General features: G+C 37.3%; 2 protein-coding genes, 1 non-coding gene and 1 pseudogene across 5 annotated transcripts; 1 reads left to right on the forward strand and 3 right to left on the reverse strand.

The window, feature by feature from the left end:
• The first annotated feature begins 25,774 nt into the window (after positions 1-25,774).
• On the forward strand, positions 25,775-33,179 carry LOC145167807 (phospholipase D gamma 1-like). Of its 2 annotated transcripts, XM_079087054.1 has the most exons (11): positions 25,775-26,126; positions 26,231-27,934; positions 28,360-28,476; positions 29,358-29,552; positions 30,187-30,435; positions 30,529-30,597; positions 30,694-30,841; positions 31,123-31,271; positions 31,353-31,529; positions 32,360-32,557; positions 32,696-33,179. In XM_079087054.1, the coding sequence occupies exons 2-11, from the start codon at positions 26,291-26,293 to the stop codon at positions 32,987-32,989; spliced, it is 3,240 nt and encodes a 1,079-aa protein (XP_078943180.1). In that variant the 5' UTR covers positions 25,775-26,126; positions 26,231-26,290; the 3' UTR covers positions 32,990-33,179. The 2 variants fall into 2 exon arrangements, with proteins under 2 accessions (XP_078943180.1, XP_078943179.1); XM_079087053.1 differs by having other exon boundaries at positions 25,775-27,934.
• A 1,917-nt stretch (positions 33,180-35,096) lies between these two features.
• TRNAL-AAG (transfer RNA leucine (anticodon AAG)) lies at positions 35,097-35,177 on the reverse strand. Its single transcript has one exon. It is a non-coding gene; the product is annotated as a tRNA-Leu (tRNA).
• A 1,021-nt stretch (positions 35,178-36,198) lies between these two features.
• LOC145167808 (P-loop containing nucleoside triphosphate hydrolases superfamily protein) lies at positions 36,199-41,080 on the reverse strand. The gene is made up of 7 exons (XM_079087056.1): positions 40,629-41,080; positions 39,187-39,311; positions 38,245-38,395; positions 37,666-37,776; positions 37,308-37,446; positions 36,941-37,056; positions 36,199-36,655 (listed from the first exon to the last, which is right to left on the reverse strand). The coding sequence occupies exons 1-7, from the start codon at positions 40,887-40,889 to the stop codon at positions 36,473-36,475; spliced, it is 1,086 nt and encodes a 361-aa protein (XP_078943182.1). The 5' UTR covers positions 40,890-41,080; the 3' UTR covers positions 36,199-36,472.
• A 24,322-nt stretch (positions 41,081-65,402) lies between these two features.
• Positions 65,403-68,177, reverse strand: LOC145167809 (UDP-glycosyltransferase 85A8-like; annotated as a pseudogene). The gene is made up of 3 exons (XR_013741449.1): positions 67,583-68,177; positions 65,977-66,554; positions 65,403-65,882 (listed from the first exon to the last, which is right to left on the reverse strand). The product of XR_013741449.1 is annotated as a UDP-glycosyltransferase 85A8-like (transcript).
• Between the last annotated feature and the right edge of the window lie 3,912 nt (positions 68,178-72,089).

The following is a 72,089-nucleotide window of genomic DNA, read 5'->3' on the forward strand; positions in this document are numbered from 1 at the left end:
AAAGGAACCGAAACATAAGTGTTTGATGGTTTCGAATATTCACTGACATTACCCTTCGAATTCTGAGTTTGTGAATGAACATTCTTTGCTTTTATTACTGGTTTCCAAGCTTTGACTGAAATGCGAATCCTTAGAAGATGAACTACCATTTGATGAAGTATTCACATATTTTTCATATGCATCGTGAATTTGCTCCTTTGAATATTTATTTGACTGATACATCTTTCCTTTGCCTTCAAGCCAATGATCAATGTTCTTCCTTGAAGTCATTCCTTTTTCCCGTGAAGTTTTCATTGTTTCTTTCTTCGTATGATTAGGAAAATTTGGCTTTTGAGGAACAAAATCAACTTTTGGTTTTGTTATAAAAGATTGACTATAAGACGTATCAACTGTTGATTTAAAATGTTGACGTTGAAAGAATTTTTGATTTGAATTTGATGTTTTTGAAAAATTTGGTTTAGAAACATTCGAAAATTTTGTTTGATTATTCACTTCAGACCTTGAATGTGTTGTTTGAGAGAAAAGTTGTCTTTTGGTTGAAAAAGAGGGATTTTTTGCTTTGAAAACATTTTTGGGTGATTGTGATTCAGACATCTTTTGAGACTCAACATTCTGCCAAAATATTTTCTTTCTTGCTTGTCTTTTTGAAACGTTGTTTTCCTTCGAAAATTTGTCAATTTGGTCTTTAAATTCCTTAAGAGTTTAGTTTGACAACCTTTTCATTTTCCTTTACAACTTGTTTTGAAAATTCTTTTTCAATTTTTGATTTTTCAACCCATTGTCTTTGTGGCTTTTGACGTTGAAACACATATGAATTCTTTGTTAAGTTGTTTTCAACTGTGCTTTGATTTGCGAAAAAAACCTTCGTCAGTTGTTTTTGAATTATCCTCTTCAACCAACTTCTTTAATTCTGGTTTGATATTTTCAACATTACCAGTAGTTACGAAAACTTGATTTGGAAAAATGACATCATCTGTGCATTTGAAATTTGTATAAACCACTGTATTCGTTTCAGATAATGTTCACCTTTTTCATTCATTACTTTTTCGAACTTTTGTGTATCACCATACACTTGATCAACCACAATTTGAGGAGTTTCTTCTTCTTTTGTAAATTTCTTTTCCTTCGAAATTTTCTCTTCATCTTCATCATCACTATCATCAGTTTGGCTGCCTTTGAGATCCACGAAGTTCATATCACAAACTTTCGAAGTTGAGGGTATATCAGTTTCATTTTCAACCATCAAATCCTTAACTTTTTCTTTTCCTTTAGATGTTGTAGCAACATTAACAACAGACAACTGAGAACAATCAACATCTTCTAGTTCACTAATTTCACTAAGATTGTCAGAATTATCTTCAATATCAGCAAAATTAGATTGAGAATCAGATGTTGAATTCTCAGTCTTTTTTCAAAATTTGAATTTGTTCAGATTTAGTCAAAGTATCATTCACGATGTTAACTAATTCTTTCGTATCAAGACATTCATTAATTTTGACAATTCCATATTTATATCTATCATCAGGAACTTTGTCAAAATCAGCTATTATCTGTTCACAATCATACGAAATATTGTCTACCTTGGCTCTTTCGAATGCTAGAAAAGGTAGTAATTTTCTATGTTGCTCTTTACTTATATCACTCAAATGATGTAAATCAGTTAATTTTCTATAAAGTCTTTTAGCTGAATTACAATAGATGTTTCTTTGTGCCAACAACAGTTTAACATCATTCGATAATGTATCCCTATCACACATTATATTCTTTATTTGTAATTCTAAGCATTCAATTTTGCTTATTTTCATGTCTAATCTCTTTTTGACCTCTAACAACTCCATTGACAACTTGTTGGCCTCATTGCTAGCAGACACAACAATTGAATCAAAATAAGTAACCGTCTCATCAAAAGAAATTAGTTCAGAATCATAAGCATGTGTAGGAATATTAAAGGATTCGAGAATTTTACGTACCTTTGTTGTCATTGGAGATTTGTCAGCTGCTTTGGATACGAAGCATCGTCCCCTCACTTCGAATTCCTCAACATCTGAATCCTCCTCTATTTTCGCATACAACGCCCCATGCGTTGGATTCCTCATTTCCTCATCGTCTGATCCAGATGACCAGATTTGATACGTTCCATCTTCATCCTCATTCTCACCCTTTGCAACCAATGACAAATTCTTTGCTTTAGCACGAACCACCTCAAGCTTCTCTGCATAGTATGCCTCATCTTTGATTTTATTCTCCCTTTCATCCTTCTTTCGAAGCATACAGTCATTTGCAAGATGATTCGCACCATTACAATAATGACAATCTATTCCTGCATCACCTTTCAACTTCTTCTCAACCTTTCCTTCAGCTATCTTCGAATCTTGCTTCTCAACTTTATTTTTCTCCTCAACACTGTTTTTACTCACAGAATTTCCTTTCACCTCAGCAAACTTAGTCTTCGAATTAAACGGTTTTTTGAAAAATTTCTTGACACAATTATTCGAGTAAAATGCTATTGCTTCATCATCCGAATTCAAGATGAATCCTTCTTCTTCCTCAGAATCACCATTCTCATCTTCTTTTTCCGAAATTTTTGACACAAGAGCTAATGGACCTCCCAAATTCAACTTCGATTCCTCAGCAATTTCATTTACTTCAACTTCGTGTGTTTTCAACTGATTATACAAATCATTGAGAGTTGAAGTATCAAAACTTTGTTGATTCTTCACCATCATACTGACACTTCTCCATTCTTTTCGAAGCCCCATTACAAAGATGAGATTGAATTCCATTGAAGTCCTCGTAATTCCATACCGATTGCATCGATAGATTAGCTCATTCAGACGATCATAGTAAACTTCAATTGTTTCTCCTTCTTTTTGTTTGAAGTCTTTCAGCTCAACCAAACACTGTTTAACTGAATTGATTTTTGTCTTCTCACTTCCTTGAAATTTATCTTTCAGACTGTTCCAGATTTCCTTTGCAGTTGTACAACTCCTAATGTAATTGTACACAACTAGAGGTAAAGCACCTCGTAATTCCCTCATACACCTTTTCTCCAATTTCTTCAGACGATCACCTTGATTATCAACACCAGAACTTGTGGATGAAGATCCGATTGGTTGAACATTCACTGGAACATTGATATTTCCAGTAATACATGTCCATAATTCTTCATCAAGACCATTCAGATAATCCTGCATACGATCAGCCCACTGATCATAGTATTCAGGGATTAGCATTGGAATTTTGGTTGATGATCCTAACAGATGAGAAAACGACGTCATTGAATTGAGATTGAAACTCATCATTGTTGTACGGAAGATGATTTCGAGAAGTTTGAAAAGACTTGAGAATTTGAAAACAAACTGGATGAATCAAATCAAATTGATGAGAATAACACTCGATTCAATAATTAAAATGCAGAATCGAATCACAGACTAAGATCTAGACAATTTTTCACTTTCAAAAAGTGCAGAAACTTTTGAATCAAAAAATTGATTCAAAAACCTTTTGAATAACGTGAAAATCAGATCAGAGATATGATTCCTGCTCTGATACCAATTGATGAATCAAAGAATCGAGTAATGAATTAATCAGAGTATGAATTCAAGTATGAATGTGAGATTTGAACACAGAATGTAAATATGATCTGTTATGCTCTATTACGCTTTCGAATTCTTTACAGAGTAAAAGAGACAAGACTGTAAAAGTTCTTATCTACCTCTAGTAAATAACCCTATATATAGGGAACTGAAAGCGTACAAAAAATATACTAAGGCTATGACACTAACGCTTCGAACATAAGCGCCTTAGTAAAATACATTACAAAATATTCGAAGAGTACAAAACATACTTCGACTAATTACAACTATTCGACCCTTACAGGGGAGAAGGTGCTCCTCAACCGAAGGTTAAAACTGAAACTGATTCTGCTCAACCAAAGGTCAAAGTTACAACCGAACTGAAGGGTAATGAAGCTTCAGGTTCTGGTTCACAAGCCAAGCAAAAGGAGATTGATGATGATAGCAATGACGAATCTGGTGAAACTATTGCTGAGGCTCTTAAGCGAAAGAAGAGGGATAAAGAGATGGATGAAACCTTGAAGGTTGCAAGGGAAGCAGAGGAGAGGGAAAGGAGAAACAAGGAAGAAGAAGAAGCCTTGAACTGCAAGAAGGCCTTGTTTCCCCTATGGACAAAAGAGGCACTTATAAATCAAGCTATAGAGTTTCCAAGTGTTTATTGGTTGGAATCTGTTGCTTCGTTTGACTGTGACAATTCTAAGGACTCGCAGTTCGACATGCCGATAACTCGAAGGCATTCACGTTTCACTATTTCGATTCGACTGCGGAGGTTCCTTTTCCTCATCCTAAGGTTGCTCGTGAGCTTATAAACTTTTATTTGAAGTATGGTCAACCGCAGTACTTGACATGGAGCGCACAGAAGATAATCACTGTCAAGGTACTGAAACCTACGTCTGCTGGGAGGTTTATCAATGTTAATTTTAAAATCACACGAGGATCTGCAAACTCGGTGTCGATTATTTACCTGGCAGACCTTCCAAATCTAAATCCTCATGACTGGATTCTTTTGTTTAATATTCTGCTCACAAATCCGAGGGAATATGAGCCGATATTGGAGCACTTGAAGAGGATGTTGGCTTCTTACATCCATGAAGTTGCAGCTATGGATCAAGAGATAGCGAAAGTAATGAATAAGAAACCGATCATCAAGCCAACACCGAAACCAGGAGATGTGAATAAGATGAAGATGGGCCAAATAGATTCAACACATCTTACTGTGATGTTTACAAAAGGCGAAGCACATAGATTTTTATTTGCTCTTGTTGATAAACATTTATTTTCAACCGACTGCTTGGAGCACATCATCAACATTATTCATCGGTGCAAGCAGAACTCAGAAGCAGACAAAAAGAACTTCATGGACATGCTTCGGTGGTACATAACGTTTCGTCATCATCTTTTGGCTATCATTCTGAAGGTGTTCAAAACAATAAAGAAGTCTTCTGCAGCTCAGCCGAAGTGAGCTTTCTGTTCCATTGACGCAAAGGGGGAGATTGTTGGGTCTAATTGTGTTGCGTCATGGGCTTATGTTTTGTATCCGGATTGGGCCTGTCCATCCGTGATTAGCTAGTAGGGTTAGACTATAAATAATGCATGCATGTATGCATTAAAAGGTTAACATTTTTGATTATCGATTATTGTTTTTGTAACCCTAAACACCTCTACAGTCGAAGTTCTTAATCGAGCTCTTATGAGGTGTTAAAGCATTAATCATACGACACATTCAAAGCCATTCTTGTGTTCATATTTACGTTCTTAATTATTTGACTGCATAGAATCTATCGATCCTAATTGAACTTTGCTTCAACAATAACTATTCTAAACCTTCCAACAGTATACAACTATACTGGTTACTTATCTCCTGCAATTTGTTAAACATTGAGAGGGTAAGCGGTGACGCTTGGTGAGTTCAATAATAGATACAATATAACGTTATGCCATATATATATATATATATATATATATATATATATATATATATATATATATATACTTCAATATGGCAGAAGCAAAGAGGAACAATGAACAACAAAGGCATATGTGAATCATGAGACAAACTTTCCATATCAATCGATGATTTGATTCAAAGATATACAATCAACGAGACATAACAATTTCAATACTTAATATACATCAATAACACTTCAGCCCAAATGGCACAGAAAATATACAATTTCTGATTATCATTTTGCTAGAATATACAGGCTTTCAGCCCTACATAGCCCTGTGCCAATACCAGAAGTTATACGAGTCATGCTCTACATGGCCAAAGGCACAAAGCCAATACCAGAAGTGATACGAGACATGCTCTACATGGCCAAAGGCATAAATCCGATACCAGAATAATACGAGACATGCCCTACATGGCCAGAGGCTCAAAGCCAATACCAGAAGTGATACGAGACATGCTCTACATGATCAACAGTATAAAACCAAAATAACTCAGGAAAGCATATAGCACATATAACACATAACATACAATTGTTCCTATATATTGAAACTCACCGTGAAATAACGGGGGGTTAAAATAGTAATTTTGGCAGCACTTCGTTACTATAATTGACTTTCTTCAATGAAAATGGGGAGTTTTCTTGAAAACTGGGCCCTGCGAGGGTTGGGCTTCAAACCGAAAAGATAAATTTCTCGGGATTCTCGGGCACATCGGAACGTATTTTGGGTGTTAAAAATAATATCGGGGCTTCGGGGGAAGTGAAAGTAGTTAAAATATGAGTTTAAGGGTGAAAAAGTGGCAATTTTCTAAATCTAGCTGGGAGGTCTCGCACCCTTTATATAGGTGCGAGCCTCGGATCCGAAGTGAGAGGAAAGGAGGGCAGGTGGCGCGAGGCTCGGACACGCGCCAGCAGGAACGAGGCTCGAATGCGAGAAGGGCACGCGTCGGACCGGAAGCAGCACACGCGTCGGATGGTCTTCAGCTGAGTCATCGACGTCAGACACGGGGCGCCACGCGGCATGCTTTGGTTGGGCCTCCCTTCGGTCGTATCACAATCCGAAACGGGGCACGCATGCGAGAATCCGGGTGACGTGTCCGAAATCTGACCTTATCCATGCGAGATTTCTTGGTTTTTGTGCCAAAAACTTCCGAAATTCATAACTTTCGCATACGAGCCCCGTTTTTTACGTTCTTTATATGCAAGCGTAGGTAAAATTATGATCTACAACTTTCGTTTAGACTTCGTCGGCTAATTTTGATTTATTTTTAATATTATTATTTTTAACAGACCGGGACAGGAAAATCTGTTAAAAATTCATAACTTCTTCATCCGACGTCCGTTTTCGTCAGTCTTTTTACCGTTGTACTACTTTTAACGAGATCTTCGATTCTCGTTTAGGTTGTTTCGGCTAAAAATCACTCGATCTAAAATTCGAGTTTTTAGCTGTCTACTGCTAAGCTGAAACTTTGAAAAATCATAACTTCCTCATACGAAGTCAGATTTGGGCGTTCTTTTTATCAAAATTCTCGGTTTAACAAATACTACGACTTTCGTTTAGATCACTAAAGCTAAAAAGTAGTTTATCGAAAACTCACTTTTTACGTCATACGGCGTCGTGCCGGTTCTGTCGCGAAACTTCAATAAGTCATAACTTCTTCGTTATAACTCGGATTTCGATGAGGTTTTCGCCTAAATGTTTCTAACGAGATTATCTAAAACTTTGAATAATAAAATTTTACTTATTTCAAATTTTATATTTTCGTTAAATTTCGATATTTTAACTTTTAATTGGAATCTCATAAGACTTCCAATATTTTCCGAGTGATTCTAAACATAGTTTTACTTCATTTCTAGTAAAACTATCTGTTAGAACTCAATACTCAATATCACATAATATTTCATAATATTATTTACTTAAAACACGATTTCAAAACGTGTATGTTACAGGGCCCCACCGGAAATCCACCCCCTTCCTCGTCAGACGAGTGAGGGGTACTGTAATCTTGGAGAAATCATGTATGAATCTCTGGTAGTATTCTGCCAATCCCACGAAACTCCTGATATCCGAGGGAGATTTCGGAACCTCCCACTACATAACCGCCTCGATTTTGGCCGGATCGAACAAAATCCCCTCCTGGTTAACGAGATATCCAAGGAACTAGACCTCTCGTAATCAAAACTCGCACTTCAAGAACTTGGCATAAAGCCGTTCTCGCCTCAGAACTCCCAATAACTCTCGTAGATGCTCCTCATGCTACTCTCGGGTCTTGAAGTACACCAAGATATCATCTATGAACACTGTGACCGAGCGATCGAGCATCGATCTGCAGACCCGATTCATCAGGTCCATAAATATTGTTGGCGCATTGGTGAGCCCAAACGGCTTCACCACGAACTTGTAATGACTATAACGAGTTCAGAACGCGGTCTTCTCCATGTCCTCCTCCCTAACCCTGATCTGGTGGTACCCGGACCTCAGATCTATGGAAACTGATCAAAAAGATCATGTATCCTCGGGAGTAGATAACGGTTCTTCACCGTTAACTTGTTTAACTCCCGGTGGTCAATGTACATACGATGTAAACCATCCTTCTTCCTGACGAAGAGAATCGACGCTCCCCACGGAGAACTGCTCGGACGAATGAACTGCTTGCCCAGCATTTCCTGCAGCTGTGATGACAGCTCCTGCATCTCCGGTGGTGCCAACCGGTACGGCGCCTTGGCGATAGGGGCCGCACCTGGCACAAGGTCAATTCTAAACTCGACCTGCCTCTTCGGAGGCACTCCTGGTAACTCCTACGGGAACACGTCCGCAAACTCCCTGACTATTTGAACCTCTGAAACCGAGGTCTGATCCCTGACCCGCGTATCCACCATATACGCTAGATAACCCGCACACCCGTGCTGAATGTACTGCCGAGCCCTCGCAGCCAAGCAAAACCCTGATCCCAATCTGGTGTCCTCGCCGTAAACAATCAGTTCTCCCCCACCTAGGGTTCGAACTACTACCCGCTGACCCTCGTAGTCAATCATGGAACCGAAGCGATTAAGCCAGTCCATACCCACGATCACACATACGTCCCCCATGGGAATCTAAATCATGTCTATCGGGAAAGATACTCTGAAGATCTCCAATACACAACCTCGATAGATCGAAGAAGCGGAAACCCCGTGTTCGTTGGCGATAGAGACTCGCAACAGACACTCTAACTCTCCTATTGGCAAACCGGACTCCCTACTAAATGTCTAAGAGACAAACGACCGACTCGCCCCCGAGTCAAATAATACCAAAGCAGGTAAGGAGTTCACTAAAAACTTACCTAATCACAGGTACAAACATATAAGCATAAAACAAATATCATTAGTAAAATAAGGGATAGAAACATACCAGCAACCACGTCTGGTGCTGCTCTGGCCTCCTCTGCTGTAAGCTGGAAGGCGCGTCCCTTGGCCCTCGGGGGCGCCGCTCTACCCTGACCCCCGTCAGTAATCCTCAGTGTGGTCGGCGCTGCAGCCTGCGCCGGCCTAGCAGCGAGCTGTGGACAGTTGGTCTTCACGTGACCAACCTGATGACAATGATAGCATATCCTCATATCCTGAACTGGGGCTGTCTGGCGACAATCCCGCGCAAAGTTCCCCTCCTTGCCGCATTTACGGCACGCGCTACCTGATCTGCAAACCCCCGAGTGCCCCTTCCCGCACTTGCCATAAGTGCGGCCCTGCTATCCCCCTGACCTGGAATCAGCGGTCATAGACCGCTTTGGCGCCGACTGTGGCTGTGTCGGGGCCTGTCGTTGCTCCCTCAACTGCAGCTCAATCTCCAACTCACGCCGCCTAGCGGCCTCCTGTAAATCCAGAAGCATATCACAACGATGGGTCGCCACAAACTGTCGAATATCAGTCTTGAGCATGCTCAGATAACGTGTCATCTGAGCCTGCTCAGAAGTAAACTCCGGGTAGAACATCGCCATCTCCGTGAACATGCGGGTGATCTCTGTCACCGTCTCACTATCTTGTCTCAAATCCAGAAACTCCTGAGCTAATCATTCCCGCACAACTCGTGGAATGTAGCGAGCGCGGAACATATCCCTAAAGTGCTCCCAAGTAACCGCAGCTCTCTAATCATCAGAATACGATCCAGTCACCAACCTCCACCAGTCCTTTGCCCCAGTCCTCAGCAGGTTCAGGGCACATCTGACCTTCTAGTCAGTAGGACATGAACACGTGAAGAAACACCCCTCCACGTCATATAGCCACCTCATGGCTTTGATGGGGTCCTGAATCCCATCAAAAGTAGGGGGCTTCATGTTGTCGAAGTCTCGATACTGAAAAGCCCGACTGGCTCCTACCCCTGTTGTCGTTGTGGCTGCTACGGCAGCCGCCTCAGTGATGGTTGCATAGCGATCATCGAAATACTCCACCATGGCGGTCTTGATAGACCCAAACATCTCCGGTAATTGAGCCCGAAACATAGCAGCAACCTCATCATGCAGGATCTCCATGATCCTAGCGTCCATCTCGTCTGGCCCCATCTGGCCGATAGTCTCGGGCGCTGTCGGCGCCTCCTGTCCGCCTCCTCCTGATCCTGACTCGGATGTAGTCACAAATCGTCGAGTAACCACCATGCTGAAAATATACCAGAAAGATATCAGATATTCCATATAACAATCCGGGAACCAACTCATATTTGTCTCAAGATTCCACACCTACCCATATTTGTCTAAAGTATCATCACAACGCCCTAAACCTATACGTAAGAAAGGCATGCACTCAGTCCCGACTCCTAGAGGAAGGCTAAATATCTCATAACCAGCGGACTCATCCCAAACAACCCATCAATGAAACTTCCACCAACCCTGCAGCACTCGTGTATGCTAGCCATACATAACGCTGGACCCTATAGACTTTCGAGTACCTGATATACCCTCAGCCCTTCATCAAACAAGAACAGGAAATAAGGCCAAACCAAACATTCTCAGGCTATAAGATTTTAATTATGTACAGCCGTAATGCATACACTAAGCAACTACAGTAATGATGTCAATTTCATATAAGGAAAACCCTAGGATATCAGGCATCATATAATCAAGCAATTCTATCATGCAATTCCTGAAGATCCCTAGCCTAGTACTAGCATGTTGTTCTAACATATCACATAAATCAAATAATCTGTGTTCTAACATATCACATAAATCAAATAATCCGTAAGGTATTTTGGGGTCTATCCGCGAGCTCCGACTGATCGTACACTTGCATCCTCCCTTATTATTTTGAAAACATTTTAAGAAAATCGTTTTTAAAATCTTGTCCTCAGTTTGAGACTGGAGAAACGCGAGCATTTCCTCCAATTCACTCAAACCAAGGCTCTAATACCAACTTGTAACACTCATAAAAATCATGTCAAATTCAAACTTTTTAAAACATTTCAAAACCAATTGATTATTACAAAACTTGTTTTCAAAATAGTTCAGTGTCAGAGTATCCCAGAATCAAATCATAAAACCATAGGAGGTGTACGATCACACCTTCGCCTTCCCGCGATCGTCAGAAGTACCTGAAACCAATTTAACAACTGTAAGCCCAAAGCTTAGTGAGTTCCCCCAAAATACCAACGCCATATAGATATAACCATATCATTTAAACAAACACAGCATGCATAATGAGCCATCAGTCTGACTGGACCGCCTCATAGGCCATCAGTCTATCTGGACCGCTCTCTGAGCCATCGGCACGTCTGGACCGCCTCTCAGGGCCTTCAGCCTATCCGGACCACTCGTCGGGCCTTCGGCCTGACTAGTGTGCCCTAACCGGGTCTGCAGTCTATCCGGTCCGCCCTGGGTATCTTGGCCTACAGCACAAAGCATGACCTGCCTCAACCCACTCCCCAACCCAACAAACATGTGCACATAAATATCATACGCTAGCATGCAAGTACAGATAGTCATACAGATCACTAACATGGCAATCATCCTATAACCAGGATACCGATCTAACCGATCAATAACATAGAAACCATCCTATAACCAGGATACCGATCTAACCGATCTCTAGCATAGCAACCATCCTATAACCAGGATATCAATCTAACAGATTACTAACATAGCAACCATCCTAAAACCAGGATGCAAATCATAAAGGGCCGAACTTGGTGCCGTAGACCCTGTTGATATAGTGAAAAGAACTCACCTCACAAGTAGCTCGAACTGATAAGATCAAACTTCACCAAATGCAGCTCCAAGTCCAACACCTACATCCACCAGTGATCCACTTCTATAAATTCCCAAATTACAAAAATACCCCCATAAGTCAAACTGGTCAACCTTTGGTCAAAATCAAAATCAATGGTCAAAGTTAACAGTCCATGTTGACTCGACTCGTCGAGTGCAGCTAGCAACTCGTCGAGTTCCTTAGCCAAATTCCCTCTAACGGGGGGATGATGTGACAACCCGAACCTTTTTCCGTTACCGTTAGCCAAATTCCATTAATAAAATTTGGATTTTATTGAGTCCTGTCGAATTCCTTTGGTTTGGAAAGTTATTTAGTTATATAATCGAACTTTGTATAGGAGTCGGGACCAAAACCACGCGAAATTCGAGTTTTCCTTCGAACAAGACAACAGTTCACGACCTGACTGGAGTTCACGGCCGTAAACCCATTTACGGCCGTAAACCCGTTTGCGATCAGTGTCAGGTGGCCCCCACCACCGACCATGAAAACCCCCTATAAATACGAGTCCCTACCCCTCATTTACACTTTTTTGGCCGAAAACTCTCTCCTTCTCTCTCTAGACTCTTGACCGTGAACACCAAAAACACCTTCCTTTCTCCCGAAAAATCAGGAATCACTTATGGAGGTTGTTTAGAAGCATCTAAAACACGTTTTCATCGAATCCAGCATCCTTGTTCTTGAGTTTACGGCCGTACACGCTTCAAACCTTCAAAGGCCGTAAACCCTTCAAGAGACTGTTCACGGCCGTAAACCCCTACACGGCCGCAAACCCTCCCTAAGTGGTGAATTAGACTGAAAACCCGTTTTCCTCGACTCAATCAAGTCCCGGTAACATTCCTTAACCGAAAGCAAGTGTTTTCTAACACTTTATCTAACGAAATCGCTAATTTAGATACATATATGTATTTAATTGTTGTTAGGATTCCGTTAAGTGTCACATACAACAACTCGAGGGTCATCATTCCAGTTCGTTGATTCGACGCTTGTACACAACTAACAGTGAGTTCATACCCCTACGCTTTTATGATTTTTAATGTTTTCAGGGGGGGAATACAAGCCAAACACAAATGATTTTTGTGAACCAAAACAAAGGGATTTCAACAAGTTTAAAACTTATGCAATTGATACAGTCAAACTATTTCCATGTTTTATAAAATATTTAGATATTTTATCCCTTTTGTACTATGTTGAGCATAAGGGACACTTTCAACTTGGAAACATAATTGCATAGTTTTCAGATACAATTTACAAACTAAGTACATAACATTTCAAGCAAACTATAATGGGTATAGTTTGGGGAATTCAATATACAGCTTTTTACCGATTCAGACTACATACATGGGTAATCATATAAACTATGACAGATTTAGTTTATGATATACATTACTACAAGAGAACAACATTTAATAATTATTTAAGTATAATTATTACCTTATACAGTATACATATAGATTACAATACAGTAGATCAATACAGAACTACACGCAAACTAGTTAATACAGGATTGTGAGACAACACTTCAATTGTACCTTTCGGGGTACCGGTTAAATCCTATCATAGTATAACCAGAGTCTCCTGGAGGGAGAGCGTGAGATTTGTGAATAGATCTATTCGGGACTGACAATCCCACACCTGAACTGCTAGCTACAGTTAGGCACGCATGCCTGGGGTGACAAATGTCATTTATCTGACACTTGAAGAACGTTGCAAGGGTCACTAGGTCATATCAAGCATGGTTATACGACTCACAATAGTATAAACTAACCTTTGTTTGCGGGATTTCATTCTTCATTAGTTTTATTTTAATTAATAGAACTATTATACATTACACTGGAGGACTCTAGGGATACACTACTCGGTTTTATTTTAAATAATAAAACTACTATACATACTGGTGATAGCCAGGGTTTCAAACAGGACATAATATACATACTGGTGATAGCCAGGGTTTCAAACAGAACATACTATACATGCTGGTGATAGCCAGGGTTTTCCAAACAGAACATACTATACATACTGGTGATAGCCAGGGTTTTCAAACAGAACATACTATACATATTGGTGGTAGCCAGGGTTTTCAAACAGAACATACTATACATATTAGTAGTAACCAAGTATAAAACTAATATGTTTCATATACTGCAACAGGATACAGTAACAAACAATCTTAGTTAATTCTATAATTCCTTAGTTTATGCATCAGGGCTATGTATGAAGAATATTTGATAGACTGTGGAATGTGTGGTTTCCGCTTCATTTCCTGTTCCTTGTTTGGTTGTGGGCTTAGGGCATATCCACATAGTCAACTGCCTGTTCGATATTGGTTTATACGTGGCCAGTGTGAGCTAAGTGGTTATTGAAGGAACTGGTATTATCATGCATTTACTAAAGAAAATATTGGATTTTCTTGGAAACATACGAACATTTTCATAGATTCATCAACATGTTTTCATTAAAAAACATCGCTTATGAACTCACCAGCTTTATGTTGATACTCTTTCAAAACTGCTTGTATTCTCAGGAAATCAGTAGACAGGTACCTCCTGGAGTTTTGAGAAGACGGAGCATATTGAGTCACGTCTTTTTCTTTTGATTCTACTTTTGATGTATAAAGGCAAGAATCAAACAGATGTAAATACCTTTTTATATATTCAATGTAATGGTTGTGTTTACTATTATTACTATGATGCAATTGTTGTGATACTACACATTACGTCATCCACCCCCGAACGTTTCCGCCGTTCTGGTTTGGGGGTGTGACAGATTGGTATCAGAGCTCTTGTTTATAGTGAACTAAGTATACCGAACCTTACACAGTATACAACTATAAACACTAGAGGGGCCGAAGTGCTCTGTAACTAAAAGTATACTTTTAAAATACAAGTATTTTATAAGAAGTATACAAGTATGCATACGTACCAGAAAGTATATCATAAGTAGAACAAAACAAAAGTATTTGGATGTTGGGCACTGCGGTTAAACCTGGATAGTTATGTAATCATGTCTGGGATCAATATAGCCCGATCAATTATATTTATTTGAGACATGACCAACATGTGTCTGGGAGTGATCGTGGTGTTGCAGCAAGCCTAAAACTTACCAAGCTATATACATCAAGATATCGATAGAACAGAGCATACAACTTAAAATACTATAGGAGTTTTTCAGATAGAGCCGAATAAAGTGTAGAGATTCATTCCAAGTGTTGCTACTTATTCCTTCCTAGCGATAGTTTACTTGCCTTGGTAACCTTTCTTTGTTTATCGCTTAGTAGAACACTTTAACTATCAGGCTGAGATATATCTTGTTTCATATCTCTTGATTTAAAGATCTAGGGGACTTATCATCCTCTTATTCCTGGTTATTTTTAGAAAAAGATGCATCCCAGAAAGAGACTCAACAGGAAGAACAACGACCCTCCGCCGCCACCACCTCCTCAGTTCGATCCTGTCGTATTCCAGGCAACAGTTACAGCCGTTGTGGCTGCTGCAATGTCACAAATAAATCTGGGCGGTACTGGTGGATCAGGAGGTGGATCCGATCCCCGTAACCTTGACGGCGGCCAGGGACATCAAAACGAGTGTTCCTACAAAGATTTTATAAATGCAAAGCCTAAATCTTTCAACGGCAATGGAGGAGTCATTGCCCTAACCCGGTGGTTCGAGAAGATCGAATCAATTTTCGAAATTCGTGCTTGTTCTGAGGCAAGCAAGGTGAAGTTTGCTGCCTGCACCTTCACCGACAGAGCACTGACCTAGTGGAATGGTCGAGTCAAATCCCTAATTCTGCCGATAGCAAATGCCATGGGTTGGGAAAGCTTAAAAGAGCTTATGCTTGTTGAGTACTGCCCAAGGGGCGAGATGCAGAAGTTGGAACACGAGCTCTGGAACCTGAAGATGAAGGGTTCCGACATTGCCGCTTACATAGCTAGATTCTGCGATCTGGCTCTTCTATGTCCGGGAATGGTCACCCCGGAAAGCAAAAAGATAGAAAGGTACATTTGGGGATTGACGCCCCCAACTCAAGGAAATGTCTTGGCTGCTAAGCCTTCTACTTTTGATAGCGCCAAGTGCCTGGCACAGGCCTTGATAGATCACGGGGTTGATCTTGATAAACTGGCAGCCGCTCCCGAACCACCAAAGGCGAGTGGTTGGAAGAAGAAGTTCTGGAACAAACGAAAGGGCCAATCTTCGCAGGATCCCTCCAAGAAACAGCAAGTAGTGGCAGTTCATGCTGCTACCACTCCTGTCGCTGTTCCTGCAGCTCAAGCACCTGCCAGTGGATATGCTGGTACTCTTCCAAGGTGCGGCAAGTGCAACTTCCATCATCATGGACAGTGCCGGGAGATGTTGTGTAACAGTTGTGGCAAGAAGGGGCACACAGCTCAATTTTGCAAGATACCAGTCCAACCAACCAATCAGACTCTTGGAACGGGTGTGGGTCAAGCCTGTTATGGCTGTGGGGAGGTTGGGCACTTCAAGAGAAATTGCCCCAAGGCAACAACAGGGGGTAACGCAGGGAGAGTTCTAGCGATGGGCCAGGAGGAGGCAGTTGCTGATCCCACCATTGTTACGGGTACGTTCCTCCTCGACAACTCTTATACATGCATTCTTTTCGATTCTGGTGTAGAGAGAAGTTTTGTTAGTCATGCATCTAAACATCTACTCAAACATAAATCCCAATCTTTAACCGAAACATTCACCGTCGAGATGGCTAACAGAAAGAAAGAGAGCACTAACGACATATTCATAGGCTGTACCCTTACCTTAAACAACCATTCTTTCCCAATCGACCTTATGCCAGTTTCCATAAAAAGCTTCGATATCATCGTCGGCATGGATTGGTTGAGCCCCAATCGTGCTGATATCCTTTGTTATGAAAAAGTCGTTCGTCTCAATCTGCCCTCGGGTGAAGCTCTCATAGTTTACGGTGATAAACTCAGCTCAAACCTTCGTATCATTTCATGCATCAAAGCCCAGAAATACCTGCGAAAGGAGTGTCATGCATTCCTAACCCATGTTGTTAACGAAAAACAGGAAGTTAAAGACCTCGGGAGCATCCCCGAAGTCTGCAACTTTCCTGATGTCTTCCCCGAAGATCTTCCTGGAACCCCTCCCGAACGCCAAGTCGAGTTCCGTATCGACTTAATTCCCGGAGCTACTCCTGTAGCTAAATTTCCATACCGTCTAGCGCCGGTAGAAATGCAAGAGTTATCCAGCCAGCTCAATGAGCTACTCAGCAAGGGATTCATCATACCAAGTTCCTCACCCTGGGGAGCCCCGATCTTGTTTGTGAAGAAGAGAGATGGATCCTTTCGGATTTGCATAGATTATCGCGAACTGAACAAGCTTACCATCAAGAACCGTTATCCCCTACCCAGAATCGACGACCTCTTCGACCAACTTCAAGGAGATGGCTACTTCTTAAAGATAGACCTAAGATCGGGGTACCATCAGTTGCGAGTTCATGAGAGTGACGTTCCCAATAAAGCATTCTGAACTCGCTATGGTCACTATGAGTTTGTAGTAATCCCCTTTGGTCTAACCAACGCACCCGCTGTATTCATGGATCTGATGAATCGGGTGTGCCTTCCTTTCCTAGACAAGTTTGTAATCGTATTCATTGATGATATACTTGTCTACACTCGGAGTGAGGAAGACCATAGACAACACTTGAGGCTAGTGTTAGAAACACTAAGGACGGAGAAACTTTATGCAAAGTTTTCAAAGTGCGAATTCTGGATCAGGAAAGTAACTTTCCTTGGTCACGTGGTTAGCGAGGAAGGCATACACGTGGACCCTTCCAAAATCAAAGCGATTGAGAATTGGTCAGCACCGAAGACGCCTACAGAAATCCGTCAATTCTTGGGTCTCGCTGGCTACTATTACAGATTTATCCAGAATTTCTCCAGGATTGCCAAGCCTTTAACCACCCTGACTCAGAAAGGTGTACCCTTTTGTTGGGGAGAAAAGCAAGACACTGCGTTTCAAACCTTGAAGCAGACCCTATGTAGCGCACCTATCTTTTCTCTGCCCGAAGGGATGGGGGACTTTGTTGTCTACTGCGATGCATCCAATCAGGTCCTAGGCTGTGTGCTCATGCAGCGAGGAAAGGTTATTGCCTATGCCTCGAGACAGCTGAAATCACACGAAGTCAATTCTACAACTCACGACCTAGAATTGGGAGCAGTGGTCTTCGCATTAAAGATATAGAGACATTATCTCTACGGAACCAAGTGTACTATCTTCACTGACCATAAGAGCCTACAACATATCTTCGATCAGAAAGAGTTGAACATGAGACAGCGGCGATGGGTAGAGCTACTCAGTGATTATGAGTGCGAAATATGCTATCATCCCGGCAAGGCCAATGTGGTAGCGGATGCCCTCAGCCGGAAAGAGTATTCGGGTCGTAGAGTGAAGGTGCTGACAATGACCATCCATTCCCGTTTATCCGATCAAATCAGAGAGGCTCAGCTGGAAGCCTTAAAACCAGATAACATGTCGGATGAAGCCCTGAGAGGAATGGAAAAGAATGTAGAGGTCAAGGGAGACGGAGTTTACTATTTCATGAACCAGATCTGGACCCCGAAGTACGGCGGTTACAGGGAGGTTGTCATGAACGAAGCTCACAAAACTAGATACTCCGTTCACCCAGGTTCAGATAAGATGTATCTGGATCTCAAACAACTCTATTGGTGGCCGAACATGAAAACATAGATCGCTACCTTCGTGGGCAAGTGCTTGACTTGCGCCAAGGTGAAGGTGGAATATCAAAAGCCCTCAGATCTACTTCAGCAGCCAGAAATACCTAAGTGGAAGTGGGAAAGGATTACGATGGATTTCATCACTAAGTTGCCCAAGTCTCCGAGTGGCCACGATGCCATCTGGGTAGTTGTCGATCGATTGACTAAATCCGCCAATTTCCTGCCAATCAAAGAAAACTTCAAGATGGAGAGACTGACACGAATCTACATTTGAGATATAGTCCGCCTTCATGGTGTGCCTGTATCCATTATCTCCGATCGGGATAGCAGGTTTACCTCGAGATTTTGGCAGTCACCATAGAAGGCTCTTGGAACTAAGCTGGATATGAGCACAGCTTACCATCCACAGACCGATGGGCAGAGTGAGAGAACCATTCAAACACTGGAAGACATGTTGAGAGCATGCGTCATTGACTTTGGCACGTCGTGGGACACACATTTGCCCTTTGTCGAATTTTCCTACAACAACAGCTACCATACCAGCATCAAGGTTGCGCCGTTCGAAGCCATCTATGGCCGTAAGTACATATCCCCTCTGTGCTGGGCTGAGGTGGGCGACACGCAGCTATTTAAGGGTCAAGTCCCCGATAGCACTCTCACTGGCCCAGAAATCATCCGAGAGACTACCGAAAAGATCATACAAATCCGGGAACGACTAAAAGCTTCAAGAGACAGACAAAAGAGCTACGCCGATAAGAGACGAAAACCCTTGGAGTTCCAGGTTGGTGATCGTGTTCTATTTAAGGTCTCACCATGGAAAGGCATGATACGCTTCAGAAAGCGTGGAAAGCTGAATTTGAGATACATTGGACCATTCGAGATCCTCGCTAGGATCGGTCCTGTAGCATACAAACTTCGTCTACCACGAGAACTTAGCAACGTACATCCCGTCTTCCACGTGTCGAACCTAAAGAAGTGTCTGTCCGATGAGACACTTTACATTTCGTGGAAGAACCAGTCGAAATCATGGATCGGGAAGTCAAAAGAACAAAACAAAGTCGCATACCGATAGTTGAAGGTCTGCTGGAATGCCAAGCGGGGACCTGAATTCACTTCGGAGCGCGAAGATTCAATGAAACAGAAGTATCCACATCTCTTTCCGAGTCCATGATTTGTATTCTATGTTTGAATTTCGGGACGAAATTCCCTCTAACGGGGGGATGATGTGACAACCCGAACCTTTTTCCGTTACCGTTAGCCAAATTCCGTTAATAAAATCTGGATTTTATTGAGTCCTGTCGAATTCCTTTGGTTTGGAAAGTTATTTAGTTATATAATCGAACTTTGTATAGGAGTCGGGATCAAAACCACGCGAAATTCGAGTTTTCCTTCGAACAAGACAACAATTCACGACCTGACTGGAGTTCACGGCCGTAAACCCATTTACAGCCGTAAACCGGTTTGCGGTCAGTGCCAGGTGGCCCCCACCACCGACCATGAAAACCCCCTATAAATACGAGTCCCTACCCCTCATTTACACTTTTCTGGCCGAAAACTCTCTCCTTCTCTCTCTAGACTCTTGACCGTGAACACCAACAACACCTTCCTTTCTCCCGAAAAATCATCAGGAATCACTTCTGGAGGTTGTTTTGAAGCATCTAAAACACGTTTTCATCGAATCCAACATCCTTGTTCTTGAGTTTACGGCCGTACACGCTTCAAACCTTCAAAGGTCGTAAACCCTTCAAGAGATTGTTCACGACCGTAAACAGTTCACGGTCGTAAACCCCTTCACGGCCGCAAACCCTCCCTAAGTGGTGAATTAGACTGAAAACCAGTTTTCCTCGACTCAATCAAGTCCCGGTAACATTCCTTAACCGAAAGAAAGTGTTTTCTAACACTTTATCTAACGAAATCGCTAATTTAGATACATATATGTATTCAATTGTTGTTAGGATTCCGTAGAGTGTCACATACAACAACTCGAGGGTCATCATTCCAGTTCGTTGATTCGACGCTTGTACACAACTAACAGTGAGTTCATACCCCTACGCTTTTATGATTTTTAATGTTTTCAGGGGGAATACAAGCCTAACACAAATGATTTTTGTGAACCAAAACAAAGGGATTTCAACAAGTTTAAAACTTATGTAATTGATAAAGTCAAACAATTTCCACATTTTATAAAATATTTAGATATTTTATCCCTTTTGTACTATGTTGAGCATAAGGGACACTTTCAACTTGGAAACATAATTGCATAGTTTTCAGATACAATTTACAAACTAAGTACATAACATTTCAAGCAAACTATAATGGGTATAGTTTGGGGAATTCAATATACAGCTTTTTACCGATTCAGACTACATACATGGGTAATCATATAAACTATGACAGATTTAGTTTATGATATACATTACTACAAGAGAACAACATTTAATAATTATTTAAGTATAATTATTACCTTATACAGTATACATATGGATTATAATACAGTAGATCAATATAGAACTACACGCAAACTAGTTAATACAGGATTGTGAGACAACACTTCAATTGTACCTTTCGGGGTACCGGTTAAATCCTATCATAGTATAACCAGAGTCTCCTGGAGGGAGAGCGTGAGATTTATGAATAGATTTATTCGGGACTGACAATCCCACACCTAAACTGCTAGCTACAGTTAGGCAGGCATGACTGGGGTGACAAATGTCATTTATCCGACACTTGAAGAACGTCGTAAAGGTCACTAGGTCATATCAAGCATGGTTATACGACTCACAATAGTATAAACTAACCTTTGTTTGCGGGATTTCATTCTTCATTAGTTTTATTTTAATTAATAGAACTATTATACATTACACTGGAGGACTCTAGGGATACATTACTCGGTTTTATTTTAAATAATAAAACTACTATACATATTGGTGATAGTCAGGGTTTCAAACAGGACATACTATGCATACTAGTGATAGCCAGGGTTTCAAACAGAACATACTATACATACTGGTGATAGCCAGGGTTTTCCAAACAGAACATACTATACATACTGGTGATAGCCAGGGTTTTCAAACAGAACATACTATACATATTGGTGGTAGCCAGGGTTTTCAAACAGAACATACTATACATATTAGTAGTAACCAAGTATAAAACTAATATGTTTCATATACTACAACAGGATACAGTAACAAACAATCTTAGTTAATTCTATAATTCCTTAGTTTATGCATCAGGGCTATGTATGAAGAATATTTGATAGACTGTGGAATGTGTGGTTTCTGCCTCATTTCCCGTTCCTTGTTTGGTTGTGGGCTTAGGGCAGATCCACATAGTCAACTGCCTGTTCGATATTGGTTTATATGTGGCCAGTGTGAACTAAGTGGTTATTGAAGGAACTGGTATTATCATGCATTTACTAAAGAAAATATTGGATTTTCTTGGAAACATACGAACATTTTCATAGATTCATCAACAGGTTTTCATTACAAAACATCGCTTATGAACTCACCAGCTTTATGCTGATTCTCTTTCAAAACTGCTTGTATTCTCAGGAAATCAGTAGACAGGTACCTCCTGGAGTTTTGAGAAGACGGAGCATATTGAGTCACGTCTTTTTCTTTTGATTATACTTTTGATGTATAAAGGCAAGAATCAAACAGATGTAAATACCTTTTTATATATTCGATGTAATGGTTGTGTTTACTATGATTACTATGATGCAATTGTTGTGATACTACACATGACGTCATCCACCCCCGAACGTTTCCGTCGTTCTGGTTTAGGGGTGTGACAGTGCAAACCCTAAAAATTAGGGTTTCATCTCCCAACTCCTACTCGTCGAGTCCGGGTCCTCCGACTCTTCGAGTAGATCCAATAATCCACGCAGGCTGACTATGTTCTACACGACGAGTTGGGGCCTCCAACTCGTCGAGTTCCTTCAATAAAATGAGTAAAAAGCTTTTAAAAATATACCTGGGAGTCGGGGTATTACAAATAATGTTAACATATTTTACATTGAAATATTTCAAAACATATAATGTTAATATATATTGCATATTCTTTTTTTACGAACAATAGAATATTAGAATATTTCACTAAAAATATTTGGTCTCACGGTCTCACAAAATTATGTTCGTCTCAAATGAACTCTTATATATATATATATATATATATATATATATATATATATATATATATATACACACACACCTTAAAAACATTTAGCTATTTTAGGACAAGAAAGTCTTAAATTTAAATAGTACAAAACATGAAGCATGAGTTACAACTATTTGGTGTACGCTTAGCGTACTGCGAAGGATGGATCTAGAGTGCGAGGCCTCGTACGCTGGGCGTACGAGGATTACGCGGGGCGTACGAGAAGTAGTGAAAACCCTAATTTTAATTGTGTACTCTATTTAAGCATCTTGAGTCTTTAGGGCTGGCCTCTTTACCAGCCCCCAAGCCTCCAAAAACCCTAAATCGACCCTTAGCCTCCACTAATGTGCATTTGAGCTCTTGAGGGGAATTAGGTGTTGTTTTGCTCATTTTTAAAGAGATTGAAGAAGGAGGAAGGATTATAGCTTGGTGGGGAACTTAGAGATCCAAAATCATTCTTCACTTTGCAAGCTCCTAGAGGTATCAAGTTCAAATCTTGACTTTTTAATGCTTAGATCTCTTCTTGTCTTGATCTTCATGCTTTTGGGGTCCCTTTTTGGGTTGATTGATGAGTTAAGTTGTTTGAAGGACTTATTCTTTAGGATCTGAGTTGGTATGAGGTTCTTATGGGTGCAAGCTTTATGAGGTTTAAGGTCACATGCATGTGTTGAGTCACTCAATAAGTCCTTTTGAGCTTTAAGAGCTTCATTTAGTCATGCATGAACGTAAAGTTAGCAACTTTACGTGATTATCCAACTTAAGGAAGTCAGATCTATGTTTTGGATCAATGTCTTAATGGATTAAGGAAGAAAAATGAGTTTGGGCTGAATGGAGGAGTATGTTGGGCGTATAAGCCTGTACGCACAACGTACAAGCCCTTAAGCCAATACGCTTAATGTACAAGCTGAGTACGCCCCGCGTACTCAGCAGGATGGGATTTCGGTGTTTGGGCCTTGGTTTGGGCCATCTTTTGGGCTTAGTTGTTTTGGGCCATGTTGGGCCATCAGGTTTTGGACAAATATTTATTTGTGGAGGCCCACTATGGGATTTGGGACCAATTTGGAAAACTGGGCCATGATTTGGGTCTTTGGGTGGCTAATTAGGATTGGGCCATTGGATTGTTGAATTGGGCCTTGGCTTTAGGCCAAGTTATGGAGAGGGTAAAAAGGTCTTTCACCCTAGTTCATACTTTTTCTATAAGTTGGGATCCCAGTATTTATTTGGATTATGTTTTGTGATTGTAGTGTGGGGATTTTAGCGGGTTAACCGCCAGAGATTTATCTACGGGATTCAGAAGTGCAAGGTGAGTCTCCTCACTGAGTTTGGTGGGTCGAAGGCACCAATGTCGGCCCATGGTTTATATGTAGGATGCTAGATGTATGCATGACTCTTGCATGTGTTATGTAATGGTATTCTTACCGGGAAAGGCCCGATGCCTGGCGGGGCCTGATGAGTATATTGTATGCTAGTTATCAGTATGTGTTTTATGCTTACCGGGCGAGGCTCGGTGACTGTATGGTATGCTATGGTCTTTGTGATTGTTGCATGTGCTAGTAAGATGGTATGTTTATATGATTCTATGGTTATACGATTATGTGTGTATCGGGCGGGGCCTAGTGATTGACAGATCTGTAATCCGAGCGGGACTCGATGTCGGGCGAGGCTCGAGAGCGGGCGGGGGCCCATTATGTGATTTATGTATGTATGGTATGTGGTATCTTGGGGAACTCACTAAGCTTTGTGCTTACGATTTTCAGTTTATGTTTCAGGTACTTCGGTTTTCAAATGGAAGAGCCTGGGATGATTGCAGAGTATATACCACCTCGTTCCGCATTTTCTCGATTTACTCTGATGTGAAATGATAATGGATACATTTATTTATTTGGACTTATATGATGATGTTTTGGGAATACTGGTTTTCTTAATTTAAAAAATGAACTTCTTTTTGGGTCTTATTGTTGGGACGTTACAGTAAATGTAGAACAAATATAATATGTAATAGGAAAAATGACTTAAAATGGTAAGATATTTTTCAATTTATACACATTTAGTCACTGATTTTTTTGTTACATTTCCCATTAAACTTGTCATCTTGTTCACAATCAATCCTTATGACCGGTTGATACGTGCTTAGTCGGTTTCTGGCATTATTTGCAGCTTTGATGAGACTTTGGTCATCTTCTCTAACGAGTCTCTAGCATTCATGATTTTTTCGGCGAAACATGCTCTTTCAGGAGTAGGTTTTTATGGGTCAGTTGTTGTTGTGTGTATTCATTTGATAAAAAAAATCCAAAAGTTCATTTATTCATCTGTAAAAATTGAGTTCATGAGCACATACATCAAGAAATATGAAATTGATCTTGAATGGACACATGAAAAACCATAAATTAAAATTCATGAACTCGAACTATCGAAATCGATTTCAAGAACACGACTTTCTAGAAGCCTACCATCTTCAATCATAGAAGTTGTATCCCCTACAAATCTTCCAACCCGAAAATCATAAACCCTAGAACTCAAAAACGCAAAATCATAAACAATATATGATGTATGTATGAAGTTCGACTTTCGAAGCTCGATCTGGAGTTCTTGAGTTCATGAGAAAAGAGAAGAAATAAAGAGAACGAGAGAATAGAAACCTTGAATATGAAACAAATCTGATGTGTATGTATGTGTGTGTTCATCTTTGTTTGTGTATGCGTTCTTGAATCTAGAAGATATATGATGTGTGTTAATCTTTATGTTAGAGAAAGAGAGAAAATAAAACAAAGAGAGAATGAGAGAATAGAAATATGGAACTGCCAAATATGTCGGAAAAGTCATAATAACCGTAGAAGATGACCATAGTCTTGCCGGAGCGGTCAAATACATCGAAAATCGGCTAAACCAATGATATCAGACCATAAATAAGGATGTTTTCTTGAACAGTTCAAACAAATTCATGACAGTTGTGGAAAATAAACCTTAATGACTAAATATATATACAAATCAAAAATATCATACCATTTTAAGTAAGTTTCCGTAATATTCTTTTATGAAAATGTTCTTCTTAGACAATGGACATGTTGCATTTATTATGACGCGTGGCAGGTTTTTTGCAACACTCGTCTTGTCTGATCGAGACATGTTACTTGTAATGAATAGAATTACATAAAACTATTAAATTTCTGTTGTAACCAGGGTAACTTGATTCGTTCTAGAACAAAATACTACAAACATCTCTTTGAAATACGAATTGGAGAGTTGCTATGTTGTTTACCAAGAATTCAGACTTCTTGAATCTTTCAGGTTTGACAATTCACAGACATCAACAATCATCATCGCCATTTTAGAGGTTAGAATGCTTCCGCCGAAATGCATATTGAAACAAAGACGATTTCGTGGTAATTTTGATTGGTGAATTCTATACGCGTTTATTATCGCAATTACCCGTTTTCCCATTTAGATATCTAATATCTTAGGTCAAATATCAGTTACCAAGATCTCCCTATTTCAAGAAATTCAGAGGTATTTCTCCGTTTCAAAGTTCTGTTTGTTTGTTAGATTTGAGCTTTAAGCTTATTAGGTTCTGCTAGATTTATTGTAATTAAAAACCCTAAGTTTGGATTCAGCTCTTCGCCTCTTCCCCGATGCTTTTGAAAATTTGGAACACAAAGGATCAGCGTTATTGAATGGATAATAATTATAATCATTCATCTCAATACAATCCATACCCTTATGGATATAATCCCAATTCTTCTCCATATCCACCACCTTCCAATTACCCTCAATATCCACCTTCCAATTCATCTCCATATCCACCGTATCCCCACCCATATCCACATCCATCACCACCACAAACCCCACCGGAATACTCATATCCACATCCATCACCACCACAAACTCCATCGGAATACTCATATCCACATCTATCACCACCACAAACCCCACCGGAATACTGGTACCCTCCTCCACAACCATTTTCCGGTGCACCACCTCCATATCAACACCCTGGATATGGCTACCCTCCCCCACCACAATACAATCAAGAAACCTTTCCTCCTCCATTTCCACCTCCTGAAGCTCAACTGCCTAACCACCACCACCTCCACCACCACCACCACCACCAAGATAGTGGTGGTGGTGGTGAAACACCACCACTCTCAGCTCCAATCTATTACCCGCCTATAGATCATCATTTATCTCAACTATCTTTATCTGAATCTGCACCATCCGCCCCCGCATCACCACCTGCACCCGCCGCCACGTCAGCAGAAACACCGCCAGTCACCCCTCCAATCTATCCAAGTGTGATTACAAACGAATCTTTATCAAGTCATAGTTTTCATGGGCATTCTTCAAATCCTGAGGTGCCTCTTTTACATAGCAACTCTCTTGATCTATCTCAAACTCCCTCTCTCAACAACGCCCCTTCATTCATAAACCCACAAAACAATCAACAATACCAAATGGTATCATTTGGGCCTTCAAAAAAGGCATTAAAAGTCCTCCTTCTACATGGGAATTTGGACATATGGATACACGAAGCAAAAAACCTTCCAAATATGGATATGTTTCATAAAACAATGGGGGATTTTTTCAATAGATTTCCTGGAACCCGAAGTAAAATCACCAGTGACCCTTATGTTTCCATAGCTGTGACAAGTGCTGTGATTGGAAGAACTTATGTGATTTCCAACAGTGAGAATCCAATTTGGAAACAACATTTTAATGTACCTGTTGCACATCATGCAGCTGAAATCCATTTTCTTGTTAAAGATAGTGATGTTGTGGGGTCACAACTTATAGGAGTTGTTGCAATCCCAGTTGAAGATCTGTATTCAGGAACAAGAATCGAAGGGTTTTTTCCATTGATTGGAACAAATGGAAGACCTTGTAAGAATGGAGCTGGTTTAGGGCTTTCAATTCAATACATTTCAATGGAGAATTTGAGTTTTTATCATAATGGGGTTGGAGTGAATCCTGAAGGGGTACCAGGGACATATTTTCCATTAAGAAGAGGGGGGAGGGTGACTTTATATCAAGATGCACATGTGCATAATGGGAGTTTACCAGATTTTAGGCTTGATGAAGGAATGCATTATGTTCATGGGACTTGTTGGAATGATATATTTGAAGCAATAAGTAAAGCAAGACATCTGATTTATATAACAGGGTGGTCTGTGTGGCATGAAGTGAGACTTGTACGTGGGGTTGGTAGTTTTCCCGAATATACCCTTGGTGAGCTTTTGAAATTGAAATCCCAAGAAGGTGTCAGAGTTTTGCTTCTTGTTTGGGATGATCCTACTTCAAGGAACATTTTGGGCTTCAAAATGGTAAGTTTTTTTTTTTTTTTTTTTTCTTATAATCTTTATTAACATGTGTTTGGATTTACATTTTGAAAGTGATAATTATGACCCGAATAATCAGAATCAGATAATCAGTTGTTTAAGGTATAAAAATTTTGGGCTTAATGTTAATTTTGTAAATATGTTGAAAGACAAGGACCTTTCAGTCATTTGGCCCCATAAGAATTGAAAAATATGTACATCACAAAGATCAAAGCTTTATTCAATATACATAAAAAAAGGTCAAAGCTTTATTCAGTATACACCACTTATACTTTATTTTTTTTCAATAAAACTATAATTTTTTCAGACATCTTTCCAATTTAACCAATGGTTAATTTTGAAAATTAGCATTAATATAGGACTTTTGAAATTTTTGGGCTTAATAATTAATATATAAATATTTATTTCAGGATGGATTTATGGCTACTCATGATGAAGAAACTCGGCATTTTTTTAAGCATTCTTCAGTGCAAGTGCTGCTTGTTCCTCGTATGGCTGGAAAAAGACACAGCTGGGTGAAGAAGCAGGTGTGCAAGAATTCTTAAATGTAGAATATATTTAATATATTTAAACAAAAAAAAAAAAAAAAAAAAGATTGTAACTATAGAATCTATATTCTCTAAAGTATAAAGTATGCAGCTTCGATAACTTTATAAGTAGAAATCTTTTTGAAGATATAAAAAAGTTGCACCTTTTATAAAGCTCTGGCTGTTTGTACATTTATAAACTTTTATTTTTTATAAAAAATATTTCAACTTTTTTATACTTAAAGGAGACATGACTTAATCTAATAAGCTGTATATGGGTGTTCCTTTTGACCTAATGCAGAAAGGACTTATTAATAAAGAAAGTTTTCCCATTAAATCCTAACTTGTTACAAACATGTCCTCTTTTTTCTTTTTTCATTTTCCCAAGTGTATCACATTTTCTCAAATATTTTTCAAACCATATACACCATTTGGACATTTATAAAGTTCTCTTATTTTTTTACTCAAAAAGTTGTACCTTTTACTCAAAAAGTTTCAACCTTTTTATATATATTGCTTTTTTACTTAATGAGACATGACCTAATCTAGTAAAGCTATGTCCTCATACTTTTCCATTTTTTTCAAACATTTACTAATTCATCCTTTTTCTATTATACTGGTGTTTCTTTTTTACTTAATGCAGAAAGAATGACTTAATAAAGAAAGTCACAAAAATGATACTTACCTCATTAAGTCCTAACTTTTTACAAATATGCCCTCATTTATCTGACTTGTTTCCACTTTCCCAGGTCTTCTTTCGTTTCTCAAATACTTTATAAACATCATTCATCTATTACAACACGTACAAAAGCTTCAAGTAAAGTGAAATTACGAATTCACCCTTTTTTCTAATATTGATTTTTTTTCTTAATGTGTTTTAGGAAGTTGGAACTATTTATACACACCACCAAAAAACAGTGATTGTTGATACTGATGCTGGATATGGTAAAAGAAGAATCATGGCTTTTGTTGGAGGACTTGACTTATGTGATGGGAGATATGATACTCCACAACATCCTTTGTTTAGAAGTCTTTCAACAGTTCATGCAGATGACTTTCATAACCCTACTTTCACGGTGATTAATCCAATATCTTTTTCATTTTTTCTTGACTTTTAGTTTGATTAATTCAATCTTTTTTGAGAAAATTGTATTGGGTTATTAATTTTTTCCAACATTTACCACAACTATCTTTAACAGAAGTTATATATTAAAATGAGTTCTTTTAGATGAGAATTATATTTGAATCACTTATTGATATACTTTTATTTATAACGAAAAGGGCAACTTAAAAGTTTGACATTTTTCCAAGCGAACCATTTTGACCTGTTATATTTCTATATTCCACAGGTAATTTTCCAGATTACACATTTTGACAAGTTTATATTTATCAAGTCAAAATGGTTAAATTTGAAAATATCTGAAACTTTTATGGATTTATTGGAAAAATGAAAGTATAAGTGGTTAAACCGCATAATTGCCCAAAATATAATGGTTATATCTAATTTCACAAATAGAACGAAAAAGCTTAAAAGGAAGATAGCTTCAAGTTTTTCCATAAAAGATATATATTTTGTTTTTCAAAAATGCAAAAATACTCGATATCACGGTTGCTTTCTTGCCATTTTCCCTTTATTAATATTATCTTTTGCAAGATATTATTTATTTATGAGTTATGAGAATATATATTTATTTTTATTTTTTTAATCAGGGTAATCTTGCGGGTTGTCCAAGAGAACCATGGCATGACATGCATAGTAAAATCGATGGTCCAGCAGCATATGATGTGATGACTAATTTTGAAGAAAGATGGCTAAAAGCTTCAAAGCCTCATGGTTTTAAAAAACTCAAAACTTCATATGATGATGCTTTACTTAGAATAGAAAGAGTACCCGAACTTTTGGGTGTAAATCATCAACCTTCCTTTAGTGATCAAGATCCCGAAGGCTGGCATGTACAGGTAACTAATTATTTATTTATTTATTTTTCAAAAAATATCAATTTAGCCCATATTTTTTGTATATATTATAACCTCTTTCTTTATTTCATGTAGATTTTCCGTTCAATCGATTCAAATTCGGTTAAAGGGTTTCCAAAGGATGCGAGGTTAGCTGCAGAAAAGGTGTGAGATTTACTGATTAAAATTTATGAAAAAGAAAATATTAAATATGAAATATGAAATATAAAATGAAAATGTTGTTGATGGATTTATAAACAGAATTTGGTTTGTGGGAAGAATGTGATGATTGATATGAGCATACATTCGGCATACGTGAAAGCTATTCGTTCCGCACAACATTTTATTTATATCGAGAATCAATACTTCATCGGATCATCATACAATTGGAGTTCCTATAAAGACTTGGGTAAATAACTTCTCTTTTATATATGCTTATTATGCATGTGCCTGATACAAACTTAAACTTTATCAGGCACATACTGTACTAGGCCTCGTACACACACTGTACCAGGCCTAGTACATGTACCAGGCCTGGTAGACTGTAACAGGCCTGGTACTACCATACAATGTACCATCGTGGTTTTATTGTGTGTATCAGGCACAATGTGCCTGATACATAGTTGCATGATATGGAGATGAAGATTTGGTAAATGAAGTTTTCCATATATGATTTATTATGTTTGTTAGGTGCCAACAATTTGATACCAATGGAGATTGCGCTTAAAATCGCAAGTAAAATCAAAGCACACGAAAGGTTTGCAGTGTATATCATCATCCCTATGTGGCCAGAGGGTGTCCCTACGGGCTCTGCTACACAACGTATTCTTTTTTGGCAGGTATATTAAATCCAAGAAATATCAACCTACTTACTTACAAATGCAATTAAAAATGTTTCATTTAAAAAAAAAAATTTGCAGAACAAGACGATGCAAATGATGTATGAGACGATTTACAAGGCTTTGGAAGAAGTTGGGCTTGAGGGATCATTTTCAGCACAAGATTATTTGAATTTCTTTTGTCTTGGAAACCGTGAAGCTTCTAGTCCAGATGATAATTTAGGTGATGAGAGCCCTTCTACGGGAAATACTCCTCAGGTGAGTGACCTCCCGTTTGACTCTTTGACTTTTTTAAGAATTAGCAGTCTACTTTCATTTATTTGTTAACACTACAGGATTATACTTTTGTTTCTTCCTATTTACAGCATTATAAGCTGAAAAATCTAACCAGTTATAGCAATGTTATCATTGGGTAAATTTTTCAAAGTACAATGTCCTAATAAGGAAAAAAGTTAGAATTCAATGTTGTAATAGAAATAAATAAGAGCAGGATTATTGCATCTTACTTTTATTTCTTCCTATTTACAGCATTTTAATTTGAAAAATCTACCCAATTATAGCAATGTCATCCAAATGCAATGCGATTTTTAGTGTGGGGTTTTTAAAGTACAATTTTTCCAATAAGAAAAATAAAAGTTATAAATACAATGTTGTATAATTGGGTGGTGTTTTCAATCTACAATGCCTGAATAGGAAAAAAAGATGAAAATACAACGCTGTAACATAAAGAAATAAAAGTAGGATACTATAATAAACAAATGAATTAGTACTTCCTATTAGAAAACTAATACATTTAAGCATTATTTCTAGGTTCTATTTATTCAGAAATTGTTTTTTGTCTCATGAAATAAGGAGAATAAATGTGATTGTGGGTCCCACTTTCAACAAATTTGATCATTGTAATCCTAAATGATCAGAATCAGTATTTATTTACAAACATCCAAAACACCCCGTAACAAATACCTGTTTTGCAACATAGGCCCTCACATATTTGTTACGTTTTCTCACATAAAAAGTTGTTTATTTTTCATAGCAAAGCAATGAATACATTTATTTTTAAAATAAAATTATTATTATTATTATTATAGGGACTTTCTCGTAAAAGCCAGAGATTCATGATATATGTACATTCAAAAGGCATGATAGTTGATGATGAGTATGTAATTATCGGATCTGCAAATATAAATCAACGCTCTATGGAGGGATCAAGAGACACAGAAATTGCAATGGGAGCTTATCAACCTCATCATACCTGGGCAATAAAACACGCCAATCCACTAGGACAGGTAATCTTTTTCCCCTTTTTTATTTTTTTAATTCTCAATTTCCCAAAGGAATGGAATCGTTCATTCCGTCGGAATGAGAAAAAACTCTTTGTTTTGTTTTGATGGAATGGAATCACATGACACGTGTTTTTTTTGTAGGTATACGGATACCGAATGTCCCTATGGGCAGAACATCTTGGGCACGTGGACGACCGTTTTACACATCCGGAATCTCTGGAATGCGTGCGCCACGTCAGATCATTATCCGAAGCTAATTGGAAACAATTTGCATCGGATCAAGTATCAGAAATGAGGGGACATCTTTTGAAATACCCCGTTGAGGTTGACCGAAGAGGAAAAGTCAAATCTCTTCCTGGATTTGAAACTTTCCCCGATGTAGGTGGCCAAATCGTCGGCTCCTTCCTTGGGATTCAAGAGAATTTGACTATTTGACCAGTTTTTTTTTTTTTTTTTTGTTGACAGTTTTGACTTTTCAAGATTTAGGGTTTCTTCATATTCCAATTTTTTTGATAGAGTTTATGATGTGTATAGTTTTGTATGCAAATAGTTTGTTCTTTATGTTATATTTGTTGATTGTACATTTGAGTACCCTTTCTTTATATTTAAATAAATCTTTTGAATTTGTGCCTTTTGGTATATGTAGTTTCTAGGGATGGTTTGAGTTTCACGGGTTTATAATGCAAAATATCATTTTGAAGGTTTAGGATTTTGGGTTTATGGAAGTTTGAAATTGACATTTTATTGGTTTATAGCCAAATCATTAAAACCCATACTAGGTTTTACAAATTCTATGTTCTTAGAAGATTTCATATTTTCATGTTTATCAAGATAAAATTGCAAATTGTGTTGTAAAAAAACGTATAAAAAATAATAATTTTATCAATTTACTCATTTAGATATTGTGTGTAGTGACAAACCATTACAATTTTACCATTTAAGAAAATCAATTTTATCCGTTTTGAAAAAAGAAAAATTGAAATAAATACAATCGTAATTTAGTTTCACGTTGATTTGATCACAAAACTATTACTTTCTTTATGGTTATTGAGTGGCTAATTAGACAAAAAGTAATAGTTGAGTAGATTAAAAAAAAAAAAAAGTTATAGTTATTGGTACGTTATGTATTATGCATTTTACTAGGGCTGTAAACGAACCGAACGAACACGAATGGGTTTGTTCATGTTCGTTCGTTTAAGTTAACCGAACAAATGAACGAACACGAACAGTTAAACGAACGAGTTTTCTTGTTCATGTTCGTTCGTTTAACAAACTACATTGTTCATGTTCGTTCGTTTATGTTTGTGAACATGCTAAACAAACAAACATAGACGAACAAAGATAAACAAACATATATGAACATAAATGAACATATAATCTAGTAATGTAATCAAACACCATTAAACATATATGAAGATAAAAGGAACTTATATGAACGAACATAAACAAACGTAAACGAACAACATAAACGAACGTTCACGAACATAATTGAACGAACGAGACCATTGTTCATGTTCGTTCGTTTAACTAAACGAACGAAAATTTGTGTTCATGTTCGTTCATTTATTAAATAAACGAACATAAACAAATTTCTCGCCGAACGGTTCACGAACAGTTCGTTGAACGTTCAGTTCGTTTACAGCCCTACATTTTACCCTAATATCAAAACATACTAACTAGAAGAAATGGTTTTTCTAACTGTTAAAAATTAAAATAGTTTAATCGCTACAAAAAAAAAATTGATACGTAACTAAATCGATAAAACAATGAAAGTGTATATATTTATCTATATTTTGTCCTAAAACAATCATTTTTGCATAAAAAACACTATGTTCTTGCAAAGTTGAACACTTTTAAACAAAGGGCGTCAAAAAAACAACTCTTTTCCATATTTTGCATTTTTATAACTTCATAAATCGCCAATTCCTTTTAATAGCATTTTTAAAGCATTTTCACAAGAAAAATAATCGTTAACCGGATGTCATCTGATATGAGTTACTTAATGCGATGAAAAAACACATTGGCATTTTCAAAAATTACATGCACATCAAACTCTATTTTATGCATCATGTTTTATTACAATAGGTTATTTTCAGTATTATTTTTGGATGTTTGGATGTGTTTTATGAAATTTATCATTTAATATTTGTGACTTGAATAATGAACTTCTAGTGTTTTCGTTAAATCATTATGATTACTAGATTCTATAAAGTTAAATAATCAGTAATTTCGTATCAGTTACAATAAAGTGAAGTATCAAAGAAACTGTAATCACTTAATTAGCTTTCTGCATCAAGTTTCAAGTAATCCTCCAAATACCAAAATGAAATTCTCAATTTGGCATGATTACGTTCTCAAGGTGATTGTTTTGTAAAACTAAAAATAAATAAATAATGCAAATCCATTTTTTTGTTAGCATTATTACATTCTTAGGGTGATTGTTTGTAAAAGAAAAAAAAAATTAAAATTACATCTAAACACCTCACAAAAGTTTTAACTGAAGGACTAGTTCTGTAAGAAGAAAAACGAAAAGAAAAAGGAATGTTGACAGTGGGATTTGAACCCACGCCCTTTCGGACCAGAACCTTAATCTGGCGCCTTAGACCAACTCGGCCATATCAACACATGTTTTACACGTCAAATGTAAAAATCAAATAATCATATAATTAATAAATTATATTGGATATAAGAAATAACCATGCACTTTCCATTTCTTTTATTATAGCGTACGTATCTCACTTTTTTCTTATCACAAACAGTGCATCAATTTTTATCCATAGTCGCAATTCTTGAGTCTTGATTTCACTTAAGATCATGGTTTTTATGTCATCTCAATTTTCTACAAAAATGTCCACGCAAAATATAATGCTTATGCCACAGAAAAAATTAACACTTTCAAACTTCAAATTTTGTACTGTTTTTCTTTTAATTATAGCATGAAAGTTCATATTTTCATCATATCATTGTACTTATATTTCTCACATATCATTTTTTATTCCTTCTTTCTTTTCAGAAATTTCTCCATAAAAACAAAAGAGATTTTATATCAAGCTTTTAACTTTGAAAAAAATTCAAATCGAAGAAAAAGATTTATTTTGAAATATGAGTTTAATTTATTTATTTTAGAACAAAATTTTCATAATCCAAAAGTTAATTCAAATATATTTTGAATTTTTTTTTAAAATGTAATTTTACACCTTTCAAGCATATAATTACTTTCGCCGATTATTTTTATAGTTTAAGCTTCACCTATGCACACTAATTTTGCCAAACATACTCTTAGTTTGGAGAATCATCCACTTCCTCATGAGAATATATATATATATATATATATATATATATATATATATATATATATATATATATATATATATTATTTTTTTTGTTGCAAACATACTTAATTGAATGTACAATTTCTAAAAAGGTTAAAAGTATAGTATTATCATAAGAAATAAAATTTTGATGATACAGTTATAAAAAATTTGATAAAAATATGTAAGTTTTAAAGTTTTTAATACTCGTAAGTCGTAAGCATGTCATAAAACATGCCGATTGTGCGAATATCATCTTAATTAAAATAAGAAAATTAACCATTGGTATAATGTGTAAATTATTCAAAGTAGAATTCCATATTAAAAAATTAATTTGAAAATACAATACAACATTGTAATAAAATAAACAAAAAATACAATGTCTTAAAATACATTTCTATTTCTTGCATTTTATTCAAAGGTTGTGATCCCAAACCAGACAATTTTTCCATGACTTTTTTACCATCTACTTTCAATAATTTTAATCTAAACCATAAAAAGCACCACAAATAGATCTAACAAAACAAAAAATCAAATAAAATTATACAAAAATCACATCCAAATAAAATAAAACTCTTGTTCTCTCATATCATAACATTTTAATTTCTCAATTGTTGATAGGTTTTTTCCCTTTTCTTGCCCTTTCTAATTCTGATTCGGCTTCTTTAAGTTGCTCTTGAAGCCTTGAAACTCGTATCTCTATCTCTTCTAGTGTCCCTCGAGTAAACAAAGGTTTATATGGTTTCAAGAAATGTTGAGAAAAATCTTTTAATGCTTCCACTCCACAAACCTGTCAAAAACACAAGGGTAGATCAGTCAATTCCCTTTTTCGTTTATCATATACAAAAAAGAAAATAGGGTCAACTTTTGAAGGTCTTGTAATCATAGGTTGTACCCTTTAATGTTAATAAATATTTCTCCAACTATAATAAATAAGTTGTCCATTAACCCTCAAAAGTCAAACATTTGACCTTTTTTCCAGGATCAACAGAGTAGTAGTACATTATACATTGTATTATTAAATTAAAAAAATAAAATAAAAATCCAAACACATAATTAGCAAAGAATTATTTACCTCTTGAGGAAGCAATGGCAACTTTGTAATATTGAAATCATCATATAACATGTAGAATTGATCAAGGTATTTTTGCTGCATTTTCATTCGAGCTTTCAGCAATTTAGATTCAACACCTGAAATAAAATCCAATGTAAGCTTCATGAGTATACAACATGAACAATATAACAAAAAAATATTTTAAGATATTTAAATTACTCTTGCATCATTTAAATTCCTTTTGTTGTGTGAAAAAAAAAACATTGAAACAACATCAACTTGCTACAACTTGTAGGTTGACCATTGTTTCAAGATTCTAATTAGTAAAAAGATAAATAAAACCATAACTTTAAAAAAAAAAAAAAAAAAAAAAAAAAAAGAAGTATACCTTCTTCATCAAAAAGCACTTGATTGATGATAATATTATGTGTATCAATCTCAAATTTAGTGAGTTCTTGAACCAATCTTTCAGTTTCATATAATGAGAGGAATTCAGGAATGCAAACGCATACAAAAGTTGTCAAATCCTGCAATTGAGAAAGTAAAGATATGTTAAATTACTTATTTGCCCATGGTCAGTAAGTACTACATTATGCTCCTGTTCTTGTTGCTGCTTATAGGAATCTTGCAACACATCTATTTTGGGAGTTTTTCATGTTAAATGTATTCAACCATTACAAGATTCTCCTATTGCTGTTACTACTCAAGGGTATTTTAGACATTTGACTAAAATATATGCATATTACCGGATCTTTGAACTGTCTGTTGACTTGTTCAATAACTTCTTTCATACCCTCAAGCCTTCCCAATATTGCATCCTCACCAAACTCTTCTCCAACACCAAACATACGAGTCATCTGCCATTATTTTTTCACCAATTCGTTAAGTAAAAAGACCAAAAAGGACATTAATATGTTTTGTTGAATAATTTCATTTAGAAACACAAAAGTTTATTCATCAATAAGAAAATTTACTTTCTACCGATTATAATATCATCTTTTCACATACTACTTACCAAAAATCTTTATAAAAATTGCCATCTATATTCCAGATTTCCAGATACAACATATTATTAGTCTTCTACAAGAACTCTTGAATTTATAGTTAAAAAGAGGGGTAACACAGTACTTTTCCATTGGATAATCAATTTTGTAAATTTGAGCCCCGAATAATCAGAAACTTTTCAAATCGTAATAACCAAATAATCAAGTAGAAAACGTGCATCCAAACACGACTTTGAACACTTATTATCATATCTTTATTTTTTTTCCCACAATTTAGCAAAATAAAAATGCTAATTTTTTAAAATGAAAAATAAATAATACCTGACCCAATAATCCACCAAATTTACTCTTTAAAGTCATCATTTTGGCAAGACCTTTCTCTAATGTTGATGGGAATTGCAATAACCGAAGTGTATGACCAGTTGGAGCAGTATCAAACACTATCACAGAGTAATCCATCGTTTGCACCAACCTATAATTAATATATTTTTTTTAAAAAAGAAAAAAAAAAGTATTTCTTTTTTAGAACAATAAAGATAAATAGTAACATTTAAGTCACATAACAAATGGAAGATTTTTTATTCCTCTCGAAATCTGAAGAGAAGAACACCTAATTGGTTGATTAGAAATCGATTAGGATGGAAGGTTCTTCTACTTTATTGTCTTGGAGGGTATTTTAGTCATTTTATTTTTACCAGCAGACAAACACTTCTAATGTTGAGTAAAGCCGATTGTTGCAGTTTGACAAGATTTAATATCTGAACATGTTACACAACTGAAGTTGAAAAACCATTTTTGTTCTGAATGGTAAATGCAAAATGACCAAATTATCCCTAACTTTAATCAACAGATAGATAATCTTATTTTCATTCTTTAAGTCCCAATAATCACTTTGAAAAATGCATATCAAAACACATTCTTGACAATGTAGTAATGTACAAGAAATAGCAATGCACTTTCATGTGTTTGTTATGACATCATATTTAGATTTCTTTCTATTATACAATATTGTAATTTAAGTTTTTTTTTTTAATTTATTTATTAGAACATTATATTTTGAAAAATCTATCCAACTATAGCAATGAAAACTGCTTTGTAAGTTTGTATATGAATGATATTGCTATAATGTGTAATGTTGTAATAGGAAGAAATTAAAGTAGGATGTTATTAGTTTATAATAAATTAATCAGTGAAAGTACATTTCCATTTTTTGATTGTTATATTTCTGAATTATATTAAAAGTATAAAAAAACCAATACTCACTTTAGCATCTCAGCAAAACTCATAGCCTCATCAATTCCAGGAATTGAATTTGCTAAATCAGATAGAAAACCATCCATTCCATCTGAACTACCGGTTTCTTCAGGCTCCACAGTAGGATCCACCTCCTGCAAAAGACCAAAATACCCTCATTACATATATATTTATAGCAAACAAAAAATATTTAAATAAAATTAAACTGGAAAATTACAGAAAAAAACCATTATATTTTGGGCAGTTTTGAGGTTTAGCCACTAATACTTTACTTTTTTCCAATCAAACCATAAACGTTTCAGACATTTTTTATTTTTCCAAATTAACCATTTTGACCAAAACAGGTCAAAAGGGTTAAAAATGTGTGAAACTTTTCTGGTTTAATTGAAAAAAAAAAGTAAGGTATAAGTAGTTCAAACACAAGATTTTTCAAAATGTAATGGTTCTTTCTGTAATTTGCCCTAAATAAAAATTTAAAAATTATTATATAAGTAGTTGAATTTTATTTTGAAGTCCATTCCTTTTCCTACCAACCAAACGTGTCACAGATTCCTATTTCTTTGACAGATTTCATTCCTTCCAAAAACATTCTATGAACCCCTAATTCAACCTAGATCACATAACCCTATCCCCAAATATCAAAATCAATCAAGAAACATGAAACCAACTATCAATGACTTGTCATAGCATACAACAAGGTGAACCCATTAACTAAAGATGAAGTCTTGGGTGAAGGAACATTCAAAAAGATATGGTTATAACCATTCTTGTAGCTTATATTAATAACCATTTATTGAATATTCTAATCAATCATGAAACTTGAAACTTGAAACTTGAAACTAATTACCAAAGACTCATCATAGCATACAAAATGCTGAAGTTTTGTTGGATAAACAAAATCAACAAGTTATAATTGTAAATATTGTCATCATGGCATATAAACTTCTACTAAACCATATATCATCCAAGTTCAAATGATCCCAAAACACTAGAATTAACCGATAACTGTGAAATTAATTGCTAAAGAGTTATCTACAAGCTATGATTTTCTCAATCTTTGTAAACAGGCTTGAATTTTCTACCTTCTTTTAAAAATTGACCAACCAAGTTCACATAAATCTCAAGTCAGTGAATAAACACAATGAAGCATTGTAAACAAAATTGAATCTCTTTTACCCCTTTCTGATAATTGACTAATCAAAGTTCAAATAAACCCTAAATCCCACATAAACTCCAAATACTAAAATCAATTAGGAAAAACAAAATTAACCAGCAAAGACTCATCATAGCATACAAGATTGCGAACCCATCAACCAATATCATGGTTCTTCAATGAATAACCAAAATACAGCATATCGATTTTTGGAATTCGGGCAACCTAGTTGATATAATTCAAACAATTATTGAACCAATAACTTTAAAAAATGGTAATTGAGTAGCGTACGACTAACCATAGCATACAAATTGGTGAAACCATTAACCAAAGTAGGAGATTTTGTGAATCTTTGTTGGAAAGCATCGCTGAGATTATGAGCTGGGTCAGTTGAGATGATAAGAACAGAGGATCTAACAGAAGCCAAAAGGATTGAAAGAATTGAGCTGCACGTAGTTTTCCCAACACCTCCTTTGCCACCAACAAATACCCACTTCAAACTCTCTTGTTCCAATACATTGCGAATCGTCCCTTCTGGTATCTCTTCTTGTCCAGCCATCTCTACCCCTTATTTTCTCTCTGTTTTATTGAGTTTCAGTAATTTTACAGAAACCCTTAAAATCGGAGAGGGAGAGAGAGAAAGCGGTGGTGATTTTGGATTTTTGGTGATGGGTTTTTGATGATTTTGATGTGATTAGTTTAGTTCCGGGATAGATCTACACAGATGGGCTCTACGGGATAAATAATAACTAAGGAAGTTCGGAAGGTCATTATTGGGAAAATAGTGAAGTTATCTTTTCGTTTTATTTGCGTTTAGACGATTTATTTTAGAAAAAATTATTAATATAGTCAAATTTGATAATTATTTTATAAAAAATAGTTAAAACAGCCAAAATTATACTCAATAACCATCAATTTCAGATTAGGACCGGCTATGAAATGAGTATTCCATCAAAGTACAAGCATTATGCTTTGGAGACATTTACCTATGAAATCAGTCATTCTATCTATAAAATAGGCTAGTTTTAGATATAAAAACTTTTTTTTTAAATAACTTTTTTCTATTTTTTTGGTTGGGAAAATTCTCTGATGAGCTATGGACAAAAATATATATTTTTCTGAAAAGTTAAAAAAAAATTCAAAGATATAAGTCATAAACTAAGATTTTTTTTTGCATATTTTAGATAAAATCTACTAATTTGTACGAATTCATAGTCATAGTTGTTTGATTTCATAGTCAACCTTAAGAAATTCATAGTCAAAACCAACAATTTAAAAAAAAATCTACTGACAAATAACAGCAGATGAAATGAGAGCATTTCATAGATGGATTGTAATTAGAGGTGTCAAAATACCTGAACCCAAACCGGAATAAGATTAATAGGGTCTAAAATGAAAATCGGGTTAACCCGACAAGCCCGAAATATACTTAGGGTCGGGTTTTGGGTAACATTATTTATAAAATTTCGGGTTCGGTTTAAACCGAACGATTAAACTAACCCATTGGAAACATACTTTACCTATTTTGCATTCTACAACCTTTTCAATCACGTCTTCAACGACACTTTCAATCCATGATTCTTCATATGTAACTGATAGGAGTTTTTTTCTTCTATTTTTTTCATATTTACCTTGTCAAATATTATTCATATATAATATAATTGAATAGTTGATGGACCGAAGGAGCATATTAATAATTTGTTCGAGTAGTTCCTTACTAAAGATTGTTAGTAGCATATTCTCATCCATGGACCACTCACCCATATATATATATATATATATATATATATATATATATATATATATATATATATATATATATATATATATATATATATTAGGGTTAAGTTCATGTGAGACGGCCTAATTTTGTGAGACCGTGAGACACAATCCTAGCCATTCATTTGGTAGATAAAACAAAAAACATTTTTAAAATACAAAATAATTGAAAATTTTCGAAAAAAAAATTTCAAATATTATTTTCGGAATTTATATTTTCCAAAAAAAAATAAAAAAAAAATACTTTTTTTACATATTCTAGTAGAATAATAGAATATTCTACATATCCGAGAAATCTAGTATAATATTCTAACATTCTAAAAACCACATTAGAATATTTACAGTGTAATATTCTATTAGAATATTTCACGTATTTAAAAAAAACGGTAATTTTTTTTTATTTTTTTTTTATTTTTTTATATTTTTTTAGGTAATTAAAGTTCCGAAATTAATAATTAAAAAAAGAATTTTTGGATTTTTCCTTTTATTTTGCATTTTAAAATTATTTTTAGATTTGGTCTCACGGTCTCACAAAATTAGCATGGTCTCAAATGAACCTAAACATATATATATATATATATATATATATATATATATATATATATATATATATATATATATATATATATATATATATACACACACATACACTAGGTGAATGCACGTACGTTGCGCAGAAACACCTATATAGTTGAAGTCTTTACAAATATATGTTTTTTTTAAATATACCAATAACGTTGTTGTTAAATTTGATATAAAAATTTGTATACTAAATTGATATAATATATTGATTATTTTGAATTATATTATAATATATATATATATATACATCTATTATAACTGCATAATCTCAATCGTTTGAATGACTTCTATCCGCAAGTTACACATGAATAAAATTAAATATAATATATGATTTAATGTTAGTTATAGTTGTTGTTATTGTTAATTAATTTTTTAAAATTTATTTGCTTAGTGTTTTAATTTCTATCATTATAATTAAAACATCAAACATTATTTTTTTGATTTTAAAGATAACAATATAATCATTTATATAGAGTTATTTTTAACTATTGTTATTGTAAGTTATTTTAAGCTACTTATTTGAAAACTTTTAACGATTATAAAAATATATTTAGTAAATATTTTAGTTCAATTGAGATTACAATTTAATTTTTTGCATTTATCACTATAATTTATCAATTTTAACTATTTACAAAATATTTTTTGGTTTTTTAAGTGGAACTGAAATTTATATTTAAGTTGACATTGTAATGTTATATTTAAATTAACAATTTAAGTATTTTGTCAAAACTGTTCAAAAGTTTTAGCTTTAAACCCAATAATGGTTTACTTACAACAACATACTAAATCTAATAAATTAAGTATAATATGTTAAAAGTTAAAGACATAACTTTATAAGTAGAAGTAAAGATATTGTTTTAAAATTGAAATTTAGTATATATATGATTACACTTTAGGTTTGATATTTATTTAACCTTATTAACCAACTTATAATCATTATTAGAAAGACACTACAATTAATCACTTTTAACTACTTACAAAATATTTTTTTGGTTGTTTAATTTAACTAAAATTTATATTTAAGTTGGCCATGTAATGTTATATTCAAATTAATAATTTAAATATTTTATACAGATTGTTCCAAAACTGTATCTTTAAAATGATAATGGTTTACATCCAACAATATATTAAAACTAATAAATTAAGTATAATATGTTAAAAGTTAAAAAAAACATACTTTATGAGTAGAAGTAAAGATATTATTTTAATATTGAAATGTAGTTTATATATGATTACACTTTAGATTTGATATTTATTTAGCCTTATTAACCAACTTATAATTATTATTAGAAAGAAATTGAAAAATCATGGGAGTTTCAAATGAATGTGGTGAAAGGAAAAATGCATAGGAGTTTCAAATGAATGTGGTGAAAGAAAAAATGTTTCATTTATAATATAGTATGATATGATATGATATATATATATATATATATATATATATATATATATATATATATATATATGCACTTTGAAGTTTAAACTATATAACTATATATAAAGCATAATTCTTTGGGCGTAAATAATAGTTATATTATACTGGAAAGAAGATAGTGTACCTGTGTAGCTGAATCTGAGGTTTATGTAATGCTTAGTATATGAACAATGACTATCTTACAGTTGAAAATGTTTACTGATTTATATAATTACATTTTATAATTACCTAACATAAACCTTAGGTACTGAAAAGTACTAGACTTTATTCTATCAATTTGTTTTGACTAATTTGTGAGTCACTTATTTTAGATATAATCCGACTAACCCGATTAAAATGACCTAATTAACCCGAAATCCGAATAACCCGAACCCAACAAGTTAGTTCCATTTCATAGATTGATTGCAATCCATCTATGAAATACTCTAATTCTATATGCGATTTGTCGGTAGATTTTTTTTAAATAGTTAGTTTTGACTATGATTTTCTTAAAGTTGCCTACGAAATCAGAAAGCTATGATTATGAATTCATACAAATTAGTAGATTTTATATAAAAATTTGCAAAAAAATCTTAGCTCATGACTTATATCTTTGGAATTCTTGTTTAACTTCTCAGAAAAGTACATTTTCTTGTCCGTAGCTTCGACAGAGAATTTTCCCAACCAAAAAACTAGAAAAATGAATGGTTTAAAAAAAGGTTTTTATACCTAAAACTTGTTGATTTTTCAGAGATGAAATGGTTGATTTCATAGATGGATTTTCCATCCGTGAACGTACAAGTCTCCAAAGTAGAAACGTGCATAAATTATTTGTACATTCGCATATAGAGTACTCGTTTCATAGCCGGTCCTAATCCATCTTCGAAATTGATAGCTATTGTGTCTAATTTTGTTTTTCTTTTTTTTCTATTTTTTACAAAGTAATTAGCAAATTTGGCTATATTACTAGTTTTCTTTAACTTGTTAAATATGTTCGTATACTCCCTGCCTTGACAAAACCCTAAAGTCAACAAAAGTCAACACTCGATTTAACTATCCATGTTGACCCGACTCGCCAAGTGCATTTATGTGACTCGCCGAGTTCCCCTTGTTCCTTCAGAACCTCGCGAAAACCCAACTAAACTCGTCGAGTTGTCCCGTCAACTCGCCGACTTACCCATGTCCAGACTCATCGGGTAAAACCCTAACCGACTCGTCGAATCAGCTCTTTGACTCGTCGAGTCCCTAAGTCAAATTCTCATTCAGACGTTTCAAGGCAGATCTATCACTCCAAACTCTAGATCTAGCCTCCCAAGGGTCGAATGTCACGTAAAGCTTCGATCTTTACGTTCATGCATGGCATGTTTGCTTCATAATGCCAAATAAAAGCTCTAACCAAGGTGTTTAAGCACAATAACTCTTTATGGATGGATAATGTAACATCCCAGAATTCAAGGCCAAAAATTTCATTTTTAAATAAGTTATTTTAAAACCAACAGTATAAGAAAACATCCATAATATCATGTCATGTCAAAACCGAAGTAGAAATAATCAAAACATGTTATCATAAACAATATCAGAGTGTAATCCAAGAGATCTCATGTGCGGAAAAATCATAGTGTGATACGCTGCGATCGAGCCGGCTCATTTCCTTTAAAAACGAAGTACCTGAAACCAAAACTGAAAACTGTAAGCACAAAGCTTAGTGAGTTCCCCCATCATACCTCATACCATACAATCACATAGCATACATACTGCCGGGCAATTATGGGGTGCCCGACCTACCCATGTCAAGCCATTCTGGGGTGCTGACTACCCATGTCAAACCATTCTGGGGTGCTGACTACCCGTGTTAGGCCATTATGGGGTGCCTGCCTACCCTCCGGTCTCTCTCACCTGGTCACGGGGACTATTTCACCCCTACTACTATCACATAATAACATATCATAAACATGTTGTCAGACATATCTGAGGTGTCCGACCTACCCTTCGGTCCTACCACTATCACATAGAACATAATATACTGGCACATAGAACGCATCAAGTAATAGCAAACCAGACAATTATCACAAAGACAATCATCTCAACTGTAATCAACTACTAGTGGGTCGGCCTTGGTGCCTTAGACCCACTTCTACTGGAAGGTAACTCACCTCACACTTTCTGAAGTCCCGTAGACACAATCCCAGCTGCTGGATGACAGCTTCCCGAACTGTCAATAACAAAACATCACCCAATTAATAATTGGGTTCCACTACATAACCATAAGTACATACTTGGGGTCATTACTACATTACCCCATGCTTGGCTTTATTCAAGCCCAAGGCCCAATCCATAGGCCCAAAAGTCAACTATAAGTCAAAGCCCAACATATGGCCTAATTTTCCAAATTGGGCCCAAACCTTTACAGGGTCTTACCATAAGGCCCAACTATTTAGTCCAATCCAACATCCAACATTCTAATGGCCCAATATCACATAATCATAAAGGCCCAAACTATGGCCCAATTTTCTAAATTGGGCCCAAACCCTCATATGGGCCTTACCCTAAGTCCATCAACATATTCTAGTCCATATGATTATTCTTGGATGGCCCATTAATAATCCAATCATCAAGGTCCAATAGAAAGGCCCAACAATAAACCCAAGTGAAATTAGGGTTTTCACATGAAATGATGATTAGGGTTAAGTGTCCCTACTTAACCCATTAAGGACTTAATCCATTAAGTCCCACCTGGCCTTAGGTTAATTGCAATTGGTTATTAATTAATATTTTAAGTTCCTTAAGTAATTCTGATGCGGTCTCGATAAGTCCAAATTAGGGTTTCATGGCATTAGGGTTTTCCAAACCCTAATTAGGGCTTCCAACCCATATTAGCCCAATAGGCCCAATAACTACGTCTTTTGACCAATTAGGGTTCATTAGGCCCATTATGATTCCACTAGGCCCGTCAAGGTTTCACTAAGCCCATTAGGGCTTCATTGGGCCCATTAGGGTTTCAAGCATCCCAACCGAATCAACACAACAAGGCAAAGCACTCTGCCACCCGACACGGCGGTCGGTGCGGCAGGAGGTGGCAGCCACCACCTTACGGTGGTGGTTTTGGGTTCCTTTCATTATTCTTTTGCTAATTACAATTTACAACCCGAATTTCAATAACACACACACTAACATAAACACACACACACACACAGCCACCTTGTGGTGGCCGGTGGTGGTGGTTCTCGGTTTTCCGGCCAAGCTACACTATACACACAAACCTACCAAGGAAAACAGAAACACACCCACCCATTCTTCCGGTTGAAATCACTCAGCTACCCTCCTGGTGGCATACGGCGACGGCAGCGGCCGTTTCACGGTGACAGCCACCACCTCGCGGTGGTGGCGGTGGTTGCCCCCCCCCCTTCTTTTTTTTCCAATCGATCAACACACACCACAGGCAGCATTACGCGATGGTCTCCGTCTTCAGCAGCACCGGAGAGTCACAACGGAGGCTCGGTGGTTGGAGGAGCAAGGGAGGATAGGGTGGCGGCGGTGAGGGAGGCATAAGGAGGGTGTGGGTGACGGCTGCAACATAAGGGGCTTAGGGTTAGGGTTTGACGGGTAAGGAAGTTATATACCCGGTCCCTCATCATATCTTTGCCATAATGACAGTTCGCGCCCCTCCTCCATAAAATCCCTTCAAAAGAAGTCTATAATATACCATTTAAACCCTGCCCCTTCAATTCCTTTACAAATTAAGTCCGGATTTTACTAAAACAGCCCCCAATATCTTAATTATGACATAATCAGCCTTTCCACCTCATTTCCTCTTAAATTAAATCCAAATAATTACCACGGAGCCCCTGTCTTCATAAATAATTATAAACTGAGTCCGGAACTTACACTTTTAACCCTCAACTTCTAAATTATGCCAATTAACTCCTCGAAACCAACACCCTGCATATATAATTATTGATTTTAGGGCTACTAAACATTCATAAATTTATTTATTTATTTATAAATAACCGGTGTTACAACTCTCCCCCACTTAAATTAGATTTCGTCCTCGAAATCATTCCTTACCATCCTTACCCTCCCAACCACTCTAGTAACATGTTCACCATCCACTCTGTCTGAAATATGCTATCTTGAGATGGTCTGATCCCCTGACAGACCACTCACACCGAATCATTATCGATGAAACCAACTTGCTTATCCCTCAACTGACTACTCAACTTCTGATAACTCGAGGTTCTCACTATAAAACAGGGTCACAAACCCAATTATCCCTACAGATCACTTATAATTGACCCATGCTCAGATACTCCCGCTATGAGTGACTTGTCACTTCCCCGTCAACCAGCTATTCCGCTCGTATACGTAACCTAAAACACCGTTACTAATACTGCCAATCGTTGAAACTGCCTGAAACAACATGCTGCTACATGACCGCTTTCCAAAATCTACCGAGGCCTTCCTGGTCTCAATTCGTTCGTCAGTCATCTGAAATATCGGGTTCCAGCCCGGTCACTGAGCTAAAAGGGCTCCCACATAGTCATCTCACACGACTTCTGAACGAAATCCTTCTCTGGAACTAGTTGCCACTAGTTATCATGTCACTGAGGCCCTAATAACCTTCTGATCTAAATGATCGGATCCATGCGTCAAATCCTGACGTCACCAAGTCCAAGGCTAAAAGTGATTGCTACATGACCAACAGTAGACTTATATCACAAACGACCTTAAGCAATCCCTTGCTTCCTTGATCTCATAACTGTAGTGGCGTTCCTACAGTCTTATCATTGGATCAACCAGATCTAATCCGTATGGGTAATTCCAAAATCCAAATCCGTGGATTTCCATATCCTCACTGCTACACCCGAACCGGTGGGTACTACTGTTCCTTCTGCATTCTAACAACACGCTCATGTCATCTACCGACCTAGTGAATGCTACCGCTACACCCGCAGTCTCACGACACTCTATCACTATCTGCCAACCTCATGAATGTTACGGCTACACCCGCAGTCTTACAACACTTTCCATGCTAATTGACCGCTAGTGAATGCTACGGCTACCCCCGCAGTGAATGTTACGGCTACCATCGTAGTGAATGTTACGGTGAGGTGGTGGCGGTGGTTCCCCCCCCCCCCTCTTTGTTTTCCAATCGATCAACACACACCACAGGCCCTGCTCGAGATTCTGAACACAACCACCACTGGTGGCGTGTGGTGATGGCAGCAGCCACTCTACGGCCACAATGGTGGCTAAAGGTGGTGGATAGCGGGAAGAAACGAAGAAGATGATGGCGTAGCAGCAACGAACGACGGCAGCGAAGATGGAGGCGAGGAATGCGCATAGCCTCCGACTGGGAAACAACAATGGCGATGTCGTGGTATCTCGATGGCGAAGGAGCGGCGACAGCGAGATCTAACAGTCGTAGGTGGCGACTGCAACCCGCTTCCCTTCGTTACCGATTGAATGGCAGCATTACGCGATGGTCTCCGTCTTCAGCAGCATCGGAGAGACACAACGGAGGCTCGGTGGTTGGAGGAGCAAGGGAGGATAGGGTGGCGGCCGGTGAGGGAGGCATAAGGAGGGTGTGGGTGACGGCTGCAACATAACGGGCTTAGGGTTAGGGTTTGACGGGTAAGGAAACTATATACCCGGTCCCTCATCATATCTTTGCCATAATGACAGTTCCGGCCCCTCCTCCATAAAATCCCTTCAAAAGAAGTCTATAATATACCATTTAAACCCTGCCCCGTCAATTCCTATACAAATTAAGTCCGGATTTTACTAAAACAGCCCCCAATATCTTAATTATGACATAATCAGCCCTTCCACCTCATTTCCTCTTAAATTAAATCCAAATAATTACCACGGAGCCCCTGTCTTCATAAATAATTATAAACTGAGTCCGGAACTTACACTTTTAACCCTCAACTTCTAAATTATGCCAATTAACTCCTCGAAACCAACACCCTGCATATATAATTATTGAATTTAGGGCTACTAAACATTCGTTAATTTATTTATTTATTTATTTATAAATAACGGGTGTTACAGATAAAGCTAGGACCTTTGGACTCTCTGGACTTCACAAGGTCCAGATCTGATGTCTCATTGCTTGGCAAGCACAAGTCATACCAAATCTCAAGGAATTATGGAAAAAACCCCAAAAGTTTCTCATTAACAAGATCTAAACAACATGATGAGCAAGGTGACGACTTTTACCTTCCAAAAGAAGCTCCAAGTGAATGAATATTGGATCTCACAGCCTTCCCGTGTTCCTTGCTTGAATCTCACTTCTCCTTCTTCCAATGCTTCACCAAAACACTCAAATATTATCTCTATCACTCTCTCTTAGCTCAATGGCAGATTAGGGTTTCTCTCAGGGGAGTAGGGTAGCTGGTGAGGCAGAAATGAGGACATAAGTTTCCTTAAATATGCCCCAAACCCGGGGATTTAGGGTTTCCTCACACAACGCCAACTCGGCGAGTCGGCATCTCTGACTCGTCGAGTCGGCTATTTAACCCGCGTGCTCAAATCCAACTCTACTCGGCGAGTCGAACACACAACTCGCCGAGTCACTCATTAATTCCCAATAAATAAATAAATAAATGTAATACATGGGAGTCGGGATGTTACAGGTTGTGTTATAAAAGAGGTCAGGTTATGCTTTAGAGCCTAAGAGTATCGGTAAAGGCGTTGGCTCGGTCTTTTATGAATTTTGGGTTTTTGTTCGAGGAGTTTTAAGGCTATGATGTGTTGCTAGAAGCGTAGGGCTTCTCGACACCTTTCCATGGATATAAGGTTCGTTGGAAATGAACTTATAACGAAGAAGTCATGATAGTTTGAAGTTTTGTCAAGTTTGGCCCTTAGTGGAATAAGTTGGTAGATTAGTCCCGTGTGCCGAGCAAATAGACGTGTGGGTGGACCAGGTACGCCCAGCGTACCTAAATGTACGCCCCACGTAATGTTCAGTGTGCCAAACCTTATTTTTAGGGTTTGGGCACTATATAAAGATCATTATAACCTCAAGACTCCCTCATGTATCAGCCTCCATTGTTCTAAAACCCTAATTTCGAACCCTAGCCTCCTCCAAGAGTGTTGTGAGCTCCTTGTGTGCATCTTTAGTGGGTTTTGGTGCTCATTCAAGAATTCAGACTTGATGCAAGTTGGTGGATCAAAGGAAAGGCTTGTAGATCTGGACTTTCTTCTTCATTTCCATCTTATTAGAGGTATAAAGCTCCAACCTTGCTCATTTGAATCTTAGATCTAGTATTATATGAGTTTTGGTCCCATTTTGGTCTCATGGGTGAGATCTAGTGGTTTACCACCACTCCAGGGGCTTTGAGTTGCTACTCTTAGTATCTCTAAGGTCATTAGTTCATAAAGGTGCTTGATTGATGCTTATGAATGGACCATGCATGTGTTAAGGTGGTTTTTATGGGTCTTAAGGATTAATTTGCATTGTTGGGCCTCTTTAAGACATGCAAACTAATAAAGTTGCCAACTTTATCAGTTAAGAGTGAATTTCGAAGGTTCCCCGAAGTTTGGGTGCAAAGAGCTTAAGTGGTTAAGTCAGGAAATCAAATTTGGTTAAGTAGAGTTACGCCCCGTGTAAGAGTCGGTACGCTCAGTGTATCGTGTATGAGTCGTGATCTGGTTCGCCGCGTACACCCAACTACGTACGCTCAGCGTGCGACGTTCAAACTAGGCTTGGGCTTGTGGTGTTTTGGGCTTCGCATCCTTAGGCCACCTTGTTGCGTTGGGCCTTTTGGGCCATCTGAGATTAACTTTTGGGACTAAGGATTATTGGGCTTTAGGATAAGGTCCAAATGGTGTCACAACTGGAAATTCTGATACCTTGTAAAACCCTTAACAAAGATAACATTGTAGTTAAAGCTTGGAAAAAATGTATGATGCTTGTTCAGTGATCACAAAAATTCCATCAAATACTCTACACAAACATTCAAGTAGTCAACAAAAGGTTGGAAACCCTAAAAAAAAAATCCCGGTTTAAGTCCATTTTGGACTAGGATTTTCTTATTGGGCCTAATGGACCAATAAGTTTCCAATTTGATTATTTTGGGCTTAGAACTCTTATATGGGCTCTAATTGGACGCATTTTCTTTTATTTTAACATTTTGGGCCATAATGGGCCTAGAATGAAATAAAATACCCTTATTGGGCCATAACAAATTTAATTAACCCCAAAGGGCCATAGAACTCATGCTTTGATGTATATTGGACCCATATCTTGGACTTAAGCACTCAAGGCCCAAATCCTCTTCTCTCTTTTCTCTTTCTCGGCCCAAGAGGAAAACAAAAAAAAATGGAAATTGATGAAATAAGGAGGGTTAGCCACCTCCTTATTATATTTTGGTCTTCCATGCACCATCACATACTTCCATGCACACCATCACTTCACTTATCTCTCTTCTCCCCTCTTTTTTTCTTCTTCGGCCGAGAACACAAAGGAAAAACACACACACCTCACAAATTCTCTCCAAACACTCTCAAAGAACACTCTTGTTTCTCCATCAAAATTTTCGAGATCTAGGGCATCTCAAGGAGGTTTTTCCATAAAAATCATCATTCTAGGTAAGTTAATGCTTAGATCCACGGTTTAGCTTCTTGAAATTGTTATAAATCTCCTTCTAACTCATGAAAGTTCATGATCATGCCTATTAGAACCTATCTAAGCCAAAGTCTTCTCAAGAAGCTTTCTAGGGCCGAGAATAGCATCAAACTTCTTCCATTTCTTCTTCAAATCGAAAACAACAAGCAAAGGTGAGTTCATACCCCTCTCTTTTCGGTTTTCACAAGTTTTATGGGGGAGAATACAAGTAAAATGTGTAGATCTATGTGTATGTGTATGTTATGTATGATTTCATGTATGTATGTGTGATTTTATGTGTTTATGTGGTAAATATGTAACAAAAAGGGAAGAGATCTCGAGATCTATGACACAAAAGAGGAAACAAACATGATCTAATATAATTTTATTGAACAAATCAAGAAAAGTTCCTAGCTTAAGTCATAATAAACAAAATGCAACATAAAACTCATTTTTGGGCTAAATTTGTCAAATAATTAAAAGTTGAGTTGAGAGTTGCCATCCACGATTTTCTTAAGGACTAAAAGAGTCAAAACAGTAAAAATAAATGTTTTTATGAATATCATACTCTTTAAAGGGCTAGAAATGTAATTTGTAGCTTAATGGGCCAAATTTTTGGGTTTTTCGGCCCATTGAGCCCAAAATTGCAAAAAACATAATTTTCAAGGGATTGAAATGATAAACTTCTCAAAACAGGGGGTAAAAAGGGTAAACAAAACCAATTCAGGGGTTAAAATGATTTATTTTCCAAACAAGGATAAAAAATATAAACTTTTTGGATTTTGGGCCAAAATTATAAAAGTTGCGAAAGGTTTGGGTTTTAACTGAAAAATTCCTTACTGGAAGGGCTGAAACTGCCAAAGAGTAAATTTGGAACTAAAATCATCATTTAAACAAGTCTATGGGTCAAAAATGTCAAGAAAATGGTTTAAGGGCCTAAAATGTTCCTTTTTCAAAATAAGGGACTAAAATTGTTATTTTTATTAAAGAATGGCTGAAAAGGTCAAACCAACATTTTGAACCAATTATTTTGTTTTTAAGATATTTGAGTCAAAAATACCAAACTACAACTCATGAAAATAGAAAGATGAATATACGTATAATTCCAAATATCGTTATAAACAACCGACCGGCCTCGTGCCGATACGAATATAACAATCGTTCAATCAAACTTTCCAACAATTATACTATACCTAAAAAAAGTAAATATCCAAATAGTTGGGCTTGAAAGATCCTAATCATGCTTATTGGGCCTTCGTGGCCCATTGACGTGACTTTTGGGCCTAACACTAATAATAAATGTTTATTGGGCCTCCGGTGACCCGATTACATGTTTAAGGGACCCTCAATGGCATATATAAGCTATTGGGCCTTGGTGGCCCATTATCATTGCTAGTAAGGGTCCAAATTAAATCAAATATGAAATGGGCCAATGCGTCCTTCGTATAACCAACAACCTTAAATAACACACGTAATTAGCAGGACCTTGTAATCCTCTTCTCCTCGTTTGTTAGGCTTACCTTCAATTCAAGTAAACAAATACAGGTCGTTAATCAATAGTAATCAATTTAGTTTGGATTAAGTGAGTAATAACGGGCGACACCTCTAAGGGTCGTTCGTAGTCTGTAGTTATAATCAAAGTCTCCTGGAAGGAGAGCGAGAGTTTGTGTATAGATCTATACGGGGGTGACTCCCCCACACCTCAGCTGTTCGCTACAGTTAGACTCGGCCAGTCTAGGGTGACAAAATCTTAAGATCAATTCTGGCGTACATTAGGATGCCAAGACAGACGAACTAGTCATTATTATGCATGGTTATAACGACTCACGTAATTAAATAAATCCAATACTATCTGAGTAATCAAGGAAAAGTAATCAAAATCACTCGTGTAGCGGTATAACAATTTGAAAACAATTATATTTTATGTATCGGAAAACATCGGGTTTTTCGAGGAAATCAGCACCACACGCTTGTATTTTTCTATAACTATAATACAAAACTTCCCATTTATACACGTTTTGAAATCATCCATGCACCAACTTATGGATCTTCACACTGTGGTATAAACAATTGTTCTTTCAGAAAATATCGGATTTTCTGGGTTTTATAAACTATACAAATCATTTTTATCACAATCCTGCTTATGAACTCACCAACATTTCATATGTTGACGTTTTTTCCAAAATAACTTGTATTCTCAGGTAACAGGTAAGCTGAAGGATAATATCAAGTATGTTAGGATGTTATGTTTTGAAAACTCTCAAACAATTGATGCTACGGATATGTAATATTTAAACAATGTACTGGATGTGATCAATGTCAATCGTTATGTATTAATGCATGGTTAAGTTTATGTTGTGTTTCATGTATAATCATTGTGATGATATTCAATTTAAGTCACGCGAGCCCTCGGACGTTTCCGCCGTCTGGTTCGGGGGTGTGACATGTTGGTATCAGAGCTCTGTTTATAGTGAACTGGCATATCTAACCACACATTGATATGCAACTATAAACCAAAGAGGGACTAAAACAACTCTGAACAAAACAAATAAAACACAACGATAAAACATCTTTACTTGTGCGATGTAGGAAAAAGAACATAATACCAAATCAAATAAGATAATACTGACATCTCGGTTAAGTCGGGATTGTTCCTAGTGGTATTAAGGGGTGAATGTAGCCTGATCAACTACATTTTCTCCAAAGTACAACTATTACATGCCCCGGGGAAACCTCGATGGTCGGTAAACCTAAAAACATACCCCTTTGTTACCAAGAAGAGAACATCAACTCAATTTACATAATAATTAAAACATCTTAGGAATAATATTAGTACATTTATACACTCTCGCAGACAGTATGGCCGGCTTCCATCACCCCGGAGATCCGTATTTTCCTAATCAGGGGAATAACGGATGGCTGGAGGAGGAACCTGAAGAAGACCCTGAGGAGGGGTCTGAAGAGGAACCTGAGGCGGAAGTCGAGGGCGGACCTGCTGAGCCAGTGGTGGACCTGGAAGAAGAGGAAGCCGAAGAAGACCTTGAGGAGGAACCCAGCGATGACGGTGATTCGGACGCGGAGTCCGAAGTCATCAACCCCCCTTACCCAACTAGGGTGCCCGCTCACCGGATGGGCCCGACTGGCCCTACACCCCCCTGGGGTATCGACCTTTGGAGGTGGAGCAGACAACAGGGACAGCGACCCCCGTTTGGCATGGCACGCGAGTTCTACGACTTGAGGGAGGGAGGACCAGCTGATCGCGCGTTTCCAGTCATGGTGAGACGATTGCGGAACACTGGCGACCTAGCTCAGAGCACCGCCGATCAGATGCACCAGATGCGGACTAGAGTCGAGCGTGCAGAACAGGAGACGCGAGAGGTTATCCGAGAGTTCCACATGAGGCAGGTGAGATGGGAGACTCGCCTCCGAGACGCGGAACGACAGGTGGCTCGCCTTCAGGGAGCGTCCACTTCTTCAGCACCACCCCCTGGCGCATCCCACCATGACTAGGGCTAGTCATATCTATCTTTAGTATTATGCTTATATGATCTATGATATGTACCATCGACTCTATGTTTAAGTGATTACACTACTGATAGAGTCGTTACGCTGCCGAACTTGCACCACTTATGTATGCTCCTTCGAGCAAATTTTCATGTATCAAAGTACGGATATTATTAATGGAAGATTTTATGTGCTTTATTGTGATGTTGTGATCTGCTATGTGTTATGTATCCATGATTGTATGCTAATTTGTGAAACCACTTAAGTTCATGCAATACACCTAGTTTATAGGACCACAATCTCACAAAAATCATAGGCACTCAACATCTTTCCGTTCCATGACAGAAAGATGCCTCAACGACCAACCCGTGGAAACCCTGGACCAACCCCACCCGAAGTCAACTCAGCTGCATTCCAATCAGCTGTATCTGCTGCGGTTACTGCAGCCATGGCGCAAATCCACCAAGGGAACAATGGTGGAGGCAATGGACAAGGGGCTGGAAGTTCGAACAACGGAATAAATCAAGGACCTAGTAAGACATGCTCTTACAAAGATTTCACCATTGCCAAGCCGCGAACCTTTAATGGCACGGGCGGAATGATAACCCTAAAAAGATGGATCGAAAAAATGGAATCGGTATTTGAGATATGTGAATGCCCCGAGGAGGTGAAAGTGAAGTTTGTCGCATGCATATTTGTTGACCAGGCTCTCACCTGGTGGAATGGACATGTAGAGGCCATGACTCTCCCCGTAGCCAACACTATGCCGTGGGCGGAGTTGAAAGAAATGCTGATGGCTGAGTACTGCCCGCGAGGCGAAATTCAGAAAATGGAGCAAGAGTTATGGAATCTCACCGTCCGAAACTCTGATATAGATGCATACATATCAAGGTTTAGCGAACTGTCACTGTTGTGCCCTGGCATGATTACTTCAGAGGGAAAGAAAATCGAACGATTCATCTGGGGATTAACCTCCCCAATTCAAGGAAATGTGATAGCTGCAAATCCTGAAACCTTCGACAGTGCCAAGAAGATGGCCAAGAAATTGTATGACCACAACAACAAGAAGGGCGAGAAGCCAGTGGAAACTGAAGGCAAGAAGGAGAATGACAACAAGAAGGGAAAGAACAACACGAGAAAAGGGCGACAAGGCTCAGAGTCGTCAAAGAAGCCACAAACAGTGACAGTCAATGCTGCAACCACCCAAGTACCCTCCACACCACATGCTCCAGCCTCAGCTAATCCAAGTGCCCCTAGGCAGTATTCCGGGAATCTCCCAAAGTGCAACAAGTGCAGTCTCCATCATAATGGCGAATGCAGGGAGATGCATTGTACCAGTTGCAATCGGAAGGGTCACACGGCAAAATATTGCAGGACCTATCCTCCCCAGAACCAGCAACAAGAAAACAACAACCACAACAACAACCGCAACAACAACAACAACACCAACAACAGCGGCAATAATGCAGGATCAAGCCGTACCTGCTATGGATGTGGAAAGACTGGGCATATCCGTCGAAACTGCCCCAACATCAACAACCCTGGGAATGGAGGAGCAGGAAGAGTGCTGACCATGGGACAGGGAGAAGCGGTTTAGGATCCCGCTGTTGTCACCGGTACGTTTCTCCTAAATCACACTTATGCATGCATCCTATTTGATACCGGGGCAGAACGAAGCCTTGTGAGTAATAAATTCAAACACTTGTTAAAACAACAACCCCAGAAGCTTGATGAAACCTTTACGGTGGAAATGGCTAATGGGAAAACGAAATCCACTGGGGAAATCTACATCGGATGTACCCTAATCTTGAACCATCACGTCTTTCAAATAAACTTAATGCCTGTATCCATTAGGAGTTTTGATGTGATTATCGGCATGGACTAGTTAAGCCCCCACCATGCTGAAATTATGTGTCACGAGAAGGCCGTTCGCCTTCACCTCCCAAATCATGAAACCATAACTATATACGGAGACAAACCCAGCACGGACCTTCGTCTTATCTCGTGCATTAAGGTACATAAGTATCTACGAAAGAAGGACTTGACGTTTCTAGCTCATATAGTGGATAAGTCCAAAGAAGAGGTCAATATTCGAAACATCCCTGTGGCTTGTGAGTTCCCGGATGTATTTCCTGAAGACCTTCCGGGGATACCCCCAGAAAGACAAGTCGAGTTCCGAATTGACCTCGTGCCAGGAGCTACACCCATCGCCAAATCGCTCTACAGATTGGCTCCTGCGGAAATGCAAGAGTTGTCCAGCCAACTCAGCGAACTTTTGGACAAAGGATTCATCCGACCCAGTTTCTCACCCTGGGGAGCTCCGGTTCTCTTTGTTAAGAAGAAAGACGGTTCCTTTAGGATGTGTATTGACTACAGGGAACTTAATAAGCTCACTATCAAAAATCGCTATCCACTTCCGAGAATCGACGATCTATTTGACCAACTCCAAGGAGCAAGTTACTTCTCTAAGATAGATCTGCGATCCGGATACCACCAACTCAAAGTCCGGGAGGAGGATATCCCCAAAACCGCCTTCCGAACTCGTTATGGACATTATGAATTTGTCGTAATGCCCTTCGGTCTAACGAATGCCCCTGCCGCATTCATGGACCTAATGAATCGAATCTGCCGACCATTCCTCGACAACTTTGTCATCGTTTTCATCGACGATATCCTAGCTATTCTCGAAGAGAAGAGGAACACGGCCGACATCTCCGCCAAATCCTAGAAACCCTGCGAACCAAAAAGTTATACGCAAAACTCTCTAAGTGTGAGTTCTGGCTCCGTAGTGTGAACTTTTTAGGTCATGTTGTTAGTCAAGAAGGGATACATGTGGATCCTTCTAAGGTCAAAGCCATCGAAGGATGGGCGATCCCAACGACACCCACCGAAATTCGTCAATTTTTAGGTCTCGCAGGCTATTACAGGAGGTTCATTCAGAACTTCTCCAAAACAGCCAAGCCACTTACCTTGCTTACGCAAAAGGGTGTACCCTTTGAATGGACGGATAAGCAAGAAGTTGCATTCCGAACTCTGAAGCAAGCACTCTGCAGTGCACCAGTATTATCACTACCAGAGGGAATAGAGGACTTCGTAGTCTACTGCGATGCGTCGAATCAAGGTTTAGGCTGTGTACTCATGCAGCGTGGGAAGGTGATAGCTTATGTGTACCGGAAACTAAAGACACATGAGGTAAATTATACAACCCATGATCTTGAATTAGGAGCTGTGGTCTTCGCCTTGAAGATTTGGAGGCACTACCTTTACGGTACGAAGTGCACCATTTTCACTGACCACAAGAGTCTCCAACATATTTTAAATCAAAAGGAGTTAAACATGAGGCAACGAAGATGGGTTGAACTGCTGAACGATTATGAGTGCGAGATCAAGTACCACCCAGGTAAAGCTAACGTAGTAGCTGATGCATTGAGTTGAAAAGAATACTCGAATCGTCGTTTGAAGACTCTCTCCATAACCATCCAATCCCATCTGACCTCTCAAATCAGGGCAGCCCAGTTCGATGCCATGAAGGCAGAAAACAAAACAAGCGAAGCGTTACGTGGAATGGAAAAGAATTTCGAAGTGAAGGAGGACGGAGCATATCACTTCATGAACCGCATTTGGGTCCCTAAAACTGGGGGATTCAGAGAAGTAGTCATGAATGAAGCCCACAAGACACGATACTCCATCCATCCGGGTTCGGATAAAATGTACTTGGATATCAAGCAACATTATGGGTGGCCTAACATGAAGGCAGAAATTGCCACTTACGTTAGCAAGTGCCTCACATGTGCTAAAGTAAAGGTGGAATATCAAAAGCCCTCGGGATTACTACAGAAACCCGTAATTCCCGAGTGGAAATGGGAAAGGATTACTATGGACTTTGTGACCAAACTACCCAAGACGACTGATGGTTTGGATACCATATGGGTAATAGTTGATAGGTTGACAAAATCCGCTCATTTCCTGCCAATAAAAGAATCATACAAGATGGAACGTCTGACAAGGATCTATATCAAGGAAATCGTGAGACTCCACGGAGTGCCAATATCTATCATCTCAGATAGAGATAGTAGGTTTACTTCACGCTTTTGGCAATCGCTTTCGAAAGCTATGGGAACACAACTTGACATGAGCACTGCCTACCACCCATAAACGGATGGTCAAAGCGAGCGAACCATTCAAACGCTAGAAGATATGCTTCGCGCATGTGTGATAGACTTTGGAAGGTCGTGGGATACCCATTTGCCTTTGATCGAATTCTCGTACAATAACAGTTATCACTCAAGCATCAAAGTCACTCCTTTCGAGGCATTGTACGGGCGTAAATGTAGATCACCGTTGTGTTGGGCTGAGGTAGGAGACACTCAGCTAGCAAGAGGACAAACACCAGACAATGCATTAACAGGACCGGAAATCATACGCGAAACGACCGAGAAGATAATTCAGATCAGGGCCCGACTGCAATCATCACGAGACAGACAAAAGAGCTACGCCGATAAGCGGCAGAAGCCCTTGGAATTTAAAGTCGGGGATAGGGTGCTATTAAAGGTCTCTCCCTAGAAAGGGGTGATTCTTTTTGGGAAGCGGGGAAAACTAAACCCTCGATACATTGGACCCTTCGAGATTCTTGCCCGAATAGGTCCAGTGGCTTATAGACTGCAGCTACCCGCTGAGCTCAGCAGTGTACACCCCGTGTTCCATGTTTCCAATTTAAAGAAGTGCTTATCCGACGAAACTCTCGTCATTCCATTAGAAGAAATCGAAATCAACGAGAATCTCCTGTTCATCGAAGAACCAGTCGAAATCATGGACAGGGAAGTGAAGCGTACTAAGCAAAGTCGCATTCCGATTGTGAAAGTTCGATGGAACGCGAGACGCGGACCAGAGTTCACATGGGAACGCGAAGACCAGATGAAGCAGAAGTACCCTCACCTATTCTCGCATCCTCAAATTTAACTTTAAAAAGAATTTCGGGACGAAATTCCCTCTAACGGGGGGATGATGTCACAACTGGAAATTCTGATACCTTGTAAAACCCTTAACAAAGATAACATTGTAGTTAAAGCTTGGAAAACATGTATGATGCTTGTTCAGTGATCACAAAAATTCCATCAAATACTCTACACAAACATTCAAGTAGTCAACAAAAGGTTGGAAACCCTAAAAAAAAAATCTCGGTTTAAGTCCATTTTGGACTAGGATTTTCTTATTGGGCCTAATGGACCAATAAGTTTCCAATTTGATTATTTTGGGCTTAGAACTCTTATATGGGCTCTAATTGGACCCACTTTCTTTTATTTTAACATTTTGGGCCATAATGGGCCTAGAATGAAATAAAATACCCTTATTGGGCCATAACAAATTTAATTAACCCCAAAGGGCCATAGAACTCATGCTTTGATGTATATTGGACCCATATCTTGGACTTAAGCACTCAAGGCCCAAATCCTCTTCTCTCTTTTCTCTTTCTCGGCCCAAGAGGAAAACAAAAAAAAATGGAAATTGATGAAATAAGGAGGGTTAGCCACCTCCTTATTATATTTTGGTCTTCCATGCACCATCACATACTTCCATGCACACCATCACTTCACTTATCTCTCTTCTCCCCTCTCTTTTTCTTCTTCGGCCGAGAACACAAAGGAAAAACACACACACCTCACAAATTCTCTCCAAACACTCTCAAAGAACACTCTTGTTTCTCCATCAAAATTTTCAAGATCTAGGGCATCTCAAGGAGGTTTTTCCACAAAAATCATCATTCTAGGTAAGTTAATGCTTAGATCCACGGTTTAGCTTCTTGAAATTGTTATAAATCTCCTTCTAACTCATGAAAGTTCATGATCATGCCTATTAGAACCTATCTAAGCCAAAGTCTTCTCAAGAAGCTTTCTAGGGCCGAGAATAGCATCAAACTTCTTCCATTTCTTCTTCAAATCGAAAACAACAAACAAAGGTGAGTTCATACCCCTCTCTTTTCGGTTTTCACAAGTTTTATGGGGGAGAATACAAGTAAAATGTGTAGATCTATGTGTATGTGTATGTTATGTATGATTTCATGTATGTATGTGTGCTTTTATGTGTTTATGTGGTAAATATGTAACAAAAAGGGAAGAGATCTCGAGATCTATGACACAAAAGAGGAAACAAACATGATCTAATATACTTTTATTGAACAAATCAAGAAAAGTTCCTAGCTTAAGTCATAATAAACAAAATGCAACATAAAACTCATTTTTGGGCTAAATTTGTCAAATAATTAAAAGTTGAGTTGAGAGTTGCCATCCACGATTTTCTTAAGGACTAAAAGAGTCAAAACAGTAAAAATAAATGTTTTTATGAATATCATACTCTTTAAAGGGCTAGAAATGTAATTTGTAGCTTAATGGGCCAAATTTTTGGGTTTTTCGGCCCATTGAGCCCAAAATTGCAAAAAACATAATTTTCAAGGGATTGAAATGATAAACTTCTCAAAACAGGGGGTAAAAAGGGTAAACAAAACCAATTCAGGGGTTAAAATGATTTATTTTCCAAACAAGGATAAAAAAATATAAACTTTTTGGATTTTGGGCCAAAATTGTAAAAGTTGCGAAAGGTTTGGGTTTTAACTGAAAAATTCCTTACTGGAAGGGCTGAAACTGCCAAAGAGTAAATTTTGAACTAAAATCATCATTTAAACAAGTCTATGGGTCAAAAATGTCAAGAAAATGGTTTAAGGGCCTAAAATGTTCCTTTTTCAAAATAAGGGACTAAAATTGTTATTTTTATTAAAGAATGGCTGAAAAGGTCAAACCAACATTTTGAACCAATTATTTTGTTTTTAAGATATTTGAGTCAAAAATACCAAACTACAACTCATGAAAATAGAAAGATGAATATACGTATAATTCCAAATATCGTTATAAACAACCGACCGGCCTCGTGCCGATACGAATATCGTTCAATCAAACTTTCCAACAATTATACTATACCTAAAACAAGTAAATATCCAAATAGTTGGGCTTGAAAGATCCTAATCATGCTTATTGGGCCTTCGTGGCCCATTGACGTGACTTTTGGGCCTAACACTAATAATAAATGTTTATTGGGCCTCCGGTGACCCGATTACATGTTTAAGGGACCCTCAATGGCATATATAAGCTATTGGGCCTTGGTGGCCCATTATCATTGCTAGTAAGGTCCAAATTAAATCAAATATGAAATGGGCCAATACGTCCTTCGTATAACCAACAACCTTAAATAACACACGTAATTAGCAGGACCTTGTAATCCTCTTCTCCTCGTTTGTTAGGCTTACCTTCAATTCAAGTAAACAAATACAGGTCGTTAATCAATAGTAATCAATTTAGTTTGGATTAAGTGAGTAATAACGGGCGACACCTCTAAGGGTCGTTCGTAGTCTGTAGTTATAATCAAAGTCTCCTGGAAGGAGAGCGAGAGTTTGTGTATAGATCTATACGGGGGTGACTCCCCCACACCTCAGCTGTTCGCTACAGTTAGACTCGGCCAGTCTAGGGTGACAAAATCTTAAGATCAATTCTGGCGTACATTAGGATGCCAAGACAGACGAACTAGTCATTATTATGCATGGTTATAACGACTCACGTAATTAAATAAATCCAATACTATCTGAGTAATCAAGGAAAAGTAATCAAAATCACTCGTGTAGCGGTATAACAATTTGAAAACAATTATATTTTATGTATCGGAAAACATCGGGTTTTTCGAGGAAATCAGCACCACACGCTTGTATTTTTCTATAACTATAATACAAAACTTCCCATTGAGACACGTTTTGAAATCATTCATGCACCAACTTATGGATCTTCACACTTTGGTATAAACAATTGTTCTTTCAGAAAATATCGGATTTTCTGGGTTTTATAAACTACACAAATCATTTTTATCACAATCCTGCTTATGAACTCACCAACATTTCATATGTTGACGTTTTTTTCAAAATAACTTGTATTCTCAGGTAACAGGTAAGCTGAAGGATAATATCAAGTATGTTAGGATGTTATGTTTTGAAAACTCTCAAACAATTGATGCTACGGATATGTAATATTTAAACAATGTACTGGATGTGATCAATGTCAATCGTTATGTATTAATGCATGGTGAAGTTTATGTTGTGTTTCATGTATAATCATTGTGATGATATTCAATTTAAGTCACGCGAGCCCTCGGACGTTTCCGCCGTCTGGTTCGGGGGTGTGACATATGGGGTTGGGCCCAATTTGGAAAATTGGGCCATTGGTAGGCCCTTGTGGATCCCTTGGTTTTGGGCCTTGGTGGACCCAATGGGTTTGGGTCATTAGTGGGCTTGGTTATCTGGGCTATCGTTGGGCCTAGGGCTGGAGTGTAGCCTTGTTCGGTTATTGATTATGGCGTTGGGTGTTTGGCTAAGATCGGGAGTCGGTTAGCTGCAGCAGCGACAATGTAGGATTAATCGCGAAGCGTTGAGGCGAGTCTTCTCACCATACTTACCTGTGTGGTAATGCATGCGTGACCGGAGGGTCTTATTTGTGTTATTGACCGGAAGGTCTTATGTATGTTGTTGACCGGAGGGTCTTATTTATATTATTGACCGGAGGGTCTTATTTGTATTACTGACCGAAGGGTCTTATCTGCTTTATGTGTTATTATGCATTATGTCTTTGTGACTTATGATGTTATATTATTCTGTATGTATGTTGAGCTATGACCGGAAGGTCTATACCGAGACGTGGGACCGGAGGGTCTTCACTAAGACACATGACCATAGGGTCCTTATCAAGATATAGCCATGAGAGGATTATTATTTGTGTATGTGGTATTTTGGGGAACTCACTAAGCTTCGTGCTTACCGTGTCGATTTAAATATGTTTAAGGTACTTCTGTGGATTCCGGGAAGGAGGAGACATGATTGTACATATCTGTCGGCTTATGAAGATTTGAGAATTTTAGGATACTCTGATGTTGTTTTGATAATAACTTACAATTTATGTGATGACTTAAATTTATGATTAATATTTTGAGAATTAAAAATGAAAAATTTGTCTTGAAATTTGAGGTGTTACAATCAGAAGGACCATTGTAGTGCAAAGTTTTGTCCAAAGGGGTCATTCAAGCAAAAAGGTTTCATAAGGATTATTTTGGGAACAAAATCATAAGTATAAGGACCATTTGTGAAAATTTGTCTTTCGTTTATGATAAATTCAAAATGATTACAATATCTTTTTGATGTTTTATTTGGAAAACAAACAATCAACCAAGTGGATATTTCCAAACTTTAATTTAAATGACATGTTAATGAAGAGCAACTAATTATCAACGAACTTTCTTACTAGAACCTCATTAATTAATTTGTCAAAGTTGAGATAAGACGATCCACCAATAACAACGGCTTTTTCGGCTTCTTTCTTCCACTCCAAAGCCCTAATTTTCATCATCTTCCCTTTCTTCCCATCCATCATCTCCCTCACCTGAGCCTCCACCTCCTCCCTCTTAACATTTGTATCAATTTCCATTCCAATCCCCCACTGTACACAACTATATCGACAATTTGTTTGTTGCTCTGCAAAAAACGGCCAACAAATCACTGGAACACCGCTACCAATACTCCCAATAGTCGAGTTCCATCCACTGTGAGTCAAGAATCCCCCGATTGATGGATGCTTCAAAACCTTCATATGTAGATCAATAAAGAATCTTACTGATGTTTTGATTAGAAAATAACAATGAATCATAAGCACAGTCAAACAACGTTACATAAAGTACCTGTTCTTGAGGACACCAACTGGTTACCAAGCCTCTCTTTGTCGTCTCATCGACAAACTCTGGTGGCATCAAGGCCTCTTTGCCTCCGACAATGTCCGGCCTGGTTATCCACAAGAAATTTTTCTTGCTATTAGCAAGTCCCCACCCAAACTCGATGAGTTGTTCTTTTGTCATTACCGTAATACTTCCAAAGTTTACGTAAACAACCGATCCAGGATCTTTTGTATCTAGCCACCTGATGCATGTCTCGTCTTCTTTCCAAAGATTGGATCCAATGTGTTTGAGTTGATCATCGTGAATATGTTGTTGCATCAAGTGTAGTGGGCCTATGGTGAAGGTTTGTGTGTTTATTGCAATTAAGGGGTTAACACTATCTTTTTCTAAAGCATCAAATGTGTTGAGCACAATAGTGGTGCCTCTAGGGAGAGTCTCTGCCTCGGTCATAAGATAGGTGAACAAGATGTCGTTTATGTCTGTTGTTCGAATGAAACTTGGTAAATCCCTTAGTCGGATGTTATTCATTCCAGGAATCCAATCTAATCTTGTTTCCAAATACTCATTTGTCATGTCGCTCATATCTGTAACACTTGGTTATTTACAATAGTACATGCAAAGTTACATGTACATAAATAGGAAATTTTTTTTGATTAAGTCACAAGTTATTAGATTATCATAATAAATAGTTTAACGAAATGGTTGAATGACATGAAAGCCTATAATTTTTTTGATTAAGTCACAAGTTATTAGATTATTAGACTAAGTTGATATTCATTAGAACTCAATATGATTGAACTCTTCAACTAAAAAAGATAAACTTTTTAGTTCTTTTAGAATATATCTCTTTTAAACTTTGCATAGTTTAATAGATAGTAGAAGTTAAATAGTAAAGTTCTATAAAAAAATTAAAATAGTATGTAACACTAAATTAAAATTTAGAGATTTCTATTAACTTTGGCTACCCTTTTTTCAGATCATATTCAGTTAAATATCACATGATTATGAATCAATCTTTAATTAATGTGATGTCATTGCCTGAAAATATATATTCAATGAAACTAGTTGTGAGACTCATAATATTACATGGTTTTATTTAAAAATAAAAGTTAAATATAAAAGTCTAAATATTTGAGAAATTTGAATTTACAACAAAAATAAGAAAAATATAGAATTATTAAAATTGAAGTGTTTTTTTTTTAAATTTAAACAAATAATTTAAATAAATATACAAAGAAAATTAATGAATTTTGAAATTAGAAGTTGAAGGAAATTGATATTCATTTATTGTTATATTTATTGTAAATTATTACAGTGAAATTAATAAAATAAAAAAATGACAGTGGACAAAAATCAAATTAAAATATGACAATGTGATAAAAATATCGATAGCTTGATACCGCATAAACTTCCACACGCAATGCGACAAAGAATGCCAACTTGACATCTTGACATCTCCGTTTATGTTGGATGAGACCATGAAATACTTAATTTATTACAGTAAAAAGTTAAGCGATTTTATTGAAAACGGAGCTGATCACAGTGCCACAAAGATGATTTTTGGAAGTTACGAAACTAAGAGAACAAGTAGAATAAGAACAACAAATTTTACCTTTGAGGGGAATATACCCCCTCTGAACAAGTTCACGATAGTGAGTGTAACCCAAAAGCCCGCAAGCACTTGGCGTCCAGAACAGTACTTCCGGCAACCCAAACCTGTGGGCAGCTGTAAGAGTAAAGCTCATGCACCCATCGGATATAATACATGTCACTGGTGGCACATCGGACTCCTCGCCACCATTAAGTTTAGTGATCAGCTCACAGAAAGGCTCCAAACTGTGGTTAGGAAGAGATTCAAAGAGGGCGGGGATTGACTGTGTGGTATCAGCATCATCAGATGGCGGAAGGCCATCAGGGATGGAGTAGAAACGAAAATCCGGCAGACCATCAAGGGTAGAAGGACCTCGAGATCGTAGCAGGCGCTTAATTATGGTTGTAATGGGTGTTGACGAAGGAGATATGGAAGCCCTTAAAGTGAAGGAGTTTGGCAAGTTTCATCATGGGATTGATGTGGCCTTGTGTTGGATAGGGGATACAAATGGCATGTGGCTTTTCCATTGCTGCAATGGTACCCACCTGATGCAATGCCTTTTTGTGTTTACTGTTTAGTGAGGGGGAGGGAAAGAGTGGTGTTGGAATTTATAGGATGTAAGGAGGCCTAGTGTAATCTAAGACCTCGTTCAGATATTATTTTATATAATGCAAAAACCCACGTTGTGCTTTTCGAAAAGTTAATTTTTAATTATTTATCCGATACTATTATGTATATTTTTCAAGTATTTAACTTCATTAAAATATTATTCATAAGAGATCTATATAAGGAAGAAGGTGATAACTTTATTTATGTTTAAAAGTATATGTTTTGATTTTTATATCTCTTATAAAATATCATCTCCAAAAAATAATTTTTTTGTATTATCTATTTATTTAAAGTTGTCAAAAAATTAAATTTTAAAATTTTAATTTAATATTATAATTAATAATTTTAATTGTTATCATATATATATATATATATATATATATATATATATATATATATATTAAATAAATGGAAAACTCAGATCAACCTAACGTATTATCATTGGATGCTCAAAAAACTAGTTATATTATGTTTTGACAAAATTACATAAATGGTCTATGTGGTTTGGTGAAAATAGCCACATATGGGGATGATCATTTTCTCCGCATGACCTCGAAAAACTCTTGTTAAATTTATGTAAAAATGATATTTTTACTCTCTTTTCTTTTTTCCTCTTTCATAGTACTTCCTTTATTATAGGGACCATTTATGTAAAGTACTAGAACTATTAACCTAATCATCATTGTTTGTTTGAATGCAGTGACAGATCCATCCCACAAGTCAAGTTGGATGCATAGTTGATCGTTGACTGCTGACCATTCACTCAAATTAATTTCAACCGGCACCGATGGAATAGAGGTGGGTTAGGGAATTTCGTTTGAGGCATTCGCAGATGAAGGCCATCTGTTGATATTCGTCTTTTTAAAAATCTTTCCATTTATCTATTAATAAAAGTTAACAATAAATTATTCATTGGTATACTAAAACTCAACGATTAACAATCTATTATTTATGTTAACAATCCATCAACAGGAAACATGAGTCTTTCATGTGTTCAAATAATGCCCATGAGGGACACTTTGTCCAACACACCAACAAAAATCTATTATTCATCACAATATCAATACAACTTGCAATATGGACCACACCAAAAAAAATTGAAGGCTATTAATATACTCCAATAACAACAGTGGACAAATACACCAACAAAAATCCAAAAAAATAACAATATAACATATAATAAATGATTTCTAATATATAAAAACAGCCACAATTCCACAAACCAACAATGAAAACCTACAAACCAAGAAAAATCGATTTCCCCTGAAAATAAAATCAAAGTATATATCAAGCTAGAGAGAGAGAGAGAGAGAGAACAGGGGAAGCAGAAGTCGGAGGCCCACTCAGGCCGTCGACGTGAACCTTTTTCCGATCTCCGGCAGCGCAGCAACAAACTCTTGTTGTAGAATGGTGATTATTAGTGGGGGGAGGGGGGGGGGTAAAAGGTAGGTCAAAGAGAAAGAAAAGAGAAAGGAATAAGGGAAATTGTCACTGTAGCTCAACTATCTTTCGTATTTTGGTTTAAATTGTCCCTCATGACTATTTTTTGCATTTAAAGGGCTTGTACTTGTAAATTTATGGTTTAAAATGTCCTTTTTAACATTTGAAGGGGTCACCCGGTGACACCCGTCCTATTAGGATCTTTGGCAATGTCACATAATTTCCATATAGATTAAAGATGCAATGTCATTGCCATGTCTATGTGTGTGAGTAAATGAAACCTAATATACGTTTAAACCCCCTCAACTGTCACTTTCATCCTCTTTCTTTTGCTACCTTTTCATCCATATCCTTTTCTCAAACCGTTCTTGGCACGAATCCATTTCTTAAACTCCTCCTCGCTCAAATCGGCCAACATAATCGTTGCTATGGTTGTTTACATGAAGATAGATCTCCATTTTGCCGGAATTTTTACGAGGTACCCCTCTATTAGTTACTCAGATGGAGCACAACAAAGGTTTCATGATGTCGATTTTGCTGGAATGGACAAGAACGAATTTGTGGTGTTCCTTTAAAGATTCGCGGATGAGTTATGCGTGAATGTTTATTTTTGCATGCCCGATATTGAGTTCCCTGATGGATTGAAGATAATAGCTAATGATATGGACTACCAGGAGTTCATCGAAGTAGGGTATGCTTTGGATTGTGTAATTCTTGTATACATGGACCATCTTGGTGTTAATGTATATCAATGGATACTTGACGAGCAAGCCAAAGTATGGAGTTGTTTAGACGAATTGTCAGATGGAAATGAAGTTCATGAAGAAGTACAAGGTGGTATGGATATGGATGATGGAATTGACATGGAGGACTTTCAAGGTCATAATTTGGAAGGTGATACGAAGGATTTGCAAGGTGCTAAGGAGGATTTGCAAGGTGAGCAAGATGATGGCATTAACATGGAAGTTGACATTGAACCTGATGAGTGCATTACTATGAACAAGACAAAAGATGAAGAGTTTCTAACCAAGTTGTGTCCAAAGGATCAAGTTACCCCTCACAGTCCACTCCGTAAAGAGCTATATGATCATTTGCATGGGGATGAGGTAATATCTAATGACCAAGCTATTTACAATGAGAATGTTTATTGGAAAAAGCAGAAGCCTGTATTAGGTATGAGATATGTGAGTCCTAAAAAATTGAAACACATGATGTGTAACTATGTTGTTGCAAATGGTTATCAGTTATGTTACAAGAAAAATGATAATAGGAGACTTTTAATGAAATGTTGTTCTAGTCAGTGCAAGTTTAAAATGTGGGATTATTGGATGAGTGAGGAAAAATCTTTCCAAATTAAGAGTCTCATAAATGAGCATAATTGTGCAAGAAAATTCAAATTAGGTTCAATTGTCAACTATTCCTAGATAGGTAGCCATTACACCACACAATTCTTACAGAAACAAAAATTTAGTGTGAGGCTCCTTAGGGATGAGGTTAAAGAGAAATTTAGGATAGATGTAAGTATGGGACAATGTAGAAGATCAAAGAAGTATGCAATGGAATTAATTGAGGGAACACTAGTGGAGTACTATGCAAAGCTATGGTCATATGGTGAGGAGATAAGAAGATCAAATCCTAGATCAACAGTTACAATGGATGTCAATTCTATGCCAGATGATAAGAATTATTTTAGCAGGTTGTACATTTGTTTCGATGGACTAAAGCAAGGGTGGAGAGGGAGCTGCAGAAGAGTAATAAATTTGGATGGTTGTTTCTTAAAGGGTTTATGTTCTGGAGAGATAATATGTGTTGTAGGAAGGGATGCTAATTGCATGGGCAGTTGTATGTGTAGAAAACAAAGCAAAATGGAAATGGTTCTTGGAAAATCTAAAAGATGACCTTTAACTAGATAATGGTTTTGGTATAACATTTATGTCGGATCAGCAAGGTGTATCCTAAACTTTCAACTTTTATATATATTACATTTAGGTTACATTATGTCTAACATATCACTATAGTTTAATAGGGGTTGTTAGAGGCTGTCAAAGAAGTACCTCCTACTGTTGAACATAGGCAGTGTGCAAGGCATATTGTTGCCAACTTTAGAAAAAGATTCAGTTGTGTATACTATGAGAACATGTTTTGGAAGGCAAGCAAAGCATCCACTAAACCTTTATTCAATGCTGACATGAAGGAGATTGAAGTGCTTAACGCTGCAACCTTTGCATACCTTATGGAAACAAACCCCAAATCTTGGAGTAGAGCATTCTTTCAAGAAGGAAGGGTGTGTGATTGTGACAACCCGAAACTTTTATCTTGTACAATTGATCGTTATATCAATATTAAACTCGATTTTATCACTTTTAACGTCGTTTAAGAGTTAGTTTAAGTGTTCTAAGCTTGAGTACAGCCGGGAATGAGATTAGAAATGAGTCAACAAGTCGTATAGAGACAAAACCGGGCCATACACCCTCTCGGG

This window comes from Lactuca virosa, chromosome 3 (genome assembly GCF_052849685.1).
Source record: "Lactuca virosa cultivar CGN04683 chromosome 3, Lactuca_virosa_CGN04683_v6, whole genome shotgun sequence".
NCBI classification, from domain to species: Eukaryota; Viridiplantae; Streptophyta; class Magnoliopsida; order Asterales; family Asteraceae; genus Lactuca; species Lactuca virosa.

Coding starts and splice junctions, on each gene's coding strand:
- LOC145167807 (XM_079087053.1), top strand. CDS start 26,291: ATGGATAATAATTATAATCATTCATCTCAATACAATCCATACCCTTAT. Junction 30,436..30,528: donor CCGAAGGCTGGCATGTACAG/GTAACTAATTAT, acceptor TATTTCATGTAG/ATTTTCCGTTCAATCGATTC. Junction 32,558..32,695: donor ACGCCAATCCACTAGGACAG/GTAATCTTTTTC, acceptor TTTTTTTTGTAG/GTATACGGATACCGAATGTC.
- LOC145167808 (XM_079087056.1), bottom strand. CDS start 40,889: ATGGCTGGACAAGAAGAGATACCAGAAGGGACGATTCGCAATGTATTG. Junction 37,057..37,307: donor AGTGCTTTTTGATGAAGAAG/GTATACTTCTTT, acceptor ATTTTATTTCAG/GTGTTGAATCTAAATTGCTG. Junction 36,656..36,940: donor TGCCATTGCTTCCTCAAGAG/GTAAATAATTCT, acceptor TGTTTTTGACAG/GTTTGTGGAGTGGAAGCATT.